Consider the following 72,089-nt stretch of genomic DNA (forward strand, 5'->3'; position numbering starts at 1 on the left):
TCCACCTATAGAGACATTTGTTGTATCTTCATTGATTTAGACTCTTATTCCTATTAAGCAAGATAATTCATCTATTTGTCTTCTTGATTGGGATTCCTATTTGATAAACATTTTTTCATTCTTTTTGGAGTCTCACATTTAGATTTGGGAGACACATTTGAGGGTTTATCTCTCCTATTTGATGATATTTTGATGCACCTATGTTCACATTTTATTTGTCTTTGGAGCTTGAACATAAAGATCGATTTCTAGTGGTCCCTTGTTTGTCACCTTCTATTGTGATTGGGCATGTAGCTAATTGGTTTGTTGCATCATCATCTTTCATGGACATAAAAAAATTGAGCAATTTCCAGAGGCACACACAATTTGGATTTGGATTCTTGCATCTTCCAATTCATTGGAGTGGCTTCTCCTATCTCCAGTAAATTGGTTTCTTCCAGAGGGGAGAAATATTGTTTGCAAGCAGTGGATCATGTTCTATGTTTAGGAATTCATCATTGGCATAGGAGCTACTTCTTCATTGGGGGGATTCATATCCTCATTTATTATCTCATATGGGGAGGATTTTTGTTGTACCATTGTGACAGAAGTAGAACTTGGGGGTAACATTGCTCACCCTTCTTTCCTTAGTTCTCTAGTGCAATTATTTTATTCTCTCTTTTGGAGAGATTTTTTCTCTCGCTAGGTTTTCTCCTTTTCTCTAGTTGTGAGAGTTGTGCATTACTTTACATTGGTTTGTACATGAGTACCTAATTAGGCCTTTGTTGTCGGGACTCATTCATGCATTCTTTTTGCATTCATCATTATCTTTTTAGAGCTTAACCCTAAGTTAATATCTTAAGTGGGGGTGTTGGAGTAATTAGGAAACTTTATCTAATTATTTAATAATTAGGTCCTTTATTATTTTTTCACTTGAGCTAAACTTAGGTACCTTTTTGTTATCTAGATTTTTCTTTTCTAGCTGTAGTTGAGCTTAATTTAGCTCCTACTTTGCATAGCTTTAGTTCTCCTAATTTTAGCATTAGGGTTTTGCACCTAAGGTTTTGTTCATCCTTTATAAGGACTCCATTCATTGTAATTGTATCCCCAATATTATTTGTGCAATAATACATAATTCTTAGGTTGTTATAGAGCATACAATCTTTGCTTGATCTCTTTTGTGTGACAATTATTTTTCTTGCAAATGATTCATGGCTCCTATGGTTGCATCATCAACTCCTACAATTACTACAATGAAGCCAACTATGTGCCTTTCTATCTATAGTAGACCTCAATTCCTCGATTATGGCTTCTAGCAAAACCCACTTCTTAGATGAATGTATAAGTAAAGACAAACAAGGTATATAGACCCTAAAGGTATAATTTTGCATTAAATAAAACTACATAAGAGGAGAGTTTCCCATTACAATTTTTTTTGTGCAACCTATTCCTAGACATCGAAAGATTTAAAACCTTTTAGTATTAGGTTCCTAATAACATATTGTGTTCTAGTTTCCAAATCATAAGTTTCTATCATAGCATCTTATCTACTCAAAAAGACTAAAATGAATACCACACCAAAATCTAAATAAATATATCCTTTTTTAGTTTTTTTTATCTCAATTACTCATATCTTTATTTACACTTATTATTATTACCAATTCCTTTCAAGAATCTAACATTTGGTCCACTTACCTTTTCATCTTTTATATATATATTTATTAGTTAAGCCTTCAAAATAATCTATCTTATAAGTGAAACTTAAATCACAAATATTATAGTTTATCCTTTAAGCCACCAAAAATATATTCATGAAGCTTGTAAAGATAATAAACTCTAGTTCATAAAAGTGTCTAAAGATAATTATTCATATTTTCTCTATATCAATGGTCCATATCTCTATTTATATTTACCATTCATTCTTTATTTTTTAAGAATATAATGTTTAATCAATTAAAAAGTTTATACTAGTTTCTTTTATATAATTTTTAAATATATAAATAGATTAGGGAAGTTTTCAAAAACAATCTATTTTAGAAATGAACTTTAAACTATAAATATTAAACATTTTTCTTTTAAGTGAATTCAAAATATAGTTAACACTATTTTTTTATAGATGAAAGCTTCTAAAAATAGTTGATCTTAATTGATGAAATTACAAATAAAAGACTTTAAATTTTTTTATAACTCAACCTTCAAATCTAATATATAACTCGCAACAATTTTATCATGATACAAAGAACTTACATAGCTTAAGTTGTCCTTGTGGTGGAGAACTTGTAATTTTGAAAGAGAGGTCACAAGTTCAAATCTCACAAGGGATAAGGTATGTATGTCTCATTTGTAGCATAGTTAGTGGTGGAGAACTTGTGCTCTTCAAAGAGAGATCACAAGTTCATATCCCATGGGGGGCAAGTTATGTATGTCTTGTCTGTAGCATAGTTAGGTGCCTCCTGCAAGGACTACGAGGTAGTCCCATATTGCTATAAATCATCTATAGACTGCCCAACATCATGAACTATTAAAAAATCTTTCTTTCTTTCTTTTTTCATTACTCCAATAACTTAATTTTAGTATAATATCAATTCAATATACAATTAAAAGTGTTAGAATATAACATCTTAAATAGTAATATTTATCTATGATTAATAAAATATACATTGAAAATAATGTATATATACTTCTTTATTTGTCCAACTCCCCCACCTCTTTTGCCCTTTTTGAAAACAAAAGAAAAACAACATAAACGAGTGAGATGGAAAGATGGGAACTATAAAGGAGATGAAATACATGAACCATTCAATGTTCAAAATAGGAAGGCGGAAAACATTTTTAAAAAAAATAGACGGTGGGGCGTTTTTAAAAGTGAGTAGTCGGACTTAATTTGGAAAGAAAAGCATTCATCTCACGAGTTCCATTCAAGGAATTTTATAATATAAAATTAATATTCTTGCACGCGGAAAAAGTTGTTCACCGAAGGGTTTTTGGACCTTTGATTGCCACAGATATTTTGTAAAGTTTTTCTGTCATATACCTATGCAGTGAAGATAAAAGTATATTTTTATTAATTCTATTGAGCGGTATTTTTAATGATAATGTGGAGTTTCATATTTTAATAATGTATGTAAAAACAGTAATTTAAAATTAGAAATAACTTTTATGATAAATGATTAATATTTAATAATAAATTAAAATTAAAATTTGAGTAATATATGTCAAAGATCTAGTTTAATTGATTGAGTACAATTGATGATGGTGATGGTGATGGTAAATGGTCTGTTCATTAATTACATTTATCTTGAAGATGCAATAAATAAAAAATAACCCTCTCACAAAAAAAAAAAGAAAAAGTAATATATGAATAATTATCAAAATAACGAATTTGTGATTTTTCCAAAAGTAAAACTAAAACTTACATATAAAAGTAAATAAATCTTCAACTAAAAATCTAATAAATAATGCAATAAAATAATAGAAATTTTAATTTATGTTTAGATGCAATAAATAAAATAGTTTTAAAATAATTAAAATAACTTCAAACTTAAAATATATTTTAAAATATCTATATTGATATTATGAATTTGTTTTAATTTTAATATAGATTACACATTATAATTTATATAGTCAAATTCATTAAATCATTGGTCTTTGGATAGCATTATCATCTAAAATTCGTATGAAAAAGATTGATCAATAAATCTTAAATATTAAAAACATTGTAAAATTTGAAAGAAAGGTGTAAAGGACTTGAAATAATTTGAAAGATCATTTGTTTTATAATAAAATATTATGTTTAATATTTTTTATTTTATGATGAATAGTTACTTTTTCAAAAATGATATTAAAATTTACATACAAAAATAAAATAATTTTTTAAATAATTATCGATTTTTTTAGTAATGTTTCTATTTTTATGAATAGAAAATATTTTTAAAATAATTATTTTATCTTTTTTGCAATGGAAAATTATTTAAATTTTTTTTTTATATTTTAAATATTTTTTATTTTTTTCATATAAATAAATCTTATATATTATAAATATTAGACATTACAAAACCTTACACAATATTTATATAATATTAATATTCATATCTTTGACATACAAGACATCTTACATAAGTTGAAATAAAACATGCCTACAAATAGCTCCTCAATTATGTAGGATGGCATGCTATATGTAGAGAGGCTACATACATAGAGGAAGAAAGACTTTTAGATAAGATGATTAAAAAATTAAAATGGTTCCATATAAATTAGACATTTAATAGGTATGAAAAAGGTACAAAATGATTTATCAGTGCTTATAGGTATGATGTTCAATGCTTAAAAGATAAATTATATCAAGATTCAAATATATGAGAGAGAATATTTTGAGCTTGTAAGAAATTATGATAGAGTAAATATACACAATGAGATCAAATGTAGATTGGCATTTCATTCTTTTCATAATGTTGTAATCAAATACATTGTCAAGTATGAAAAAAAAAAAAAAATAGTAGAAAATTCTTAAAATTATCAACAATTTTTTTATGTAAATAATAAATAGTGAAAATCTTGATTAATTAGTACTAAGTGAATATATTACTTTTAAATAAATTGAAAGAAATAACGCAACACATGTCAAATATTCTTGGAACTTTCATTAGTATAGAGAAGTAGAGTATTTGTCAATTTGAATTTTTTGTATGGGGTATTTTAATGTATAGCAAAAAAAGATAAAAATAACCATGATAAAAATATAGATTTTATTAGTGAATTCAAAAATATATTTTCCCAAGGAAAGTGTTTGAGTTATTGATGCATCTAAATCATGGACTTATAATTCGAGGTAAAAAAATTATAAATGGAACATGTTGAGTATCAAATCTTTTGTGAGAGTATTCTTTATTAGAATTAAGGTTTCATCAACATTGCAATATTATGTGTATTTTATGTATCTTCAACACTCTTGGAAAAGTATCCTTGGGTACCTAGGGTGCAATTAAAGATTACTTTATAATTAATGTTTTTGGCAATCTTTTCAAATAGTTGGTATATGCACTCGTGAAGGAGTTAGAGTTGACAAAAGTGGTTACAACTTGATATTTTTAGTATATTTATCAACTTGGGTATGAGAATTGAGTAGTGAAACATCTTGCATGTTATTTCTAGTTACTTTGGGAGTTGGGTGATAATTTTGAGTGCCGACCTTGAGATAAGGTCCATTATAGAGAAGTTACAAGTCAAAGATATCGTCTATTATAAGTATGGAGGTTATTTTTCTATTTGGACAACTCATTGAAAAGTACATTTACTATTTTCAAAAGAACCTCTTCATTTTGGGTGTAGAAATATTTTTATTTTACCATTATTTGTTGGTATATTATTTAGGAAATCATTTACAATATTCCTCTCCCATTTCCATATAAATTTAAGAAAATAGGTAATAGTTTCATAAGTTTATTTTATAGGTACATAGGTGTTGTTGGAGTGCTACTAGAGTAAAGAGAGAATTAGTATATTAGAGTGAAGAGAGTGCTAGTTTGTTGGATGTGAAGATAGATATTGAATTGGAAGAAGAGATTAAATGCAAATTATTATAATTTTCTATTTATCCAATATACGATCAAGTACAATTGTTGTAGTTAGTCTAGTAGCATTGTAGAGATAAATATATATAATCTTATTGTTACTTTGATTTTAAAGGAGAGGATAATGAAATCCATGAATTAAGGCTCAACGAATGTGAAAGGTCCAAGGAAAAAAGAATAGACTCAAGGGTATAAGGAAAAAGATAGACAAAATTTTAAAGGGCATTCTATACTGTTGAACATAAGATGCCATTGAGGAGGGGGGGGGGGGCAGAAGGGGTGAAATGGTGATTTCCAAACTTAACCCTTTTCTATGCTAAGTGTGTATACCAGTTAACTGGCCTAACATAAAGCAAGCATACCGGTTAGATAGGAGGATAGTACAAATGCAACCACACATAAAAGGGACATCACATAACACCATATGTACGAGGAAAACCCAAGATGGGAAAAACCTCAGTGAGAAGTGTTGTTGGAGTCTACTGCTCCAATCTAGCCTCACAATGAAAACCTCAGTTACAATATTTAGGGCACCAACCCCTGCACCGAGCTCCAACTCAATGATCTATCATGAACATAATCAATTAAAAAAGTAATAGCCTTGTTACAAAAGAACTTGGTAACTCTCATGCAAGTCTCTCCATCGGTTCCCCTCTATTCAATTCTTTGCCGATTCTCTACTTTGCTCACTACTCTCTCATCACACTATTGCTAGCCACCACTGGTCTTCTTCTCTCAGACAATTTTTTGCTATCTGATTGTTGTTGGTTCTCAGGTTACCTTCTTTGCAATCTTTTGTGACTCTTCTCTATCAGTTCAATCACCATCGGTATACTCCTTTGTCAGATTTAATGGGAGACTACCAGTTGCCTCACTCTTGCCGGTTGTGCTCTTCAAACCGATTGTTTCTCACACACTCGGTCTCTTCTCTGATTGTCATTGAGCACTTGACTGATTTTTCTCTCTCATGTAGTAGCACCATCTACTTCTTTGGCTCATAGTCTTATGGCTAGACTTTCCTGCCTAAATGTGAGATCAAAAATTTATGTGCTAGGGTTTTCGCCATGCACTAAATCTGCATCCAATCTGATTCCTGATCATCGTGACATATCATATCCAATCTGATATCATGTCCTTGATTGATGATCTACACCCCATCAATGAGCATTGCCATTCTATTTACCTTGTGAATCACGTCTTCTATCTTTAGCCATCTGTAGCATGATTTTTGACCTTTTGTCTAATCAATCATGTCCGTGATGCAGTTTCCTTTACCCTCTTCAATCTGCAAGATCAGTCTATTCTGGATCTCTGTTGTTTTCTTTATCTTGAGCTGCAATCTCCTTCCATGCTTCCTCAAGCTTCACAGTCACCATTTAATGTTGGACCAGTCGCCAAAAACCTCACCGACACACCACACCGACCTGTGCATGTACGCCCCTTCACCTTCACGTGGAATATTTGTCAACATCCACCTTGGCTCACTATGTCAGTCTGACTCGATCACCGACCAGTAGCACACAACCAGGTTCATCTACCAGTTCACAAACCCTGCTCGTTATACCCTAACCGGTACGTCTCCACCCTTACACTTTGCTTTTCTTTTGGTGGAACACCTAAACTGGTCAGTACACATGCCAACTGGTCAATAGATGGGAGCCTTTTGCATCTACACTTTGTCAGCTTTACCGGTGGACATACTTACTGATAACCACCTTGATGACACCATGTCATCAACCTTCAACAATCTCCATCTATCTACATCTGTGGTAACACCTTTCTCCTTCTTTAATCCAATTGTACTCTCTATCTACAACTACTCAGCTATGCCTTCTTCATCATTTGACTGGTTTTCCTATCAGCTGGTTTGTCAAAGTGACAAATATATCATTGGATCTCTTTACCGGCTACTCATCATGTCTACCCGGATGATCCGGTGCATATCGCTGATCTCATGCACCTAAGGTAACTTAAGTGTTTCACCGGTTGATCTAGTGTGATCCTTCAATCACTTGCCTTTAATTATTTTGTCTTATCTCAGAGAGATATGTTGCATTCCATGCATATTGGGAGATAAGCTCAGTATTACCACTTATCGGTGGGAGTGGATCCTTGTCATCTGCATCCAACATTGCACCAATACGGCTTCCCTATTTGAGCATGCATATCTTCAAAAAGGCACATGTGATCCAGTTGGGCATACTCACTATCAATCATCTCTTCATTTGGTGACTGCAACTTTATCTAGTGGGAGTCCTATTGTTTCACATACACACAGCATACCGATGGCCTACACATACTTCACCTCTGGTCTTGATGTGATTTTTGTAAAATTCTACCTCTTCATCACAATCAATAGCCCAACATCTTGCTCTCTTGTCGATTGGCAACAATATACTACCAACATGTCACTTACTTGTCTGCAGTCCTTATATCTTCAACACAAGTCAATACTAACCTGTGTATCGATGACCTGCTAGGCTAGGTGACATCAAAGACATCACATCTTGTATGTATCAATGACAACATTGCACATACATCTCCCATACCAGTTGCCATCCTATACCAGTTGACATGAATGACAACGCAATGCCAACATATACCTCCAAGGAATAATAGAGTAAAATGTTGGAACTATTGAAAGAGAAAACATGCAAAGAAGGAATACAAGAATTAAGAATAATATTTTAGATTCCTCCATAAAAAAAGACTTCCAATGATAATGAAAATTATTTTTTATATATTTTCACTAACCTTATTGGTGATGATGTGCAGGTTATTGATTATAATAATGACATGATAAAAAATACACATATGATGAAATAAAATTTATAAGCATCATGTAAGATGATGCGTTTCTAATAGATAATGATATAACACTAAATATGAATTATGGAATCTTAAGTACTAAATAAACATTAGCATTTGATATAATTGTGATTCTTTATTATCAAAGTTAAAATGCTAAATAAAATTTTAATATAAATGTAGATTTTTATTGTATTGCAAAAATTAAATTATTGGTATGTGATGACTGATCATGCTACTAGACTTCAATTTTGGTGAAATTTTTAGCCATGTTTTCCCTCCAAATTAATTAATGAGGGATTTCAAGGGGTTAGCACCCCTCTTTCAGGGCCTACGGGGAGGATCTCCAAGTGAGGGTCAAGGGTAGGACCCACAATAGGGTTTTGGGGCAATGCACTTAGTGGGTGCTACTAGGGGCAACATCCTTGAAGCAAAAATTGTCTATTATTTCATAAAGGGATAGGCTATTATTTTAGTATATAGTCCAACCTTTGTAAACTACCTTAAAGGCTTGATAAAGTGGTTGTGTAATGTGAAATATCATCAAATTGTAATTTTCTCTTCACTTGATAATAAAAGAAAAGTGGACGACTATTTCTCTTTGGGTATAGCTCGCATTGGGTGAACCACATTAAATCTGTGTGTTATTATTATTATTTTAATTCTCTTTTATTCTACATTATATTTAATATTATTTATTGCTCTGAACTATCAAAACCCAAACACAAATTTCCAATCCCATGGAAACTAAATAATAATAGACCTAACAATCCTATGAAAATTAATATCCAAAAGTAACTTGGTTTATTATTAGAAAAAATTAAATAGAAGTAAAATATAGAAGAAAAATCCCCTCAAAACTACACATAATACATATTTGGTCTAAACCTATGTTCATGAAAAAGAATTATGTATTGATAGAATGTATAATCTTAAACACTTAATTTGATATAGTCAGATCTAGACTTTAATTCTTTTATCTTTATAAGAAAAAATATTATGAATAAGGTAGGATTATTATTGAATAATGTTGGCTATAATTTTGATTTGGTAGTTCAGTTTTTTTATGTGAAAATAAAGTAAACAATGTTTAGATATCTCTTAACATATGTATTTAAGATACCTATTTTAGTATTATGACATTGGCATTAATTTTGTTTTAAATTTAATAAATATTAAAAATTATAATTCATATAATTAGATTTAAAAAAAATTATAAATACTATTTTTTTTGAAATAACATTTTCATTTAAAATATATAATTCATGTGAAGAAAGTTCATAAATTTATTAAAATATCTTAAATACATAAACTTATAAAATCGAGTTAAAAATTTGTAAAATATAATATATATTATAATTTGTTTTAGAATATATATATTTTTTTTCATATTTTTAATTTTATATTAAATATTATATGTGAATAGATTTTAAAATTTTCAATACAACTAATAAATTTGGACTTTCAATTCAAAGTCATACATTATTATTATTTTTTAATTGAAAAACTTATAAATTATAAGATAACAACATATAAGCTCTTTCTGTCAACCTACATTAATTGATAATAGAATATAATAGTTGATATTAACAAATTAAAAAATAAAATCGAAAGAGTATCTGCTCCCATGGTATATTGATACCTTAATGAAGATCAGCATTACGACAAAATATACAGACAGCTTCCAGTTGTCAGGCCATGTTGGTTTTATTTTATTTTCCTCTGATCTCAAAGATTTGGTAATCTCCCATGATTTGTAATAAAACTCTTTCTTAATCATTTAACTTTACCAACAGATAAAAAAAAGCATTGAACAGCATAACCCATATTTAAATTAGACCATTTCTTTCTATTTAATTTGCTACAATCTACAGACCCTGTTTTCATTAACACCTGAAATTCCATCTACAAAAGCTATGAGTATATAATCCCTGGTTACAGATAGAACTTTCATGAGAATTCTGTATCTGCACAAAGAACATAGACGATCGAAACCACCCTATCATAAATACAGAGGAGAAGAGGAAATCAGTTGGTACAAATGTTTACATGCCTTTCCTTATTTGACTCCTAAATTTAGCAATGAAATCATCTGCTCTCCTCTGGAGTTCTTCGTCGCTTTCTTCCACAGTTGTGCTCATTGTATTACCATCGCTCTCTACTTCGGCCGGACAAACTGATTTCACGACAGGCACACTTTCTATCGACTCTGTCGAAATAACTTCGACGGCCGGAATATTCTCTCCACAACAACAATCCTCCTCAGGCTTGTTTGTTCGACTACAAAGGTTGTCGACTGCTTGGTCGCCGGAAAATTCAGTGGCTTGAGGAGAAAGCTTGTCTTCAATCTCTTTCACAGCTCTCAATCTGGGTTTGTTCTTCTCCACCAAATCATCGTACAAATCATGCAGCTCGTTTCTTGTGTTGGGCTGAGCAGTCAGTAATCTCGATTTGGTGGTTAGTGTAACGATTGTAATGTTCAAGAGCAAGATAAGAAACCTTGAATTGGAAAGCCATGACCAATTCCCAAGATTAACAAAAACAAACCAGAGGCCTTCTGCAAGGGCTTTGAAATTCAACAAAAATGAGAAGATCATAGCAATGAAAGAATAGGCTATGAGTTTCTTCAGTGTTTGAAGTCTATTGAACTTGGCCATGGCTTCCAATTTCTCTAGACTAGTCATTTCGACCGAAGTTCTTCGACCTTGGTCGAAGAGAATGAATGGAAGGCCTAGGCATTTATATACTAGAAGAATTACACTGCCGGCCTTGAAAAACAACACGGGGTAAATTTTTAAGACTGAAATTATTTGTTATATGGGCAAGGCAGCTTCGTGGAAGGTCACAAAAGTATAGAGAAAAGTCACTGGTTTACTAATTTACAGTGCACTTTGTGAACAATGTGCACTTGGGTATATAAAATTTATTATTTGGGTGCTCGATTCAGCTGGAATCACATGTTAAAAATTACCCGCAGATTGGCTGCCGCTCAAGGTTTTAGAGTGTGTGTGCTTTGCTTTTTAACGACAGGGACAATACATGAATATTCAATCACTTGAAATCGACATTTCCTTAATCATGGAGGACCACAAGATTCCCGTTATTAATGGACAAACTCAACGGTGGAAATCAGATACCAGTATTTCTGGTCTACATAATTAAACATCTTTTCTACTTTAAAAAGAAAAGTGATGCCCCACTTCTGGCACCACTAAATCATGTTGTAGATCTATTCAAACTCAGTCTGTCATCATCGGATCCCATCGTATATATATTTAAAAAAAAGTAGCGATTCGATTCTTAGACAAATGGGGTTTGGTTTCCTGTAGATACTAAATTAAGCTTACTTAAGGTACTTGTGTATGCTTCCCACTAAAATTTAGTGAACTTTTAGAGGAAAATATCACGGGCTTGGCAAGGCATGGAGGGACGATTGCAGAAACGACAAGCACATTGTGCTAGTTTAGCTAATGCTTGAACAAAAGCCAAGCACTAAAGGGGACATGCAGCAATATTATATAGAGTAAATATCTCACTATGATGGCATTCAAACTAGAAAGCAATAGAATAACTTTAGCAGTCTTTTTCCTTTCATCCGTTTAATTGATTGTTTTAGTTGATATGTGGGGGTGTAAGGGTGATAGAGTAAGTGGTTATAATTTGTTGTTATTCGTATGCAATTTAGAAATTTGATTTAGTGTATACATGTAGTATGATTGGTAAAAGATTTTGGGTTTTTTTCATATAGGTCTCGAGATTCGTTCTTGGATTCATCTTTGAGGGTTCGTCTTGTCTCAACTCGCTTCACGAGCTTCTCAAAATTTTGACAAAATGATGTAAGAGAAAAGCAAGGACTCGTGGGAATCACCTCAACTCACCCCATTGGCTCCTTAAAACATGGCAAAATGATGTAAGCCCAAGGTAAGAACTCGTGGGAATTGGGTTGAGACGCAAGGATACCTTGACATAACAAAAAAGAAGTTAGAAGTTTGATTTTAGTATTTAATATTCTTTTATGAAAGATTTTAAATATCAAGTTTATATCATTTTTGGAAATTGATTTGGAGAACGAATCTAAATCAATACCACTTCATTTAAGAACCAAAGATGAAAGGATATCTATTCTATCAAGATCTGATTTTAATCTCATCTTTTATGATATTAGAGACGTTCTAATGAATCAAACTTGATTCTTAATAAACTTGTCCATAACCACTTAACTTCACCAACATTAAAAATCCTTTCATATACAACTAACATTTTCATTGTTTGATGCATTAACATTTCAATATACTAAATATTTTATTCTAATTAAAAATCAGTTTAAATCTATTTTTCCTCAATAAAATCGAGTCGAAATAAACGAGGCCTCAAAAATATAAAATTCGAATCCGTGACGTTTAACTAACACGCGCGAAATTATTGTGAATCTAAACCTATTAACTGCGCCTACTTATAAAGGTAATTTATACCTTAAGATGAAAAGTATAAATATTTTGTAGGTTGGACAAAACTTTTTCTTACCGTCCATAGGCTTTGCGTGCTCTAAGAACTAAAGGCGTCTGACATTCAACTATTTCCTTTTTGAAAAACACACAGATAGAACCTCTTTATAAATGTGCAGATGAGTTTGCCTTTAACTGTTTATAATAGGATGCTAAATCAGACTTCAAGTGGGTAGGGTATCCGTACGAATGATGGTCGCTATCATTTTCACCAACCAATTATATACTTAATATTCAATTTTAAAATGACCATTTTCACCAACCAATTATATACTTAATATTCAACTTTAAAATTTAATTTTAAAATTGAAGGGAAAAATAAATATTAAAAAATTTATAAAGATTAGGTTATATGAATTACAATTATTTAAAATTAATACAATTTAAAGTTGATTAGGTTATATGAATTGCAATTGATTTTATGAGACCAAAAATTAATAGGATATCTATACAAATGATGTCAATATCATTTTCACCAACCAACCTATTATGTAAATATTCAACTTTAATTTTAAAATTAAGGAAAAAATAACTTTATAAAGTTTAGGTTATATGAATTACAATTATTCAAATTAATATGATTTAAGGTTGATTAGGTTATATGAATTACAGTTGATTTTAGATTATCCAAATTAATATAATTGAAGGTTGATTTTCATAATTAGAGATAGATTGAATAATGTGGAATAAAAAATTATAGTATAATATGATACTTAGTGTAATGTTTGTTTTGAATATCTTGTTTCATTAACCGATCAAAAAAAAAAAAAATCTTGTTTCATTAAATTATTGTTTCTTCTATTGGGCTAAGTAGTTAGTAATCTCGACTTGGTCATTAGAGTGACGATTGTAATGTTCAAGAGAAAGATAAGAAAACTTCAATTGGAAAGCCACGACCAATTTCCAAGATTAAAAATTATGGTTTGATTTGATAATTAGTCTGTTTTGAATATCTTGTCTCATTAAAATGATAATGTAAAGAGATTAGAAATTTGTATTAGATTATTGATAGGAGACTTGTGACAAATGAATCTTGAGTTTTTTTGGATGTTGAGATAAGGTTGCATTTGCAATCTAGTTTTTAGATACTTTTTTGTGGTGTGATTCTATCCATTACAAAATATTATCTTTGGTGCTAGTAAAACATGTTAACTATCGTGTGTATTAATCGTTGAGAAATTATAGTGTTAAGAGCACCATTAGAGTCTATCATCTATGAAGGGAAGAGCATTCAATGTTCTTGATGAAAATAAGACCCTAGGCTAATTTATTAAAAAAATAAAAAATATTAAAAAAGTTGAAAATGAAAGATGTCGACTATTGATTATTATTCCCAATGCAAACTAAGATTGAGTTGTGAATTGAATCTTTGTGATGTGTTCAATTGATATTATGATTACAACAATTTGATTTTCCTAGTTTGTTGTAGGAGCATTCATGGTGGATAGGAGATTCAAATTTGAAATTAGCATATTCAACCTCAAATTTGGAATATTCCTTTTTGGGTGTGGGAAATCAGGGTTGTGAGCATTCACAAATTCACTACGAAAAGTAGTTGTTCAAATAGGCACCCAAGAAAGAGTTATTGAGTGGTTTATATTTTTGGGTTCCTATTGAGTGGAGTTGATGGCATAGTGGACTAATATTATTGGTAAGATTGGAGGTAGAGTTGATTGAGCATCCAAAAGATTTGAAGGCAATTTCTAAGTTAGGGAAATTCCTTGATATAACATAACAATATAAAGATGCAAAAACCTAAGTCCATTCAATGTAGACTTGCTAAGGAAAATTAGAAGAGTATCTAAGTGACACTGGTCAATTTTGATCTCATTCTTTGCATTAAAGCAAAGATAAAGAGATAAGAAGAGAAGAAGGTTTTCAAGAGCTTCTGTGTGGAAACCCTTATGTTTATATTTTTAGATATTTTTAGTTTGATTGCAAACCTGATGCAGGAGAATCCCTGGTTCTTAGCAATCTTGTATGAACCAAAAACATTTTCTTTTTGTTTGCAGTTTCAACTTTTCTTTCTCTGTGCCCTAGTTTTGTCTCACCGGATCTTGTGGAGTTAGATTCTACTTGAAGACTTGATCATCTTTCTTATTTCCATATCGCATCGCATTTGGATCATTTTTCGGCAAGATATCGCTATCGGTTTCCTTAATAGTTTCCTGTTACCAGTTGCCTGGACCTATTTTGGTGATCTATCAAAACCCCATCTGAAGCTTGTGTAGCCTTGGGCGTTGATTCTGATGTTCTTTGGCGTGTGGCCGACCTTTTCCTGCGATCTACATTTCATCCTTTGGATTTTCTAGAGGAATCTTTTGGTGGAGGCTAGCCTTGTTTATTTTACACGTTAGGTCTTGTTCTTCGGGTTTTGATCCCTTTTGGGCCTACTGGATCCTTTGGATTGTATATATAATTGTACTTGAGCATTAGAATGTAATCAATTGAAGAATCAAGTAGCGAGACCATCCATAGAAGATAGATCTTAATATTCAAGGTCCCGGTTGTGACCTATTATGTATGTTCTACCAGTCTTGTGAGATGGTTATGTTGTAACCCGGTTGTTACTAGTTGGTTGTAATCAATTTTCATGAAATAAAATAATCCGTTATGCATTGACTCCATCATATCTTTGTGTTTTCATTGTGTTTACTCTTGCTGACCAATCTAGATTGATCTCTTTGAGGTCCCTCCTCACCGATGACTGCTTCAAAACCCTAATTTTTTGAAGGATAAGCATGGCTATACCTAGGGTAATCAAAATTCTAGAGAAGTCAAGGCCTATATCAAGAAGCATCCTTACAAATCTATTGAGACTAACAAATACAAAACATTTTCCTATGTTTCCATCATGATACACACTGAAGATGTCTGCATATAAATTCATTCACCTCTGAATTAATACATCATGTGAAGATGGAAGAGTTTAGGAACAAACAACTTCTTGGTGATAATTTTATGCTTAAACCATACTATACTAGTGTAGAGGCAAATAAATTAGATGTTTGGAAGGGTTTTTTGGTGTTTTTATGTAGAAGAATGGATCAAAATTATGTTGAACTAGATTCATGAGGAGTTCATTTATCTTGATAATCCCTACAAGATAACAAAAGAAGCCATAAGAGAAGTGACTAGGTTATGTTCCACCAAAACTGTACTAGTATTAAATTCAGTGAAGAATGATGAGGTCACAAGACTTACCTGAGCTAAGTTTGATAAGAGAACACTTATAGTGGATGGGGTAAAAGTACGGATCTGTGTTGCACTTAGAGCTAATAGGTGTGATCTAGCTAGAAGCATTCCAACCGAACCAATGTGGTAGTCATGTGGCGCTGACGCGGCAAAGGGGTTCCAGCCAGAACGACTTTGCTATATAAGCTACGAAAAAGTGTATTCCCATCATTTTGCATTGACTGGCTTAGAGTTTAGTAGTTGTGGAGAAGAAGGGGGCAAAGAAGCTTGGCTGAAAACGTTTCCCAAGTAGGTTTTTTTTTTTTCATACAACAACTAGTATTAATATATTAATGTTTTAGTTTTTTTCATAATTTTGTATATTTTATTAGCTTTTATTATTTTTTAATGCTTAATAATATATTAATTTTAAATAAATTTAAAGCCTAATAATATATTAGTTTTAAAAAAATTTAATGGTTAATTATTTATAAATTTTGTACACATATATAGTTAGATGTTAAAATGTTATCCTACGACCCCTTAGCACATACTAGGACCTCTTAAGACACCTAGGGCCCCTTAAGACAATTGTGATCCCTTAAGACAACTAGGACAACTTAGTACATCTTTTGATCTCTTAAGACACTTATTAGAACATAGTACATCCTAGGACCTTTTAAGACATCATAAAACCCCTTAGTACATCCTAGAAGCTATTAAGACATGAACGACCCTATACGACACCATAAGACTTCTTATGACTGTAATGACCCCTTATGACCTCTAATGATCCCTTAAGACCCTTTTGTGACCCCTAATGACCCCTACTGACCCCATAATAGGATCATATAGTGTCATAAGGGCTCATATGGTGTCGTAAGGGGTTATATGGGGTCCTAAGGGGCCACACATGTGTTCCCCTTAGGATCCCATATGACCTCTAATGGCACCATATGGCCCCTTAGGACACCATATGACCCCATATGATCATATAGTGTCCTAAGGAGTCATATGGGGTCCTAAGGGGCCACACATGTGTGACCCCTTAGGACCCCATATGACCCCTTTTAACGTCCTAATAGGTACAACATACCCCTTAGGACACCATATGACCCTATAGGATCATATAGTGTCCTATGGGGTCAAATGTGGTCCTAAGGGGCCACACATGTGTTCTAACGCATGTGTGGCTCCTTAGGACTCCATATGACCCCTAACGACACCATATGACCCCTTAGGATACCATATGATCCCATATGATCATATAGTGTCCTAAGGGGTCATATGGGGTCCTAAGGGGCCACACATGTGTTAGAACACATGTGTGACCCCTTAGGACCCCATATGACCTTGAGAAAAAAAACATGGAGCTATGTCACACTTTGGGCCAACTGAGGGTTGTCCGGTCGGACTGAGTTTGGTCGGACTACCCCAGGCCACGTGGTGCCATGTGACACCAAAATGTCGTCAGAAGTCCGATCGGACTCCCTTAATTCAAATGCTTCCATTAAAAAAAAATTCATATTATTTTTATTGTTAAAACTAAGGTTAGTCTGGTCAGGCTGAGTTCGGACGAACTAGCCTATGTGTCATGTGATGTGACACAAAAAAGGTGAATAATTATGTATTTCTGAAACTTTTCCCTTCTGCTCAATTTTTCTTCAAGTAGAATTTTTTCTTACAGAAATCAAAAAATACCCTTTTGTAGAGCTCAAAGTCACAAATCTAAACATATAATTTTTAAGTATTTTGATTAATTTTAATATTTTTTATTAATTAAACATTGCGAGTAGCTTTTTAAAGTTTAAAAAGAGGTTGATTAGAAATTAATAAAAAAATATTAAATGATATTAGAAAAAAATTTAAAAATATATATTTTTCACTAGATGAGAGAATATTCTCAAAAAAGGGTTTTTTTTTTTGTTAATGATAAATTTAGTTGTCAAAAGGTGACGCCGAATGAAAACTATCAAATTTAGCTATGTTGGACTTCAAAATATTATAACAAGAGAAATATACATCAATTTATTTTATTTTATTTTTTTGAACACTGCATATATATGTTCTTTATTTGGAAAAAAATTAGAAAAAATAAAGTCTGTTTTCATTTTTTTTGGTGACGCTGACTAAAACCACTGATTTTCAGCATCTTTCAGCAATGAAAAATCTATCTTTGAATTTATAAAAAAAAAAAATCAATTTTTTTTCAAAAAAATTTAAACAATAAAAGACCTAAATTTATTTCTACATTTGATCAGTTTACATCATTTCAAAATTCAATTTAGAAATGTCACTTTTATGCAGTCGAAGCTAAACAATTTTAGTTGTGTTGTTTGGTTCCTTTATAAAAGTGTGACACAGGTTTGTGCTTTTACCCCCCTTTTAAAGTCCTAGTAGGTACAACATACCCCCTCGGACACCATATGACCCTATATGATCATATAGTGTCCTGAGGGGTCATATGGGGCCCTAAGGGGCCACATGTGTGACCCCTTAGGACCCCATATGACCCCTTTTAAAGTCCTAGTAGGTACAACATACCCTCTAGGACACCATATGACCCCATATGATGATATAGTGTCCTAAGGGGCCATATGGGGTCCTAAGGATCCCTTATGACCCCTTATGACCCCTAATGACACCTACTAACCCTATATGATCATGTAGGGTCATGAAATTGTGACCCTTACAATTGTCGACCACATTAGGGTCTTCACGCACCCGATTCGAATCCCTAAGCCAGATCGAAGACCAGAGACTTGCTCGACACCTGAGAACTGCATCTTGCTTGCCCTCTGCATTGCCTAAACTACATCCCGTCCTGGAAAAAGGGAAGGACAGTGGTGCGGTGCCCCTGTCCCTTGCCTCATTTTGGGGAAGGACCCTTTTCAATTCTGCTTTTGAGGTTGTGCATTGAGCAGGAAAACTCCCCCAATGTCTGCCTCTGATATCACTGACCTAGGAGTCAAATATACAACTATGGGAGTTGCATACAAGATTTATTTCACCAATGAGGAAGGTTCTACTTCTGCCACCACAATTCATATTAGATATCAAATAGTGAAGAAAGAAAAATACTTCGATCATTGTCAGCTCTTACAACAGAAGTTGATGGATAATTTACAAAAGAAAAAGGAGACTAGACACAACTTCTAGTATGGCTTAGTCATTATCATTTTAATATTGTATTTTATAAAGGAATTGCCTAGATTGAAAAATGTGGTCTAGAGAAGGGATATTCCTATAGCATTTCAGATTAGGGAACATATACATAGATTTTCAAATAGTAAAACTTGTGATGCAACATACTAGGGATTATTTGAAACGTTTCTGAGTGAATTGCAATTGAGGTATAGAATAACATATCAAAAGTTGTAGAGAGGTATAAATATGTTCTCAATTTTATCATAGATAAAGACAATTGTTACACAGAGGCAGTTGAACCTAGGACTACAAGGATACCTAAGTTTCCTTATGAGGTCTCTGGATCTAAATGGATAACATATCTTGACATCTTGGTTAGTAAACCTAAGGATTCCAATGCTAAGAGAATTGGTAATATGAAGAGATAACAAATGATTTAACAAAAGGAAGGTAAATGAAAGATTTGAGAAGACAAAGGTAGGGCTAGAGAAGAAGTTAGGGATACCATCTAAGAGTACCATTGAAACAAAGAAGACTAGGAGGGAAGCACCTGAACATTAGCCTCTACAATTTGAGGCTACCTTCAATGCAATTGTAGAGCATGGAACACTAAAGGGGACAATATCTAGAACTATTTTAAGATATGTCTCCTATTAATAAAGCTACAATTGAAAAACCTATATAGTGATGCATATGATGACTTTTAATGTGGCTCTAACTGATATCATTGATCAATTCCAGCAAGTCTTGTAGATGTACTAGTTGTTGAGAGATAAGAAGAATAACTAAAAGAATCTAAGATAAGGCAACAAGAATTATACAAATCTAAAGCATCCCTTACTCATTAAGAACGAGATAAACTATCCCAAATGCAAGAACAAGACTTCCAAACAAAACAAAGGGTGAATACCATAATGGGGAAGGAGAAAGATGAGATAGAAAAGATGGAGAGATAAACATAAGAGAAGACAACCAAAATTATTGAAGAAATAAAGAGGGTTGAAGTGGCTTCAAGTGATTATGATTTGGACAATACACTAGATGTGTCTATAGTGGATGCAAAGAAAACGAGGTTAGAGGGTTCAAATGCATACAATAATCAAGAACTCAAAAGAAAGCACAAACATACTGTAGAAAATAAATCTATCCACTTAATTAAATGAATATTTAGTATTTATTTGATTATTTAACCATTAATCAATAATATTTAATTAATTAATCTTAACCCTCTTCTCCTATTAATTAAATAAATTATACAATTTATTTGATTTAATTCACTTAACCAAATACAGACCATTAATTAAATAAATAAATTATATTTGTTTAATTAAATCTTTCCTCACATTTAATATTTATTTAAATCCCCCAAAATCCCATCTCTTACATTTAAATAAATTAACATTGATTTAAATCACTTTTATCCTCCACCCACTTGCATTTTCCTACAAATGCAAGTTGCACAACTATTTTAAATAAATAAATTATTTATTTAAAATCCTAATTATCCTCACCCACTTGAAACCTTTAATGGCTTCCCTTAAAGTCTTCAAACTTAATGACTTCCTTCTAGAGTCTTCTCAAGCCTTTAATGGTTTCCCTTAAAGTCTTCAAACTCAATGGCTTCCTTCTAGAGTCTTCTTAAACCTTTAAAGGTTCCCTTAAAGTCTTCAAGCATTTAAATGTTTTATCTTCCCTTTTCTCATGTAAATAAATTAATATTTATTTAAATAAAATCCAAAATTTACTTTCATATTTAAATAAATTAATATTTATTTAAATATCTATCCAAATGCAAATTACACCATTTAATTGAAATAAATGATTTTATTTTAATTGAAAATCCCAAAAATTCCTCCCACTTGCATTGTCCTACAAGATTCTTCTAACTCTTCTAATTAGCCTAATCCTATCCTAATCATTGTCACATTCCTAAATAAAAGGAAGTCACTTCTCAAAAACCTCCAAAGTCTTCAATAACTATTAAAGGATTTATGTCTTCAAATGGTTAACCTCTAAAGTCTTCCAAACCATTAAAGGCTCTTACATAACCATTTATGGTTAACTTACATTTTACCTTTGGTTAGAGACTTTCCTCTAACTTAACCATCCTTTTGACTCATGGGTCTCTTCAAAGCATTTATTTCTTTGACTAAGGTAACCATTTAACCCTTGCACATTCATTTATCCCTTGGATAAAAGGAATATCCATTAACCTAACCCTAACCCAACCCCCCAGGGTAACCATCATGTCCCCTCAAGCATTTAATGCTCCTTATCTCTCCTCTCAAGCCTCCTCATAGTGACACTTATCAAGATGGGATTGGGTTGAAACTCTCACATGGATTGAATATCTTTCAATCCTAACCCTTATTAAGATTGCTCAATCTTAACCCTTCATTTCTCCATTTCTTCTATAAATAGAACCCTTATCCTCAAGCAATGGAGGAAGCATTAGAGTATTGTTACTATATTGGTATTAGCATAGAGCTTTTTCATAGCATCACTATCTACACTTGCATAGCATTTGTTTATCATATCCAACCATCTTGAATCTCCATATGGCATCCATGGTTAGTGCTAAAAGATGAGAGCTACACTCATTTGGGACTTGGAGAGGGGAGAAACAAGGGAGAAGCATCAAAAGGCATCATGGAAGCATATTAGGGAGGCTCTTCTCCTTTCTTTTGTTTTGTTAAACTTATTTCATGATTTTTGAAATCTCTTTTGATATGTTTGGAATGGTTTTTAGTTCTTTGTTTTGGTTTTATGGTTGAAACTAACTTATTAACATTGAACTTTGTTGTTGCCTTGTCCCCATTTCCATGGCATCATTTGGTGAACCTGACGTGAATCAAACACTTGTGTAACTTCCAAGAAATTTTTTTAGGCTTGTGAGCCCACCATGTGCACTAACTTTTTTTTTGAAAGTTTTAGTTGCAGATTTTCTAGTTTTTTTTGTGTAGGTTTTGGAAGGAGTTAGTTTAAACATTTTAATTTCTTTGGTTTAAAACTTCATCTTTCTTGTTTTTCACAAAGGGATAAAAATAACTTCACATTTTTTATTTGGTGCATAAAAAAAGAACTTCATCTTTCTTGTTTTTCACAAAGGGATAAAAAGAACTTCACATTTTCTATTTGGTGCAATTAAAACAAACTCAACTTTTTCATTTGGTGCATAACAAAGAACTTCATCTTTCTTGTTTTTCACCAATGGATAAAAATAACTTCACATTTTCTATTTGGTGCATAAAAATAACCTCACATTTACCTTTTTGCTACAAAGGATACACGACTTTATTTTTGTTGACCAGGTTTTCTTTCCAAAAGTTTGTCAAGTGTCAAAAATTTTGATATCTTGGTTAAAAAAACACCATTTTTGTTGGAGCAACATCTCCAAATAGTTAGATCACATTGCAATGAAAATTAGTTAAAAAGAACAAGTGTTTTAAGTGATTGGCACACTTGTGCAAAGTTTGTCAAGTGGTCTCACTTCTAACACACACTATCCTCTCCCTTGGCTTTCGTGTTCCTAGGTGCAAGAGAAAAGTGTTAGTAACACTCAAAATTTTATCTTTTTAAGAGAGGCATGCCAAGAGACACGTCACTCTTAGGAATGACCTCGTGCGGTAAATCCTTCGAGCCGCTATAGAAATTAGGTGTGAGCGAAAGTTGTAGCCTTGGGTATAGTTGTTCCTATAGTGTAACTTTTTGAAAGGACAAATGGGCCCCACCACAAGTTACAAGGCTCTTAAGTGAGTCACTACAGAATGAAATTATGTCCAAAAACATCGAACATTACTAGACACCTTTTTATATAGAAACCCACCCGTTCTATTGATTGATGATATTTGTGATAAATTCAGTGCAAGAGAATAGATGGTTTTGCTTCCAAGATACTCACCATACATATTTACTTGAGTAGAAACAAGGCTTTTTGAAAGGCTACTTGTAGCTTGATAAAAGTGGTGACTCCCCCATCATAGGGATCATCTATCTGTTATGTTTGTGCAAGACTTAGTATATCACATCCTTACCTACTATGGCGGGATTCATAAGGTATATAGTACCAAAGTTGAAGAAATATCAAGATGTGGCCTGAAATTATCGCAACTGGCCATTTGACCTTAGGGATAAAGTGTGTTTGAAGTGTCTTCGTTTTGTGATAGACCAGTGATAAATTGAGCTGACTTCAAGATTTTTGGAAAAACATACAAAAACATTTGAAAAAGGGGTCAAAGAGTTCAAAGATTGGGTTGATTTAGACCCAAACTTATTTGTGCCTTTTGAGGCAACAATATTGTGTTTGTGTGCTTGCTCTGTTTTCTTGTCAAAGAAAATCAAAACCAATTCAAAAAAAAGTATTCATCCAACACAAAATTTCCAAAACCAATATTTGGCAAAAATCAAAACAAAGTGAAAAACCAGATATCAAATTATATGACCATCCTCCACATTTTAAGAAACAGGAATCTTCATCAACATATCAATTTGAAGAAAAGACCATTGAGCTCAAAGGCTTTCATCAAAAGAATGATTTTTTTCTATCTCAATAGACAATTTTTTGTCTCACATAGAGCCTTCTTGCATCATATGTGTCTATATCTTCAAGGAAAATCCAACGAGTTTGATCAAGAGTCTTTAAACAACAGAGCTTTTACTCAATATAGAGATTTGAGTTATCATAAAAACAAAGGAGGCAAAATCAATCCTACCTTCTTTCCAGACCTCTGCATTACATATAACATAGCTCGGGAAGAACCACCAACCCCCGAGAGAGAAGAGGAAGAATTTTTCCCATATGTAAGACAAAGTTTTTATTGAAGTTAACATTCCATCCATTCTCACATTCATACATCATCACTCCATTCCAGCTCTCGAAACATAAAAAGGTCTTGTCCTAAGTTCTTTTCAGATATTGCTTGAATCAAAACAACATATCACTCTTTAGAGTGTCTCTACATCTAGGATAAACTCATCCTAAGAGGCATTTCTACGTAGGTTAAAACTAGTTTATGAGTGCATCCTCTCATTACTAGGTAGCTTGGTCTGTAACACATCTCAGACCTTGCTATACCTTATCATATCAAACATTGTTGATAGCATAAAATTCAATTTATAAAAGGACTTTGGTAACATCAAACCTTTAGTGTTAGAGATCCATATGCTAAACACTTCACCAAACATTTATCTTTCATTCCATCACCAACTCATAATCACTTGCACCAAACTTCAAAAACAACTTTCAAACAAAATGGCTCAAACCAAATCGAGAACTAGACAACTAGAGATCGAAGAAGAGGAGGATGAAAATATCAATGAATTTCAAGAAGCCATTGGAGGAATGAAAATGATGAAAAATCCTAGTACTCCCACTCCTGAAGCAATAGAAAGGGCACAACACAACCCCCTCTTCAATCGACTTTTTGATGAAATCCTCAAAAATAACGCAGATGCTCATTTTTTGAGACTTGCTCAAGAGGGAGCCAAACTACCCTTTGATTTTGATACCGCATAAATATGGTAAACATCGAAACACAATAGCCATAATGAGGGTGGAAGAGGTCGAGATAACTTCAGATATAACCTTAATCAAGGAAATCCCCCACCTCCTCCTTCTCCTAATGACATTGACATGTTGAGGAAACAAGTCGAGAATCTATCCCAACAACTCCACAGTGGTGTGAAAACTATCCGGTTTCACTCAATGATATTTGTCCCTATCCCTTTGATAGGAATCTACATATGCCACCTTTTCCGCGAGGGTTTGAAACACCTAAGTTTGAAAAGTATTGGGGAAAAGGAGACCCTAGAGATCATGTTAGGGAATTTCACTCAGCTTGCCTAGAAGTGGCATATGAAGACACATATCTAATGCACCTCTTTCCTCAGAGTTTGGGAGGGACAACCACGCAATGGTTTTCCTGACTAATAGGCGGCATTAGGAAATTTGAGGAACTTATCCAAAATTTTGTCGCACATTATTCACACAACATAGAACACGATGTTACCATGGCAGATCTGTGTAATACCAAGCAAAAATGAGGGGAGCTATTTTCAGCTTTCCTGCAACGGTGGTGACAACTATCTAGTAGGCGTTCTCTTCATCTACCTGAATGAGAGCTAGTGGAAATATTTATTTCCAACTTGAACAATTAAATGGAATTCCACCTAGACATGAAGGGCACAAAATCATTTGCTGACATGGTCACCCAGGGGTTAAAATGTGAACGGGCCCTCATTAAAAAGGGACTTATCAAGATATACAATGAATAAAAAGATGGCCCTCGCCCATGCTTCAACAATGATAAACCCAACTTCTGGAATAAAAACAAAAACATCGTCAATGACGGGGTTGTAGATGCAAGGACTATAAAGAGTGCACAACCTGTGGTCCGATTTGCAGGGAAAAATCCCCTCCTAAAAAAAACATGGTTACTCCTCCACAAAATCAAGGACGCAATGCACCGCAAGAGGAACCGAGGCAACGACAGCAAAATTATAAGCCAAAATGTCAATACACACCCTTAGGGGAACCTATTGAAACAATGTTACGTCAATTGGTCTCTTCAAATCTGGCGACCTTACCAGAGACATCTAATTATGAACCTCAGGTCAAACCTCCATGGTGGAGAGATAATGAACATTGTGAATTCCATCAAGGAAAAGGGTATAAAACAAGTAACTGTCATAGATTGAAAGATCTTGTTCAAGATCTTATTGACTGAGGAGAGATTAAAATTGAAGGACACAACCCAAAGACCTCAAATAATGATCATCTCATGTTCAAGAATCTGCTTCCATCACAAGATCAAAGGGGCCCTTCCACTTTAGGGTGAAACACAGATGCAACTAATTATATGCGAGCCGCCTATAATTACACTGTGAATCATCTATATGATGCCAATGAAAAAATTGCAACCATTACAATCAAAGATCCAAACCATACCTGCAATTTTGTTACATGTCATAGCAAGATCACCATTAAAGCAGCTCCACAAGGCACAACATCCATCCCAAAGCAGTATAACCTTGTGGAACAGTTAGATAAGATGCCCACACTTATATCCATCTTAAAGCTTTTGCGCCTATCTGCGTCTCATAAAACAATCTTGGATCAAGCTCTCCAAGAGGCGTCAGTCCCTACCAATCTAAATATAGATCAATTTCAAGCTATGGTTGGTAATCTAAGGTCATCACCATGTCTCACTTTCTCTAAAAGTGACAATACATCCTTCCAACAACCCCATAATGCCTTTATCATCCAACACATGATCAAGCGAGTCTTGATTGACAATGGAGTAGGCCTAAATATATGTACATTACAATTGGTCATAGAATTGGGATATGTAGTTGAATTGGTGGACCCTGCAAAAAGATAACCATAAAAGCCTATGATGATGTGGAGCATTCTTCAAAAGGAGCAGTTGTGTTACCAATCCGAGTGGGCCTAGTGGTGAAGCACATCGTATGTCAAGTTCTGGACCTTCCTCTGTTGTATAATTTGTTGTTAGGAAGACCTTGGATACATGCCATGCAAGTCATTCCATCCACCTATCACCAGTGTATCAAGTTCCCTCATAACGGTGTAGAAATTACAATCCTTGGTGATGCAAATCCATTTGCATATTGTAACAATATCAACCATCAGCCAAAGATTACCGTTCCCAAAAATAGAGAAGCTATCCCATCCACATCATATGTTAGTCCAGCCTCTCTTTCCAGTTCAAACACCACTATACCCAAGCAAGAGAAGCTAAAAATGAAAATAGCAGAGGAAGGTCATGGGGAATACAATCTAAGCCAACTCTTTTGTGTTGGGCAACTACCCACTTCCCCTAGAACTCATGGTAAGCCTCAAAGGTTGCTTCAAGCACCACTGGTCAAGTCAGCATGCACTTTGGCATCTTTTATCCTTGGAAAGAGTCAGGAAGAGGAGACCAGAGATGAGGACTTAGCATAATGGATCTATAAAGACCCTATCACCACGAAAATCCCACAAGATAAGCTTCCCATAGATCAATATGGAAAAGGCCTTACCATTATGCAAATAATGGGTTATGATGGTCAAAGTGCTTTAGGACCTTGCAAGCAAGGATGACACAAGTCGTTGCAGCCTAAATTAAAGCCTAAAGATAACACTAGATTAGGATTTCAAAAGGAGACTCTTCCTAAGCTCAGATTCAAGGGGAGGCCCAACAAACCTCTATATCAGCCTAATACTCTAAAGAGGCCACCCTTGATTATATCAGCAACACCAAGAACCACACCAATTGCCCCAATGAGGCTGAGAATCCCAACAATACCATCCACAACACCAATCATCCCACCAATCAAACCAGAAACCCCATCCATAGTAGCAACCACATCAACAACATCATTAGTAGTATCAGAACCCCTAACAGTATCGAGAATACTGATAACTCCATCAGAAGCGGCAGATTCAACAATGCGGATACTCCCAGTATTGGATTCACTGGCCCCAATAATCCTCCCCGTGGCACCAACCATTCCATTTCGAAAGGCACATCAGTCGATTACACCTGCAGTGTTCAACTCAAAAGATATCCTGCTTTGGTATAGTAATCGGATGTTGGAAAGTGACTCAGAGACTAATTCACATGAGTGGGAATTTGATTCCATACATCTTAACACTTCAGATGAGGAAGACACATCTCCACCTCCACCTCGCAAAGAAATCCCTGTTTATGGAGAAGCACAAATTAAAATCTCTTGGGTTCCTGAACTAGAAACACCTTCCACAGACCCTACGTCACATCCTGTGCCTGATTCTGACAGGGAGAGTACCATCAACTACCTTCACCACAATGTCTTAACCCTCACTGACACATCTTATGAACTTAACCTGCTCGATGAGGTAATGCCCATTATCCATCCTAAACTCATCAAATGGAACCAACCAAATCCCCCATGCCTTGACCAATTCCAAAATGATGAGATGATCATTGACTTTTTGGAACTACAGGATAACATACCAAGTGGGGATCACAAAGCTGGATTTGCCATCGAACTTAATAGTGCAACATACTTTGGGGCGGATGCCAAACCTTTCAGCTGCAAAAATATTACAATAAAACATGGATCTTCCAGTGAAAACCACACTGTGGCACTGTTTGATCCCCAAAAAGTAAAAAGAAAGAGCATATCCAATGGTGAAAATCTCTTTGAGGCGCCTAAGGATGAAAGGTTTGACATCCTCCCCTCTAGTACAAATTAGGAACGATCAACGATCCTTATTGAGGAACCAAAAGAATTCAACGTGGGGACCCCTTAGACTCCTCACCATATACATCTAGCATCTCTTTTAACTTCAGAGGAACAAACTAAGTTTGTATAATTCTTCCAGAAGTGTTAGATCAACTTCACATGGTCATATGCAGACATGCCTACTCTAGATCTTGATTTGGTCATGCATCACCTCATAGTGGTAAAAGGAGCTAAACTGGTAAAACAGAAGCTTTGCAAGATGCACCCATAGATTGTTGTGCTTGTCAAAGTAGAACTCAAGAAACTCCTGGATGTTGGTTTCATCTGACCAATCGATTATGTAGATTGGATCTCCAACATTGTACCTATCGACAAACCAAATGGGGCCATCCGTATCTGCACAAATTTCAAAAATCTAAACAAGGCATGTCCTAAGGACAACTTCCCCCTACCAAACATTGACATGATCGTGGACCTAACAACAGGACATGCCATGCTTTCTCTTATGGATGGCTTTTCAGGGTACAACCAAATAAAGATCACTCTAGAAGATCAACATAAAACTACCTTCACATGTCCACGGGGAACATACTATTGGAATGTGATGCCTTTTGGTCTAAAAAATGCAGGGGTGACTTATCAAAGAGCTATGACCACCATCTTTCATGATATGATGCATACCATAATGGAGGATTATGTTGACGATTTACTAGCTAAATCATTAACAAGAGAAGGTCATCTGGAAATCTTAGATTAAATCTTTGATAGACTAGAACAATATCATGTTCGACTCAACCCAAAGAAATGTGTCTTTGGAGTAACCTTAGGGAAGCTTCTAGGATACATTTTCTCAAAAAAAGGCATTGAGGTCGACCCGACAAAGGTCAAAGCAATCATGGACATGCCACCTCCAAGGAACATCAATCAGCTAAGGACATTACAAGGGCGGCTACAATCCATTTGAAGATTCATTGCACAACTAGCAGATAAGTGTCACCCTTTACACACCTGTTACACAAAAACATCCACTTTCAATGGGATGCCAAATGCCAGCAAACATTCCAGATGCTTAAGGATTATCTCATGAATACACCATTGTTGATCCTAGCAGATCCAAGTAGGCCTCTATTGCTCTATATTTTAGCAACTAAGACAACATTAGGAGTATTGTTGGCACAACACAATGTAGAAGGGAAAGAGTGTGTTGTATACTATATCTCTCGCACACTAGTCGGGTATGAACTCAATTACATAGAGGCACTACTTGTTAACACATAAAGTATAAATCATTGCAAAGATTGATCTACTAAAGTACTTACTTAGCAAAGCAGCATTAATAGACCGCTTGGCCAAATGGGTGATGATTCTGAGTGAATTTGACATCAAGTATGTGGAGTGTAAGGCTATCAAGGGCCAAGTTATTGCAGATCAATTGGCTGATGCACCCCTCATAGGTGATCATCCTCTTGTTTCCAATTTTCCAGTTGAAGAGATATTTATGATCACAACAGCACAACCATGGAAACTATACTTTGACAGTTCCTATACTAGACATGGCTTGGGGGCAGGCATTCTATTTATGACACCTGAATGTGACAGCATCCCGAAGTCTTACAGACTAACTTTTCCATGTATAAACAACATAGCAGAATATGAGGCCTTGATCACAGGACTCAGACTAGCCATACAATGGAAACTGAAAGAGCTACAGATATATGGCGACTCCCAACTAGTCATTCAACAAGTCACAGACAAATATCAGACCAAGGATGATAAACTCATGTTGTACAAGCAAATGGTGGATAGTTTAAAAGTATCATTTACTACTATCACCTTTGAGCAGATACCCAGAGATCAAAATTGAGCTGCTGACGCCATGGTTACCATTGGATCTCTCCTAGATCTTCCACAAAATTCAACATGCTATGAGTTCTTGGTAGAACACCTTTGGATTCCCGCTTATGATATGCCCAAATCCGAGATGATATGTCGCCTTGTCGGTTCTAAATCCCCATGGTACGATGAGTTCTACACCTACCTACGTGATCACACACTTCCTCCTACCCAATCGAATAACCAACACAAAACCTTCATTCACCAAACCGCTCGATACACCATCATTGTTGAAACCCTATATCGACGTTGTCTTGATGGTACTCTCCTTCAATGTTTGGAATAGGATGAGACACCAAAGGCCTTGGAAGAGGTACATGAAGGAATTTGTGGGACTCACTCAAGTGGTCCTTCACTAGCAAAGAAGATCATGCGTGCTCGATACTATTGGCCATCCATGGAAAAATACTCCTACTATTTTGTCAGAAAATGCAAGAAATGCCAAGTTCATCGAGACTTGATACATGCACCAGCACAAGAATTGCAACCAATCACAACACCATGGCCCTTTTGTCAATGGGGACTTGACCTTGTAGGTAAATTTCATCCATCTTCATCCAACGGCTACAAATTCATCATTACCACCATCGAATACTTCACAAAGTGGATCAAAATTGCTCCACTTACCCAAGTCACTAGCAAGTAGATCACCTCATTCATCCTTAATTACATCATCTGCTGATATGGTGTATCCATGTTCATCATCATAGATAACGGGCTTCCTTTCAAAAATCAAGATGCTCGTGAGCTCTGTGAGAAGTTTCACATCCAACACCACTTTTCCACTCCCTATTACCCACAAGGAAATGGTCAAGCTAAAACATCGAACAAGAACATATTAAGAATCCTCAAGAAGACAGTCAATGATGTCGGTCATGATTGGCATGTTCAATTAAATCCAACACTATGGGTGTATCAAACTAGGATTCAAACCCCTACAGGCACAACTCCCTACTCACTAGTCTATGGTGCAGAAGCCATCCTTCCTATTGAGGTCGAGATACCATCTCTACAGGTTTCCTTGCATAATCTAATAGATGATGAAGCATACCGAGTCTCCCGTCTTCAAGACGTGGAACTACTTGATGAAAGGCAACAAGATGCATACAACCACCTCAAAGCCTATCAACAACACATGAGAAGAAGCTATAATCATTGAGTTAGACCTCATACATTTGAGGTAGGCGATCTTGTTCTTAGAGAGAATCCTCATAACCAACCACATAGAGAACATCAGGGAAATTTTGAATCAAATTGGCTGGGTCCATATGTTATCACTGCTGTATTTGGGTCTGGGGCATATTAGCTGGCCACTTTAGAGGGAGAACCACTAGTAGATCCGATCAACAACATGCACCTCAAACGGTTTTATACATAAGCTATACAGAGCATCAAGCTCCATCCTATATCAGAAAAACACCAAAAACATTCAGATAAATGTCCTGAAGAAAATACACAAAAACAAAAAAAGTAGAGAAAGGCTCATGCATCCAAACGGTGAACAACCACTTTGGTGGCACCTTGGGTAAGTACGATGGTGAAAACCTGGCAAACAGGCGCCACTCGTAAAGGCTATGGCTCCATTGTCTTTCAGACTTGTTGCAATCACATTCATTACATCCACTCATCCATCATTCAAACCATGGCTTGTTATTGATCTGCAATCAAGGATAGTACTTCATGCGTCTTGCATCCCGCTTTTTCATAGTCATGTCTAAATTGGGGGCAATTCTCTTAAACCTATTGATGGAAGTGGATTATACATTACTTATGATTCATTGAGTTCTTCATTAAAAATTGTCTCACAAAATACCAAAAATATTAAAAACTATCTCACAAAATACCAAAAACATTCAAAAACACTCACAAAATCCAAAAACATCATAAAACATCAAAAATCAATCAAAAACATGGCAACACATAAAAAATCCACTGTACATACGCATCGAAATAGACATCAAGAAAACATTTTGAGTTACTCAAATGATGACCACTTATCAAATCAACCAAACAATCAACATCGACACACAACTGTCTTAACAAGGATGCATCCTTCCTTACCAAAACAAAGACAAAGATAACATTTTCTTTGACAAGAAAATTTTGTTTAAGCTATCAAGTACTTGGTCGGTTTGTTAAGTTCTTTATTCATTTATATTAGGTTCCTACGCTACTCTGGGATATCCACAAGTGATTAGAGTAGCCGAGATGGTTCCTAAGTATTGTTTGTTTATCATTTGCGAATTGTTCCAATGAAGTTCTGGGCCATGTACTAATGGCGTCTACATGGGAAGTTCACTAAGCTATGTGATCCTATGCAAAATACAATCATGGATCATTATGGCTTGCTGACTACAATGTATACCTCGACCATATGAGCATGAATCATTATGGAGGGTCCATATTCTTTATCTATGCTCCTTGCTTATAGGTACAATGCTCCAAACTTGGTGCCTACTACCTCGTCCAAGATTGATACTACCATTACTCGATGATGAAAATTATGCACTGGGAATAAGCCATGGATTGCCATTTCATCTCATATGTTTATATTGCATTTCGTTACATATCACCCATCCATATCACTGCATATCATTCATACATAGTAATGACAATGGATGCATACTCTATTTTTTTTTTAATCTTCTTCCATAGGAATGAGTCCTAGGTCCTCCATATCTTCTATCTAACATTGAATCCCCCCCACCCTCCCTGTCTTGATAATCAACATCATCATAATCCCTTCATCGTTTCCCATCCATCCTATAAGCAAGCCAGTTACTCTGTCTACACAAGCACATTGACTCACACACACCTAGACTATCAACATATACTCTGATCAAGTATCTTCAGGTCTCAACAGGTAATCGATCATGGTAATCCTAAACTACAACAAGCATTTATCATAATGACCTAGTCTCAATGGGGTTGCTATGATTCACCACAGCCATCGATCACAATGCACACACTATCAATTGATCAACCAATCAAACACAATCCAAATGGATAATTATATCAATTGTCTAAGTCTCAATGAGTATTTTGCTTCATATTCCTTGACTTCATCAAACAACTACATCAATTGTCTAAGTCACTAATAGGTCACTTTATCCTATCCAAGCGAATGACTGACATCAACTATCACACTTTGACTCAACTGGGGCAATTAAACTGATTGAACCAGATTGTCCAACCAATTTTGATCAATTGTACAGTATCAATCAAAAGCAAAAAAACTACATTTGCACCGTGACCCTCGTGTACTTTCGAGTCTTTCCATTTACCCATAGTCACTCCTTCTTTTCCCATTCTTTCACCCTAACTTCTAAATTCTTCTATTCTATCTCTCCCCAACTTCTTTCTCTTTTTTCGAGAGATTGCCCGATTTTTCAAAAAAAAAATTCGGCCCATCTCTCGAGGGGGCATACCACCCACTAAATTAACATTTCTGGGGCATATTTCTCATACCTATCTTTCTTTTCTTGAAATGACATGATAAAATCACACCGTCTCAAAGAGGAGCAAATGTAGACACATAAATATATCCACTTAATTAAATGAATATTTAGTATTTATTTGATTATTTAACCATCAATCAATAATATTTAATTAATTCATCTTAACCCTCTTCTCCTATTAATTAAAAAAATTATTCAATTTATTTGATTTAATTCACTTAACCAAATTCAGACCATTAATTAAATAAATAAATCATATTTATTTAATTAAATCTTCTCTCACATTGAAATAAATTAATATTTATTTAAATCCCCCAAAATCTCATCTCTCACATTTAAATAAATTAACATTTATTTAAATCACCTTTATCCTCCACCCACTTGCATTTTCCTACAAATGCAAATTGAACAACTATTTTAAATAAATAAATAATTTATTTAAAATCTTTTTTATCGTCACCCACTTGAAACCTTTAATGGCTTCCCTTAAAGTCTTCAAACTTAATGGCTTCCTTCTAGAGTCTTCTCAAGCCTTTAATGATTTCCCTTAAAGTCTTCAAACTCAATGGCTTCCTTCTAGAGTCTTCTCAACTCAGTGAGGCTAACCAGACAATATTCTCAACTGGTCACTGGCATGTAGCACTAATGGCAGGCAGAGTAAATGAAATATCAGAAGAAACTACAGACAAGTGGGATATATTCTTTGTTGAAAAAGAGAAACAAGAAGAGCTTAAGAAACCAAAGACTTTTAAAGTCTATCAAAAAGAAAAGGACAAGGATAAGAGGAAAGGCAAGGTAGGTGGACCTCTGAGCATAAAGGTGACAGATAACTTACCCCCACCTTCCTTTGATACTCCACTAGCACCTCCTTCTGATACTCCACCAACAACAAAGAGTATGGAGACAACACATGAAGATATAAATCCTGATTCAAAAGTGTTGTACACAATGAATATCGACACATAGGAAGTAAACATTGTGGTTGATAAGGAATCAAGTGAGAAAAGAGATGTGGAAACTGAGCCACTGATAGAAGACACAACAATTGAAACAAATGCTGAAGATACAGTTGAAGACATTAAAATTGGGAGTGAGCAACAAACTAAACAGACAACGGATATAGGAAAGGCAGATACCACAGGTGTACATACTGATGTATCTACTGGGCATCCAAAAAATAATGAGACTGAAAAACCTACCAAGTCACTGGTAGTAGACAATACAGAGGCACCATCAGAAAAACCATCATTAGAGAGCACAAAGAACCCGATAAAGACACACACAGAGAAACAGGCAGAGAAACAAGATTCATAGGTACATACACAGACAGTTCTGATAAACCTAAACCTTTGGTAGTGGAAATGCAGAGACAAACTGACCTCCAGAGAAAGAGGAAAGTAAAGCTATTACTACCACCGGTGGATTACAAATTGTAAAGGTAGTTGGACAGTCATCTAGAAACTATATGACTGAATTTAGACCAACCAATGTGACAGAGGTATTACTAGATTCTATCAAGAAAATAACAGACTATAATGCACTAGCATATAAGGCTATAGATGACACTTTATCAATTTTGAAATTGATAGCACCTAAGTGTAATATAGAGAATAAAGATTCATTGACCCAATTAGACACATTGTCTAAGTACATAACCGACAACCTACTAACAATTGATCAAATCAATGAGGAGACATTCAAAGAGAAAATGAACAAAGAGAAGGAAAAATTCTTTGAGGAGACAGTCAAGAAAAATAAGGAACATATGGATACCTTATTACCGGTACTAGGCAAGACAATTTTGGACTTCAAGAAACTATACAGAGATACATGCAAAACAAACATTTTAACAAAAGATATAGATAAAGAGATCAACATAGCTCAAAAAGAAATCAATGATATTGCTGACAACTTGATAGGTTCATTGGATTCAATATCAGTAGTAGAACACGAAATTACCGGATTTGAAGCAAAAATAGAAAAACTTGAAAAAGATAAGGAAAGATTAAGGTTTAAGGCAAAAGAACTGAAGTGCAAACTAATTCCTAAACTGGATATCTTCATCTCTTTGAAAAAATAGATTTCTGAGGCTCTTGTTCCAGGACTTAAGACACCAGAAGAGAAATTGCACTTTCTCACTGGTACAATTCAGAGGACTGAAGCATCACTGAAAGATAGTGAGAGATTCTACAACAGTCTGAATGTTGCCTTAGCAAATTTATATCAAATCATAACAACCAGTTATAGGGATCATGATAGGAACTACAATTGACATTCAATGACAACCTTTGTCATTGATTCCAAAAGGGAGTAGTAGAGGATGAGAAAAAGAAATAAGGATAAGAAAAATGTATGACAAAAGAGATCATCTACTCAGGGGGAGCACACAGTTTTGACCATTTTGGACAACATTTTTGGATGCACATTTTGGCTTTTTCTCATGAGTGTTGCCATCAATGCCAAAGGGGGAGATTGTTGGAAAATGAACACTCCAATGAGAAATTGTAGGTGATTGAAAGTATTGTCATTGATGACAACCTTACAATCCTATGGCACCAACATTGATAGACTCTACATCGACATACAGTTCACCGGCAGTGAAAAGATGTTCACTGGCACCCTGGCCGACAAGATTTTGTTTATTGTATTTTGTATTTATTTGTAAAATCTTTTTGAAATCTGACAAGGCATATAGTAATAAGGCTCATATATAAGTATGAGATCTTAGAGAAAATTTGTAATGAGGAATATGCAAGATGGATAATTTGTGCGAATATTAAGGCAGATTGTGGAATAAGGTTTATGATTGTTGCATGAGCTTAAATCGGTACTGAACCTGGCATAGCAGATGCTGATCCAAAGTAGTACATGATATTGGATTTACTTAATCCATTTTTTCTAAGTTAGTGAGACTTCTCTTTTGTATTTAAGCAGTGAGCTTTAGGCAGTTGGCCTTCCTGCATGTGTAGGCCCCTATTGTATCAGTAATATTCACTTATTGGCCAGTAAGAGAATATTGTGGGTCACAAATCCCACCGAGGTTTTTCTCACATCGGGTTTCCTCATTAAAAATATTGTGTTATGGTGTGCTTTCCATGTTGTGGTTGTTTTTCTTATTTACTGCATTAATTCTTGTTTACCGGTATACTGTTTTGAGATGCAATTCATTTAATAAGTTAAGAAAATCCATTAACTGGCAAGATACTGATTCACCCACCCCCCCCCCCTCTCAGTATCTTTGGGAATCCTAACATAAAGCTCAGTGTGATGTGGATCATAAATGGATTGGATAATATGGGAGGGGGATTAATGATTGAATAGGATTGGATGTGATGAGGAATATGATTGGGTTGGATTGGATGAGATGGGAAAACTAATTGAATATAATAGGATTGGATTATGGAAATGAGATAAATGGATTATAACCAATGACAAGGGAGAACCAAAGTTTGGTAAAAGGATGGATGAATGGAGGGATATATTGTTTGGATAGGAGATATATGTATTGAGTGGATGGATATGGATAGGATATGGAGGAATAACTGATGGAGGGTAGGATGGTGGAGACCCAAGGACTATGTTGCAAAGGAGTGGCCTGCCCCGTACTAGAGGTAGTGGAATTAAGGATGGAAGGATGGTGGATAAAGATGTATGAGATGGAAGGATAATGTGTAATGTATATAGATGGTAGATGAATTAAGGCTTGTATTTTCCAAAGCATACATGGAGATTACATTTCTTCTAGCTTCATCAAGATCAAAGGTAGGAATGGAGGATGCAGTGGTATAGGTTGGGGAATACAAGATAGAGGATATAGATAGGATAGTCTAGATCAAATATAGGAAAAGAGGATGGACTTAGATAGGATGTGGAATATGAGGTGGAGGATGTGGATAGGATAATCAAAATCAAAGATGGGGAATGAGGATGGAATTTGATAGGATTATAGATAGTGGATGGATGATAAATGGATTATGTGGATGGTAGGATAGCATTGATGAAGCTTTCCCCCAAGTGTAGAGTGCAAGAAGATGAGGGGATTACACATGATGCATGTTTACCAAGTTTTCATCATGGTACTTATCCAAGGTGCCACTAGAAGCGGTTTTCACGATTTTTTCTCTTTACTTTTTTTTTGTTTCTGTTTTTTCATTTAATTGTTTTTTGGAAATAGTTTATATGGATAAGAATGAGGATAAGGATGTGGATAAGTGGATTCGAAGGATATTTGATAGGTGATAGGGAGATGGAGGAAGGACTCGAGCATCTTGTTCCATGGAAGGTATCTCTTAATGATGTGCTACATTGACGCAAGATAATTGGAGGCATGCTCATATATGTTGGTAGAAATAGATGGGGAGATGGAATGGATGGATAAGGATTTATGCAAAATATTGGATCAAAGGGATGGGATTATGAAAAATGGATGTTGGATAATGGATGGGGTGTTGGAAGACTTATGGAAAAATGGATGGAGATGTTAGGAAGATCAACATTTGCACACACCTTGAAGGGTGGTTGAGTTGTGGAGGAGAGGATTTTAAATTATATGGAAGATAAGATGTAGATTTTGGGACATGAGGACCCAAAATAGATGAAGAGGATGATGGACTTAACATAGTTGATTTTAAGACGTAAGGGCCCAAAATGGATTTTGAAAATGGAGGATTGGAGGACTTATGAGGGGAGGGAGATTTTGGATTAACAAGTTTGGATGCCAATTTGGATTTTACTTTGAGATGCATTTCTTCTATGAGTTTCTTGGGAATCCACATAGTTTTTGATTTTTTCTTTCTTTTGGATCATATTTTTCTTTTCTTGAGCATGTCTTTTTGAGGGGACATATTGATCCTTGGATTTTTGTGGACTTTTTTCTCTATGCATTTTAGATTTGGAATCCAAATTGTTTCCAATAGAAATGGTATGGGTGCATGAGGATGGATAACTTGCAGGTTTTCTAGATGGGATGATGGAGGGAGAATGTTGGAAGGAATTCAAAGATGTGTGCCTTTGTTGATATTTCTTAGGGATCATTTGAGGTGATGGAGTGGTGGATGGAGGGATGTAAGGACCCAAGATGGATGGAAGGGATGAAGAGTTTACCTTTTGAACATAAGAAAACAAAATAGATGAGAAAGATGGGGGATGGTGTGATTTTCATTTATAAGAAGTGATTTTGGATTTAGGAGGGATGGAAGAATACCAACATCTTGAACATTAGCTTTGTAGCCAAGGCCATATGAACTCGTATTTTCTTTGACTTGAAGGGGTTCCAATATACCTTGTTCATGGAGGCCTAACCCTTTATCTTGATAATTTATTTTTCAATGGGATACTTATTATTTTAGAAACAAGATGCGAGTCCATTTTGAGGGAGATGGGATACGGGAGGAGTTGTAAGCTCTTGGAGGAAACTAGAGTGGATGAAGGTGAAAGAGCCAAGTTGATAGGTATGGGATTCATGAATAGCTTGGATAGGTGTGATGGTATCTTGTGTAGGATTGGGAAGTTGTGGGGAATTAAGATCATGTGGGGGATTAGGAGGAGTATTAGGATCTGAGATGGATTGGTATTATGACATGGAGATGGAGAAATAATTTGATCTTGACTTGGGATGGGATCATGTGGTGGAGTGGAAGGGGTGATTGGATCTTCAGATGGGAGGGGATTGTGTGATGGAATGGAGGGGATACATGTAGTTTGAGATGGAAGGGGATCATGAGATAGAGTGGAGAGCAGACATGGATTTTGAGATGAAGAGATATCATGAGATGGAGGTATTCCTTGATCTTGAGGGGGAGAGTGATCTAAGCTAGCATGATTCGGAACAAGCTCTTGACATGTTGGGAGTTGGCGAGATGTTGTGATGGAGGAGAAGGTGGATTTTGCAACTTGGATAGATGGAGGGATGAGGGTATCATGAAGCTTAGGGAATTGAGGGTTGACTTGATTTGGAGGGGATGGAGATGGATGTAGGAATTGAGAAGATTGGGAAGATTTGTTTAGAGGTGGGTATTTTTTCTCCTTTGCTAGTATTTCTTGGATAAAATTACAGAGAAAGGACTTGGAGGAAGTGGATGGTGTGGATTTCGAAGGATTAGAATTATGTGAAGGTTTAGAATTAGATGAAAGATTGGATTGGGATGTGGATGGGAGAGAAGATAGAGGTATATATAATGGATAGGAGAGGTATGTGGATGAGGGATAATATGAAGACATGGATGGGGAATAAGATTGATTTCCCTTGTCAAAGGTAGGGGAAGTATAAGAGATGTGAGATGAATTGGGATTGACTTGGTAAGTGGGTTGGGGTGGGAGACATGGATAGGATGAAGTTGGATAAATTTAAGGCATGTATGAGCTCGATGGGAATGGTTGATAGGGTGATCCTTGAACTTCCATAACCATTTCCTCAAACCAACCCATGATGTTTAAATGTGGGTTTTGAATTGCCATCTTTTTCTTTTGGCAATGCCAGGGTAACCTCAACAAGATGAAAATGGGAAGACAATTTGGAATTGGATGGATAGACTTGATTGAGAAAAGTGATGAGATGATGCTAGATGAAGGTGAGGATGAGGAAATAGCCAATTCAGATTGGATTGAGGATTGTTTGGTTTTGATTTGATTTACCTGGATTGGATTTGATTTGATTTGATTTGATTTGATTGGATTGGATTGGATTTGATTTGATTGGATTGGATTTTGTTTGATTGGATTGGTCTTTGGATTAGAAAAAGATTGATTATATTAAAATGACACCTTAGCCTTTGAATTAGGACTTATATGGGAATTCATGATGTTAACCACAAAGCAAGGTGACAACCAAGCTAGATAAAATTTAGACCTTTGCAATTGATCAAGCCCTCTTCTACTTAGGGTAGCCTTATGTTCCTAAGAAAAAGACAGTAAAAGGATTAGGGTTTTTATCAACTTGAAATGATTAAGAAAAGGTACTTGGGGGAGATTTTTTCCTAAGAACAAAAGCTAACTGATTGATTGGTTAAAGATAAAGGTCTAAATTAAACTTTCACAAAGTGTCAACCTTAGGATGAGGTTGATTGATTGATTGGATTGATTAGGATAAATTAAGTTGATGTGATAAGTCCTTGAGGATGGAATGAAAATGATTATGGAAGGATGGATTGATGACAGGTAGAAGAAGGGGAAGGCTACCCAACACTAGATTGATGATTGGCCAAAGATATTGGTTAGGGATTGATGATCATTTGGATGGATGAAAATGGACTGGGGATTTTACTTGAATGGAGATGATGAAAGAGGGGTTTGGTCAAATTTGGGAATGTTTTGGATGTTATATATTCTTGGAAAGAGAAATCAAACAATGACAAGTACATTGGCCAAGTATACCACTCACTGATGAGTGTGCAAGTGATGGGGGGGGCTAGATTAGCCCAAATTGATTTTATAGGTGTAGAACAATTGAAGATACTTGAAGACAACACAACTTAGGCTAGAAAGTGGAAATCACTTGATAGGCCCCTCGCATAAGGAATACCTCACTTAGGTGGACAAATAGAGATTTTGGTAGCATTGGCTCCACTCCACAACACTCACTTCTTGGGCATACCATATTCTCTTACCCCAAAGATCCAAGAATCTATTACATGGGGAATTTATGTCTCATCCTAAGCAGATACATGGGGAGTAACTTTGGGGTACGATTTGCATCCCCTGCACTATCAAATGTAGGATTTTAGCTACTAAAACTGGTGTCTAGTGTAATTTATGAGGGATCACCCATCCAAAGATGGATTCTCAAAGGAAGCTACTTAAGGCTCTAACTGAGATTATCGGTGCAAGGAGGGCCCCCACATACATCAAATTCACTCAACACCTCAGCCGCTTGACCAACTTATTTATATAGAGACTCATAAAACCCACTCAAGATCGCGTTGGGAGAGTCGATATCCCCGATGTGCCCCAACTCGAGATACTCTTGTGGGGTGATGAAATCCCCAATCAAGAAATACCTCTCAACTACTAAAATGAAAAAGAGGGTGTTGTTGATCACTCGTTCTCTTATGCCTAAGATCCGTGAAGGTGAGGGGAGAGGATACTAGAGTGCAATGATTGGTCCACCCAACATTGAGTATCTAAACTAGTGGGAAAATGATTCTTCGACAAGCGTGCTGCAAGAAAAAAGATTAGTAGTTTATGGATTATATCTTTGACACGTGAAACTACCCGCAACCACTCAAAATTTGATCAGTAACTAAATTTTTTTAAGGATACAGCGATGACACTGATCTATACGCAAACGTTCAAGTGAGTTTGCGGCCCTAAGAAATAGAAAGAGTAGGAAATTTGAGTTTTAAACCTTTAAAAAAAAAATTAAACTTGAACTACAGACTCGCTGATTGTTGGTGCAGGCACTGATGTGCGTGCCTTGGCGCTAAATGATATAAAACTAAAATAAATAATTAGCCGAATTTGAAATTTAAATTTTTAAAGTGGTAGGCTTTTCTGGTCCAGCGAATGCACCGAACCAGAGGCACAGGTGTTGATCTGCCTGCGCAGGCATTGATTTGCCTATTTGCCCGATGACTTAATTAATTGCCTAAAAACTGGTGAAAAATATAATTAAAAACCTAATCTAAAACTGTTTTTGTGATTTTTGATTAAAATAAAACAAGATATTAAAAACTAAGCTAAAAATTAAGTGTCTAAAGACACTGAGGCGGATGTGCTATTGTAGGAGCAAACACGTTGTTGCAGGAGTGGATGCGGTGTTGTAGGAGCGGATGCGCTGATCACCAGAACTTGCAAAAAATGACGGTTAGAATTCAAATTTTCAATTCAGAAGCATTATTTCGCTGTAGACATGCTGATTTGCAGGTGGACATGCTGAAGCAGAACTTGCGTGCTAGAAACACAAAATCGACAAAAATATTAGAAATCAGGACTTGGGTCCCACAGAACATGCCAAAATGAAGAGGGGAAAAACATGCAAGGTCGGATTAGATGGTTAGAAATTCAAATAAACATTCAAAATACAAAGGAAACCATTTTATACCTTGCAAGCTACCTTCTCCTTCGGATTGAACTTGATGAAGTGGAATGATGCACCCTTGATGTCCACTTGATTTTCTCCTTGGATGAGGATTGTGGATTTCTGTCCACACACAACAAGTTTAAAATATTTGGATTGGATTTGGATTTTAATGGACATAGATTAGAGAGGAGGAGCTTTGGCTTGGATGAAGGATTATTTTAACATTATGGGGGTATGATGGGGGATTTTCATGCTCAAATGGACAACATTAGAATATGATGGAAGTGGATTTCTTGATTTGTGAGGAAACGAGACTCCAATTTATAGATTAGAGGAGGCCAAAATGAAGGGCCAAGATTGACTTTGGGATGAAGGGTTGAGATCGATTTGAAAGGGAGTACATGGATTGAGAGGAAAAGGTGTGGAGACCAAGAGATTTTCCATAAAGGCATTTCTTGTCTCCACACCTCTCAAGGTTCATGGGGAAGAGCTCCCAAGTACATTGGGAAGAGAAAAAGGAATTAAAAATTCCTTGGAGAAAGGGGAGAGGAATTAAAAATTCTAAAATAAGAGGATGTGTGGGAAGCCTAAATGAGAAAAGGAATTAAAAATTCCTTAGGAAGAGGATGCATGGGGAGATTCAAAGAATTTGAATTTATTTGAAAGGATCAAGGTGATTAGGGATGTGCAAATGACTAAGGAGATTGATTAGGTGGCTTAATGAGGGATTAGAGTGCAAGTGGGAAAGTTAGGAGGATGTGACATGAGGAGAGAGAATGAGTGGATGAATATAAAATTGGGTAATAATGATAAGTATGATTAAGGAAGAATTAATTAGGCTAAATGGAGACTATATAAAGTGATTTGTAGGAATCACCTAGTTAGGTTAATTAATTGAAATTAATTAACTAAGTGGGATTTAGAATAAATAAGGATTGAGATGACTTTAGAAGAATGGAGAAATAATTAATTTATTGATAAATTAATTATTGGGCTATAGGGACAAAATTAATTAAATTAAATTTTAATTAATTTTAGGAAGAAAGGGACCAACACAATTAAATTAATTAATTATGTGGAGAGGCTTAAATTCATTACTATTAATTTAATTAATTTTATATGTCTACATGCACCCCTTCCTTAGTTGATTGGATGTGGGTTGCTCTCAAGCACCACAACCGCAAAAGGTTTGATATGGAATAGATGAATTGACTAGTTAAGTGTGGAATGAAATGGGCATGATAAGGATGCTATGAAGAGAATTCTAAGCATAAAATGACAACATAAGATTTCACAAAGATGACATGAAATGTGAATGGAGGAGACTCCAATTTATAGATTGGAGGAGGCCAAAATGAAGGGCCAAGATTGATTTGGAATGGAGGGCTAGGATTGAGAGAAAGTGGGAGAGAGAATTGAGAGGACACGATGTGGGATTCAAGATATTTTCCATAAGAAAATTTCTTGTCTCCACACACCTCAAGGTACATTGGTAAGAGATCTCCAAATACATGTTAGACATTGTTGCTGCTAGGATATGTGGTTGTCATTGATGTCAACATAATCTTGTGTTTTGGTATTATAGAGAATTCTTTTGGTGATCTGGTGATTGCAATGAGTTGATTTGGTTGGTTTATATATTTATGATACTAGAATACTTCATTTATTATTGGTTTTAGTGATCTATAAGTTTTCTTGATCATATCATTTGATCTGGTTTAAGGTTTGGTCTTTTTGTTCAGTGGCTAACAGAGTTTGGTTTTTGATTCAATGAGCTCTGGTATGGTCATATCTTATGTTGCAGATTTGGGAGAATGTTTTGGATATTCATGTGTATCTTAATTTTTAATGGTTTGTGATTTGGTGCTCCAGAAGATATCTTTCTTATTTGAGTTGCTGATGTTGAGTGTTCTTGAATGTTAGCATGTTGATCGATGGAGATTTGCATAAGTGGTGTTGGTGCAACTATTGTGGATGGTTCTAACATGCTCGTTGGTGTTTCCTAATCATGTCCTATTTTTCTTGGTGGTCCATATTGATTATTGTGCAAGTTCTTGATGATCTTCATGGTCTGGTGATATTCTTCATGTTATGTAATATTTTGGTAGTGTAACGTGTTGCAGTTGATCTTGGTGATATTTTTCAATGGTTGTGTGTGTTTGAGGAGTTAATTTAGGTCCATACTATGTTGTCTATGGCATTATATTGGCTCGATGGTTGATTTATGTATTGTGTGATGTAATTTTGTAATTAGGTGCTATGTGTTTGGTCGACCTTGTAGTCAAGGTTCATGATCTGTATAAATGGGTGTAATATTCATGTAATTTAGAGTCATAGGTGTTGATTCTGCATTATCAAAGAGTGGTGTATGTGTGAACAAGTGAATTTATCTTTCAGTGTGGTGTGTTGAGAAGAGATTAGTGAAGGGAAGATATTTGATCTTAACAAGAAACTATCATCAGGCATTAGCAGATGCTATTTTCATAGTTCATTCTTTCCGGATTGTAGTCTGAATCTTTTTGTAAGGTAGTGAACCTTCCCTAAGGGTTGGAGCCTTCCGGGTCATTTTAATTCGAGCAGTGAGCTCTAGGTAGTGTGCCTGAATGGATGTACATTCCCCATTGTAATATTTACACATACTACTATAGAGTATCATCTCATTGTGGGTAAGTTCCCACTATGATTTTCCCTTAACTAGGTGTTCCATGTCAAAAATATATGTGTTATGTGTGTTGTTGTTATCTTTCTTTTTGCTAGAGTTGATCAAATATGAGATTGTGCTTAATTAACTTAATCCAGTGAAAGTTGATTCACCCCCCTCCCCCCAAGCTCTCAGTTTTCCTTCTTATTGTTGCCAACAAGTGGTATCAGAGCTAGATCCTTTGAAAGAAGCTTAACCACTTGAGCAGATCCAAGATGGAAACCTATTTGTTTAAGAAGGAGAGTCCTAGATTTGATGGAAATAATTATACTATGTGGAAGGACTAGATGGAAGTTCATTTGAAGTGTCTTGGTGAAGATTATTGGAACATTACAAAGAATGTTTACAATGTTCCTCCGAATGAAGTGGTTACTGCTGATGAGATCAAGGAAGCTAAACATAACATAGGGGCTAAGGAAGCATTGCTGAGTGCTTTGACCGATTCAGAGATGACTAATGTGATGGGACTTTATATTGCACATGAGATGTGGAAAAAGATAGAGGTCTTGTATGAAGGAGATGCACAAGTTAAAGTTGCTAAATTATAGAGTTTGAAGGGAAAATATGAAACATTAAAGATGGGAGAAGATGAGAACATAACATCCTTTATGGCTACAGTAAATTTGGAGAATCACATGGTAAATCTGAGACTACATTTAAAGCCTCTATATCCAGGAAGCAACTGTATGATCCAGGAGAGAGTTCATCTAGGGTTTCAAGATATGAAATAGAGATGAGAGAGATGGAAGAATAGGAGAAAGAGTTGTATAAGATTGAAGCACTTATTGCCTAGAGATTGCCTAAGGGAGATGGTAAGTATGATGGAAATTTACCTTTGAAATTTTTTTCTTGTAATAAGATAAGACATTTTTCTTCTAGGTGTCCTAAAAGAATGTTTAGGTATGATAAGCATGAAAGACATGACAGATTTGATAAGCATGATAGATATGAGAAGCATGATAAGCATGATAAGCATGATAAATCCTACAAGCCCTACCAAAAGTAAATAAATTAGAAGAGATGCTATTATGCTACTGATGAAGGTGTGACAGATGAAGAATCAGACAATGGGAATTTAGGGGATGAGTTTGTGTTTATTGCTATCAAAGAAGATGATCTGGCACTAGTTACTCATACAAGTTGCATTGTTGAGGAGAAAGCTTTGGCTGCTAAGATTGAAGAGAAAGATGAATGGGTAATTGACAGTGGTTGTTCACATTATATGATAGGTGATAAAACTAAATTTGTGAATATGGAAAGGTATGATGGTGGTATGGTAAGATATGGAGATGATAAAGCTTGTGTGATTCATGTTAGAGGTTCTATATCTTTTGATGGTAAGAATAACACTGATGATGTCTTATATGTTAAATGATTAAAGCATAATCTTCTAAGTGTTGGACAAATGGTTAACAAGGGATATGATTTGCAATTCAAGAATGGTAAATGCAAGATTCTGAATGCCTCCAGTGTAGATTGCAATAGGGACTAAAACTAAAGGTAATATCTTTTATTTGAATGCTGGTGAGAAAAGTTGTTTGATTGCTCAGAAATATGAAAGTTGGTTGTGGCGTAGGAGGATGTGTCATGTTAACTTTGACTATATGATAAGGATAAGTTCTACTCAAGCTGTTACATATTTTCCTAAGATTGTGAAGCCCTCTAATTCGGTATGTAAAAAATGTCAATTAGGGAAGAAAACAAGAACATCATTTAAAATAAAATTGTATACATTTAATAGAGTATTAGATCTTGTGCATACTGACTTGTGTGGTCCTACTAGAGTGAGAAGCATGCAGGGTGATAGGTATTTCATGTTGTTGATTGATGATTACTCTAGAATGATGTGGGTGACTTTTCTAAGGGAGAAATCAGAAGCATTGGAGAAATTCAAAATATTCAAAGAAAAGGTGGAGACTGAGACAAGCTTGAAGGTGAAGTGTTTGATATTTGACAAAGGAGGAGAATTCATGTCTGGTGGGTTTGATACATTCTGCTAGAGGAATGGAATTAGAAGATGGTTATCTACTCCTAGAACCCCTCAATAGAATGGAGTTGTTGAAAGGAAGAATAGAACAATCTTGGATTCTGCTAGAATGATGTTGATTGAAGCAAATGTTGTGCAAACCTTTTGGAAGGAAGTTGTTAGCACTAATGTTTACACATTCAATCGGGTACATATAAAAGATGATTTTGGTAAGACTCCTTATGAGCTATAGATTGGTCATGTTCCTATTGGAATCTACGAAAACTGAGAAGGGGGGGGGCGTGAATCAATGTTCTACTAGTAAAACTAATTCTGAACTTATTGCTTAAGAACCGGTTAATAGTAAATAAATTTAAAGTGCATAAACCAAATAACAAATAAAGAAGCAACACCGTAACACCAACATTTATACGTGTAAAAACCTGCAAAGGGAAAAACCACGGTGGGGGTGATACCCACAATATCTATATACTTGATCAAGGTATATAAATATTACATTGAGGGGATTGCACATGCAATCATGCCAACTGCCTAGAGCTCACTTCTCAAATAGAAGTCTCACTGACTTACATAGTATTACAAGATGATTACAAACAAAAGTGAACTTATAAATTGCATCTAACAATGCTGGATAAGTTTTGGTTTAAGCTCTATTAACCCTCACTATGTACCGGTTCACTGATGTGTTGAAAACCAATAACACCGAGAGGGGGGGTGAATCAATGTTATATCGAAATAGTAAATTCTAGCCTTATTAAAACATGCATACACCAACCCATATACTAGTATAAACAGAATTGAAAGAAGTAAAGCAACTAATAAGCCAATCACATAAATGAGAATAATAACACACAGATTTATACGTGGAAAACCTCAAAGAGGAAAAACCACGGTGGGATTTGTGACCCACAATATCAATCTACTGGCCATATGAATAGATATTACAAAATATGAGGGGCCTGTACTTGCAGGAAGGCTTACAGCGTAGAGCACACTGCTCAAACACAATAGGAGTTTCACTGACTACATAAAATTCTAGACTACAATCCAGAGAAGTGTGAGTTGCTAAGATAGCATCTTCTATGCCAAAATACAGTTCTAGTTTAAGCTTTGTCTATTTCGGTCTGAATCCCTAAACCCTTTACTGGAATAACCCCTACAATAATATCCTCACATACATGATCTCTCTGATATATCTTGCATCATATTACATTCACATATCCATATATATCTCTTGTATATCTATTGTATATCCCATTCTAAAATGATCTATCAAACTATCCTATATATGCTACAAATTTTGCATGCCTTATGTTGGCTTACAAAGATATATACAATATCAAATTACATGTTTGCTAGATAACATAAAACATAAATATTAAAATCAATTACCAATGTCGGGTCCAAGATATGTCAGCCTTCAATACTAATAACCTTTACTAAACCATGTCGGTCTGCATTGCTGGTGACCAAAGAAATCCTTTTGTACTGTCGGTGTCGGTGTAGAATGTGTGAAGTGTTTGTCGATACACCATAGAATCAAAACATGAAGTCGAAACACAAAATCATGTTGCCATCAATGACAACATAGTACATAGTGAAACCAACCAATAGAGTGTCAATTGCCAACAATCTCCCCCTTTGGCACTGATGGCAACACTCATGTGAAAAATGGTCAAGGTTCATCTGCAGGTTTCATCCTGCCCTGCTCCCCTTGAGCTGAATATGCAAAATTCTCCATATCTCCAAAACTCCAAAACTCCCCCTAATATATACAACTCTTTTATTATTTTTCACATCTATACTACTCCCCCTTTGACATCAATGCCAAAAAAAAAATTCTAAAAAGAATGTCAAAGGATAAGAAATGTACAATGAATATCCCCAAAAATGTATTACCAAAGCTTGACCAACTTCAAAATTTTTGGATAACCCTTCTCTAGTAACTCCACATAAGTATTCCAGACGGTTTTGAATGTGTCGGAAATAGATACAAGTCCACTCAATAAGTATGCAAAAGACTCTTTTTCATTGACCTCTGTCGGTGTGGCCTTTTCCATCATATCCATGCATTCTTTCTTGTGTACATAGACTGAATCCAATTGGGGACTCACCAAGCCTCTCATATTTCTGGCTCTTCTAATTATTTTGTCTCTCTCCTTCTCAGGAGTAGAAATTTGGTTCTGCAAAGTTAAAATTTGACCATCAATTGATGTAGTCAATGAAATCAATCCATCAAAAGAGTTAGCTATACTTGCAATTTTCTCCTGAATCTCCTTTATCTTTTTGTCTACATTAGCTTTAAGTATTTCAGTATTACAATATACCCTATATATGTGTGTACATTGTTTGAAAGAATTTTCTATTAGGATTAGTTTATCCTCAATCTTTTTCTTCTTAGTTTCGATTATTGGATAAAAAGTAGCTCTCTTAGCCTGAGTAAATATTTCTAATGCTTGTCAATTTAAGATTTGTTGTAAGGATTGAAATTCCTTTGAGATATGATCAGTGATTACCTTAAGGTTGTCGAATGGGCTCGCTACATTTTCAATCTTACACTCTGGGACTAGTCTGTGTAAAACAGTGATTGATTGATCTATAATCCCTTTATCTGTGGATCCCTCCTTCATTAGTTTTTGTGCAGTCATCATCATCAGTTCAGTGGGGCTCATCTTTGTGATGTTTTTCTTTTCTACCTGAGAAGTGTCAATTGTCAATAATGATGGACCAACAATGGGTTCCCTGCTGGATTCCCCTATTTTTTCCTCTGATATTTTATCCTTTATAACCTACTCACTTGCATCGGTGGCTTTGCCACTTGGTGCAGTGTATGTAACTGTCAGTTTTTCTATAGGAATAGTAGCCTCAACCTGTGCATTTGTATCTGGAGGACAATTATCCTCAATATTAGTATCCTGTATAATGTTAGCTTTTTCATTCTTTGTATTAGCCTATAACTCAATATTTGTCTATACATCTATATTTACTGGGGGCTTAATTTACACTATCTTAATATTTTTCAAAACTGAGGGTGAAGTACCCATAATCCCCTCTCCTTTTCCTTCAACTGGTGTATCTACAATGTCTGTCTTGGTTTTTGATGAAGTAAAGAATCCTTTGTTTTCTCCCAAAAATTTAAACCATTCTTTTTGAATCTCCTTTATTATTTCATTTACTCTCCCTAGCATCAAACTAGTTATCCTATGTTTGCTATTGAAAACTTTTTTGTCTGCTGCCTCAAGTGTCTTTTCCATTTCATCTAGAGCTATAGTAACACATATAGATAATAACTCTTGAATTTTAATGTGTTTATCCTCTTGCATAGATGACAATCTTCTATAATCTAACATGTTATATAACTCAGTCGGTATTTGATTTTCTATTTTTATTAAGGCTTTCTTATAAATGTCCAAGTATAATAGAATTGCTTCCTCTACCTCTCTCTGTACATTTTTCTCCCACACTACTACTCCCTCTTTGACATCAATGACAAAGGATGTAAAAAAGAATCAAAGAATTCAAAATTCTACCTCAAAACTTGTAACTGGTTATGTACAATATGAAAGATATCCACTACAATCAGATTAAGACTTTGCATAAATTTAGTGTTGTCAGAAATAATGATTTCAGTCTGTCTGATCATCCTGGTCACATAATGCATCTGTTGCTCCGGTGATCTTCCTCCTTGAATGCTTGCTTTAGACAACTCAATCCGTTGTGTTAGAAGGTTGTCGAATCTAGGACCAAGTTCATTTTTCAGCTCTCAGGCCTTCATTCTTATCCTTTCTTTTTCCTTTTCTAATTTTTCAATCTTTTCTTCAAAAACTACCATTTCTTGATCCAAAATTGAAGTAAGTTCTGAAGAACCTATCAGGTTATCTGCTATATCCTCAATCTCCTTTTGTTTTTTCCTTATCTCCTCATCAATATCCTCTATTAGGTGGTGAGGCTTGCATGCTTCCTTATACAATTCTTTATATTCCAAAATAGTGGAATTAAGTACCGGTAATAAAGAATTAATATGCTCTGTATAGTCCTTAAATGTCTTATCAAAGAATTCACCTTTCTCCTTATTCACCCTGTCCTTAACGGTCTCTTTATTAATTTTATCTACAGTTAGAATATTTGAAGCAATGAATTTGGACAATGTGTCCAATTTATCTAGAGATCCAGAAATATGATCTATCTTACAATCTGGTGCAATCCATTTAAAAAAAGGTAAAGTATCATCAATGGCCTTAAATGCTAAGGCATTGCATTTAGTGATCTTCTTTATGGAATCTAAAAGTACATTTGTCACATTAGTAGGTCTCTAATCCATGGTGGAAGTGTTAGGCGGAGTGTGAGGTTCTGCACTTAGTTTCCTCTCATCTTTGGATTCCTTAACCACTTCTGCTATCTTTCTTCCATCTTTAACCTCTTCTTTATTCATTGTTTCTTCTTTATGCTCACTCTATTTTTCAACTTTATTTTCATCCTTACTGTCTACCTTGCTGACTGTCGGTTCAGCTACACTCTGTTCTTGTCCCTTTTCTGCTACTGCTTCTACTGATTTCTCAATATTAAGCTGAGTATCATCAGGGATGGTTTTAGATTTCTTAACCTCTGTATTTTCCTTATCCAATACAATATTAAAGTCCTGAGTGTCCACATTCATAGTAAAAATAATGTTAGACTCTAGATCTTTGTTATCTTTTGTCATTTTCTCTGCCTTTTCTTCTGGTTGATTATCTATTTGTATCGATGTCTCTGCAGTTATTGGTGGGGTGTCCTGTGCTAGTGGAGGAAGGTTATCCTTGACCGTGATATCAGGTACACTTCCAATTTTCCCTTTACTTATATCTTTCTGATATACTTTGGTAAATGACTTGTCCATTTTCTGTCTATCCTTCTCTTCTTTCTTCTCTCTTTCAACAAAAAATATATCCCACTTATCCGCCATCTCATCTGCAATTTCCTTAACTCTGCCTACCATAAGGCTAACCTGTTGGTGACCACTCACAAAAACTATTTTATTTGCCTCTGATATTAAATCATCAACAGGATGCATCGCAAGTGGAGTTTCTACCTTTAATTTCTTGTCTAACTCCATTACAAACATTCTCATAGCCTCTAATCTTAAGTATAAATCATTTGGTAGATAATCTACAACTTCAATAAGAACTTTCTTATAGATATCAAGATATAAAATAATAATTTCTTCTATAGTATCCTTATCCGAATCCTTGAAAGAATGATAGAATTTATTTACATTACTAAGGTTACCATCTTGGGTGATTTCATTGATCAACTCTTCCAGTGTAAGAGTATCTGGTGCCTTAGGTTTAGTTTTCTTCTTTGGAGTCACTTTCTTCCTCAGACTACTGGGCTCTCTTATTGCCTATTGTTTCTTTCTCTATGTCCTTGACTTCTTGGGAGATGGAGCAAGTGCCGGTGAGGGTTTTTTTTTCTTCCTGTCCACTCTCTTGAATTCAGCTACCCTATCATTGTCAAAATCAGATGAAGTAGCCACAAGGGAAATGTGAGCTACCGGTTTTTGCTTTGATTGACTTACATTCTCACTAGTAGAAATACCACCAAGATTCATCAATCCTTCTGTAACATCCTTTACCATTTTAGAAGCATCTTTCATAAATTTATCTCTTTTCTTCCTCTGCTTCATCATAGCAACACCACATTCAATGGTTTCAGCATTATCAAATATTTCCTTTGTTGGTTCCGGTGGAGCATCTAGGAGTATTTTAGCATATGAATCTAAGATGTGACAATCCACCTCATATCTCATTTTAGTAATCCAAACAGTTTTGGGTCTTAGTGCTTCCATCAAATTTCATCTCTTTTCACTACAAAGCATATTTGTTTATCATATTTATCCACAACGCTTTGGGGAATCCTTTCCCTTTGTCTCATTTTATCTTGGAAATTCTTGAAATAGTCTTTCACCAACTTATCACCATCAGATCCCATACCGGTAATTGCCTCCTTTATCTATTTTCCAACAGAAATATCATAGGCAAAGTTCTTGTGTTCTATATCAGGAATTTCTTTTGAAAAGTAAAGCATTAAATACACTATCAGACTTCCAAATTTGAAGGTTCCTTTCTTATCACCTTTGGTTTTGTGCAAATTCTCTAACAGTTCATCCTTTAACCATTCACAAATATCAATCTTTGCATTGTTCAATATCATCTCATGTGCACTATGAATGCATGAACTAGATACAAAATTCAACCTATTAGTATGACCAACTTTATAGCCAATAACCATGCTAGCAAATTTAACATTTTTATCCTTTATATCATTGACCCTAAGTGACCAATTGTCATAAGTAGCTCTGGTTAAGCTCATAACCTCTTTGTTAGGGATTTTCTTCTTCTTGTCGGGTCTAGAAACGGTGGAGGATAAACCAGTAATATCCCTTATAGCTTCCTTGGTAATCTTAAATACTGAGTCCAACCACACAAATTCATCGTGAATCCTGCTAAGGACATAGCATACGACTTCATCTGAGAATTTTGGCATAGGGAGGATATCTATGAAACCTAAATCCTCAACTACCTTGTGTTCCGGTTTCACTACCCCATTCTTGTCAGTGATTACATTCATGTGCATGTTCATCAAATATTTGGACCCTAAACTTTCTATGTAACAATGTATGTATCCTAGGGTCTTTAGCAAACGTGACTCCCTTCGGGATTCTAGAAAATGCACCAATAGAGTCATCCAGATTTTCCATCTTAGGAATAATCTTAAAAATGGGTCTAGGTCATTTTATGTTCTCCACAATGGTAGGGTTTGCTACGAATTAGGGAACATAAGATGAAGATGCCATTGCGAAAGATAAATACCTTTTAACTGAGAAATACTTGAATGTTCTAAAAGACCTTTGTTGCTTCACCTTTAGAATGCCTTTTCTCAATTTCTCTCTCTTCAAATGCTTGGATGCTTGGTGAATTGAAATGAGAAGTTACTGAACCTTTATAACCAAAAGTTAACTTACGACTGCAACAAATGCTTCATCGGTGAAGTGAAAACTCCACATATCTGCTGGTAAAGAAGAGATATAACTTCTTACCACCAACCAAGGGTAAATGCATGATTTTCAATTTATTGCCTTACCCCTAAGAATTATTCCTTAGTTAGATGAAGAATCTCCTGCCAGTGCAGGATTACCCTGTTCTGTCGGTTTAGAGACAGATTCATAACTTCTCTGATCTTTCTTCCTAATCCATTGTTTAGAAAATTCTTGCTTGATTTCAATCACTTTTTCTTTGCCTTTGTTATTGGATCCTTTAATGTTCAGCGGTATAGTCTTACTTCTACAAAATTTTGCAATATGCCTAATCTTGTTACATGCATAACAAGTTACATTGTTTCTCTAGATAACCTTTCCATAACCTTGACCAATTTGAGTTCTGTATTGATTAGATAAATGTCCAAATCTACCACAAACATAGCATTTCACATTCATTCTGCAATTGTTTGAGTTATGAACATTTTTATTACATTTGGAACATTGACCAGTGGGTAAGTTTGTATTCTGATTATTGCTAAATCTGCACTAATTTTCTCTATGACCAAATTTGTTGCAATTAAAACATTTCCCATTAAATTTATAAGCATTAGGTTGCCTTACTGGTTTGTTGTGGTCATGATTGTTTGCAGTCCCGACACTTTCTCCATGTTCAAATCCAAGTCCAACTATTTCTCCATTAGGTTTCTGACTATTCAGCATATCATCAAGATTATCTGAACTTTTCTTGAATTTGTCTTTGTATTCATTTGCAGTGACCAACTCACTTTCCAAAGTGCTAACTTGTCTCAAAAGTTCCTATTTGTCATATTACATGTGAATCAAATCAATTTTAAGAATATCATTTTCATAACTAAGCCTTAGAGATTCATCTGAACTTTCATCAAGTCTTCAGGTCAAATCTTCCTCATTCCTCTTTCTATCTTCAATATCCTTGCATAGTCTCATGGTTAAATCTTGCATCTCATTCTTTATGTTACTGTTCTCTTGTCTCAATTTTTCTGCAATATCTCTAAGAGTTTCCTTTTCTTCATCATCTTGATTTTGCAATTGCACATGTAATTATTTTCTCTTATTCTTTGCTATAACCAGGTTATCTTGAAGTGATTTGATGAATTCCCAAGCAGTTCTGAGTTCATCTTCCAGTTTGATATTCTTCAATTTTTCTGCATCAAAATCTTCAAGAGCTCCTTCCAACTGTTGTCTCAAACTTTCCATTGGTATCGGTTTTAGAATCTTCCTCGAGCTATTAGGCTTCTACAAATAGAGGACTAGGCTTGGATACCAATTGTTAGATACTTGATCAGTCCCAGAGACAGTGAGAGGGGGCAATGAATCAATGTCTAATTGGTAAACAAAAGATTTAAATTAATATACTGGTAAACAAGTAATAATGCAATAAAGAGAAATAATAGTATAACCATCAATGCACACCATAACACAGATATTTTTGGTGAGGAAACCCGGTAGGGGAAAATCCTCAGTGGGATTTGTCACCCACAATATTTACTTACTGGCCAATATGAATAAATATTACTTATATAATAGGGGCATGCACATGCAGGAAGGCCAACATCCTAGAGCTCACTATTCAACAATAAAAATGGAGTCCCACTGACTACAATTGGATGTTTAAATCCAATGACAATGTACTGCTCAAAATAGCATCTGCAATGCTGGATTCAGTACTAGTTTAAGCTCTATCAGATACCTCTTCCATAAACCTTGCTTCTCTTTTCTCTACTCTTATTCGCTCATAAAATAATTACATCATAATGCATATACAGTTATTCGCTCTGATATATTACTTGCATTTATTACCTGATTACATATTCTTACTTCTTACAAAATGACTTACAAGATCTCATTCATATATGAGTCTTTACAATACATCATGTCGGCTATAGAAATAATATTACAATACAAAACAATATAATTTCCATGTCATCTAGGAGTGCCAGTAAGATCTTTTATCGATGTAGGTTGGATGCCGGTGAGAATAGACTTGTAGTGCCTGCCGGTGCTGGTAGATGATGTCTGTTGCCGGTGTAACCTGTGAACCATGTTACCAGTTGGTTGCCATCAATGACAACATCAACTATTCTCATTTAAGTGCATAATTCTAACAAATAGGTCCCCATTAAGGAATTAGTTATGTACACAACTTTATTCACACTAATACATGTAAAACCCCTATATAGTTGATACAACTATGCAAACATAACCCACATAAAATAGTTTCATTTAATGTCACTCAAGATGATTCATTGGTTATATCTATGATCATCAATGCATATGAAGGACTAATTAATTTCTAAACTACTAATTAATATTTTGATTTGTTTGAATGATTTAATATTTTGGTTAGGTGGACCATAGATCAATTCCTATCAAATTAGGCTTTAAATTTGTAGATAGAAGGAAGGAAAACATCCAAAGGAGACAAAGAAAATTTGTTCACAAACATCATATGTATATAGAACATACGTTGTAATCCAAATTAAAGTACATGAATCAATAAAAATAAATAAATAATTAAATTACTATTCTTGTAATACTTTATAATATTGTCACATTGTCAAATATTCATTACATTTGTGTTAGTAAGTATGATAACATGGAGCCACAAATGTAATCTTTATTCCTAGAAAGAAATAAATTAAAAGAGTTAGGACATAATGCCTACATAATATCCATATCATTTTACCATGTGCATGTTTCATTACTTGATTAATTTTGTGCATCTAGACACGGTGTGATTGGAACCCTACACAAATATTGTACCACGTAGGCTCTAATCACCACCAAAAGAGCCAACCAATGAAAATGAATTAAAAAAATCATTTAACAGGCATAGGGTGAAACCCTAATTGTAGCACTACTTCATAAATGGTATATGATCATTCCTACCTAAATTGGGCATTCTAGATCAAAAGTATAATATTTAATAAATTCTTGTAGGATTAGCACTAAATTTGGGTGGATGATTGACCATTCAACAATAATGATGAACTAAAACCAAATATACGACATGAAGTTTTAGTGCCTGTAGCGTCGTAAATTGTACGCACTTGCTAGGGTGGTACAATTTCACACCTAGTTTAGCACCCGCCTTGGTGCATTTTGCATTTTGCATTGCATTTCCCCTTTAGCACTTAATTAATCAAATTAATTAGGTCTAAGGTCCTATTTTATCATCTCCCACATCATAAAGTTGGGCCCTTTCATTAAAGTGTGCCCTTTTCATTTTATTCCTCCTATACATTAGTTAATCAAAAACCCTAATTAGGTCATATTTTGAACTTGGGGGCTTGATTTTGGGGGTCAAAACATCTCGAAATCAGCTGTAACTTCGGGATTCTCTCTAAAATCATCATATCTGACGGCCCTGAAAATTTGGTGAAAAGTTGTCAGGACCATGGAGCCCGGAGTGCAACATGGTCCCGGACATTTTTCCCGAAATTTTAGGAGCGCGATCCAATCATAAAATAAAGCTTAACCCCAAGAAATTGGCGGGATATTCAATCTCTAGGTCGGCTAAAAGTCGAAATTACGACCTAGGGTTTCATATATAAGAGCTCTCTTTCTTCATTAGAAAGGGGGGGAATTTTTGGTTTTCAGGACCTCATATGCAGCGAAAGAGAAGATCTTTGAAGACTTCAACAACACTCAACATCCATCTATCAAGCATTCATTCAATTTCATTCATCCATTTTAGGGCTTGGAAGACATTGAAGAACAATAGGAGATTACCGACTGAAGATTGGCTTGTACTCCTCCCTTGAGGGTTGGGTATGATTTCATGTTGTTTTCATGTCTTTGCATAAGCTTCAATATATCACTTATTCATGCTTTAGATCACTTTGCATCTTGATTTAGAGCATTTATCTTATCATTTACAAGCAATTAGGGTTTACTTTCTAGGTTGCTCTAGTTTGCTTTCTTGCATTTTAGGACCTTGCACACACACTAGGTCTGCACACAGAATACATTTTACAATACAACTTGGCTATTCGTGGAGGTGGAAATCACCGAAGCGGGGGTTTGACTAAGGCAAAACCCTATATAGCCGCCCAAAACACCTTTTCAGATATAAGTGCAGGTTTCGGGACTCGGACGACCCCGCAGGGTACAGATCCGGGAAGAGCAGACTGAGACAGAACTCCACACCAAATTGCAGAGCAGAAACCTAGGACAGGGGCGTGGGGTGCCCTGGTCCTACCAGGACAGGGGCGCTGGGCGCCTTGGTCCCTGGGACAGGGGCGTTGGGCGCCTTGGTCCTTCTGACAGCAGTTTTCAGCATTTTTGACAGCTCTGCAAAACAACAGTTTTCGGAGCAGTTTCAGGGGCAGAATCAGGACAGTGGTTCCCGCGCCCCCATCCCAAACATTTTCACTCAGATTTTAACACCAGGTACGCATTTACATTCTTGTCTTGTCCTTGTGTTTACAGCTTTCCATTATTTAAGTTCAATTCTGCAAATCTTGTTATTAGTTCATACTTGCACTTTGGGGTTTGGGATTGAACTTGCATCATTTTATCTTTCAATTACAACAAAGGAATAGAAATCCTAATAGGGAGCCCATGGCTCTCTCTTCCACAAAAAGAAGTAGCCAATTGTGTGATACCTCTAGGCTCTTTCGTATTCCGTAATGTGTGTCAAAAGGTGAGATTAGGGCATGTTTGCTTAGTGTCACTTTTTCTCCCACACATTTTTTGGTGAACCCGACGTGAACTCCAATCTTCTCTAATTCTGATTTATGTTTTCAAATTTGGGTGTTTATGCTAATTCAAATTTGTATTTACAAGTCTCAATTTCTTGCAAGATTCAAAAAAAAAAAATTTAGAGGAAATTTTTTTTTTTTTGCTAAAACCCTAATTTTTCAATTCAAAGTTGAACTTGTGGATAGCTTATTTGGGATCAATAATTTCAAATCTGATTTAGGAACTCATTTGAATCATAAATTTCATTTTCTAAATCTACATTCTAAGTGCTTGCATTGGTTAAAATTAAACATTTCCTTCTATTTTGCATGTGTTATCATTGTTGTCATGATGCATTCATTTCATAGATGTGATAATGGGTTAGCTTCCCTTGTTTCAATTTTTCCTTCTCCTAAAGAACCTCCCTCCATCTATAACAACATTTTAGTGCCTAAAAGAGTTGCTAACAATCCCTTTGAGACTCTCCCATGCTCTAAGGATGAAGACTTTAAGAGTGATCTTAACAACTCTCCTAAAATGTGCCCTTCCTATTTAGCTATCCTAGAGGAAGAGAATGATATCATAAACACCTTTCTTAATGTTACTTCACCTTCCCTCCATGATTCCTTTGTAAGTGAAAATTTATTGATGGACATTGAATTATTTTCTCCTAAAGTTGGTCCTTCCAATGGGGGCATGTTAGTGCAACAAGAGGTTATGAACACTTCTTTCAAAGATCTCCTTCCTAAGCATGAATCTTTGGAGAAATATGTTCATGTTCCTCCTAAAAAACACTCCCTTCATGAGGATCCTTTTGTGCAAGAAGATGACATGATCCCTACATTTCCTAGTGATGGCATTTCCTTTTCCAACAAAATTCCCACTAGAGATGATGAATTAATGATAAATGCTTACCCTTCTCCTAAAGTTTGTTTTACTCATAAGCATCCCTTAGAGAAAGAAGATGAAATAATAAGTAATTTCCTTAATTCTCTCTCCCCTAAAGATCATATTGAACATATTTTGAGGAAAGAGGATGAGTTTAACACATCTATTGATGCTCTCCCTTCTAAGGATGAGGAATTAATAAACAATGTTATCTCCTCTCCTGAAATTGACAATACTTCAAACATTCCTTTCAACAACTTCACTATTTGGGATGAACCATTGGAAGAAGGTGTAGATTATTCTCTACCCCGTGAGAGAACCCTAGCCAAAGGGGATGAAATCAAGATTGAAAACTCCCTTGATAATTTCTCACCTTCCTTGAATCTCAATTATTCTCCCTCTAAAAATAAAGCATCTCCCTCTCCTCAACTTGGTTCTACTCATAAGGATACCCTATTTCAAAGCAAGATGGTTAACATCTCTTTCAAAGATCTCCCTCTCAAAAGTGAGACTTTAGAGAGAAATGTTGATCTTTCTCCTAGAGAGTTTATTCCCCATGTAGATCCTTTGATGATAAAGGATGATATGACCTTTCCTAGTATTACTTTTTCTACTAGAACATCAGTGCCTACTCCTTGTCTCTCTTCTAAAATTGATTTAATCCATGATGAGATTTTAGTGCAAGAGAAGACTATCAATAATTCTTTCAACACTTTTGTTCATTCCTCTAAACCATCCTTAATCAATTTGATACATGTGAATGAGACACCTAACAAACCTCTCTTCACTGTCCAAGGTGCTTGTCCTTCTCAAAATTCTCAACCTTTAAATAAGCCTATCTTAGTGGTTCAAGGTGGTTATGCTAATGATTCTTTTTGCACTCCTAAGAAACCTATTATTACTGTGCAAGGAGGTTATTCTTCTAAGAGCCCTTATGAGTATGCTAAGCAACTGACTAGAGAGAGTTATCATGCGGTTTCTCATACCTATAATACTAGAAATAATAGGCAGCCTAATCCTCCTCCTGTTATCCCAACTTCACTTCCTCCTTCTCAACCAATTCTTCCGCAAGCTCCACATATTTCACAAGTTCTTGGTAAGGAATATGATCTCATAGAACAACTTAAAGCTACCCCTGCTAAGATATCCCTTTGGGATTTGATCCAAACTTCTTCCGCTCATCATGGAATGTTACAAGATGCCTTGAAAGATTTGAATGTTCCTCCATCGAATACATCTAGTAATATAGCATCTTTAGTTAACTCTGTGATGAATCCTAAAGCTCAAATTGTGTTTACCCAAGATGAGTTGCCTACTAGTGAAATTCAACAACAATATGATCCCTTGATGATTGTGGTTATCATAAATGACACTGCTATAAGACGAACACTGGTAGATAATGGTTCTGGCCTTAATGTGTGTAGCATCAATCTATTGCATAAGATGAATGTGGATACATCCCTTATTGAGCCTGACTCTCATCCCATTCGAGGCTTTGATAATGTGGCTAAGTCTTCATTAGGTATTATCACCTTACCCATCACAGTGGGAACTGTTACTTTGCCTACTCCTATCCATGTTATGTCAGGAAATCTAACATACAACTTGTTATTAGGGAGACCTTGGATTCACAGTATGCAAGCTGTCCCCTCTACATTGCATAGACAAGTTAAATTCATTTATAACAATAAGACATATACCTTGATAGGTGATACTAATTTTCAATCTTGTTTGCAAACATCTACTTCCAAAGGGAGTTCTTCTAAGCCTTCCTCTTCTAGTGATGACTCTTTGAACAAGATACCTATGGATGAATCATCATCCTCTGATAATCAAAATTCTTTGGATGAAAATTCTTCTCAACTCATGAAGAGGCTTTTGATCTTGAGAAGGTTCTCACAGAAGACAATTGGGGATCTCTTGACTTTAATCCCACCTTTGTAGGTGAATATAGGGTTCCTCCTAGAGATCTTAAAGGTAAAAAGAAGGAAGAAACTAGAAATCAATCAATCTTACCCGAACCTATGAGCAATAATTTTGTGGCCGCTTCTCAAACTTCTTCTCCTCACATCTCTAATTATGAAGAGTTTGATTCTTTGTCTTATGAAAAACCACCTTCTCTTCCTGAAATGGCTGATCGTTATGGTCGTGGTTTTTGCATTTTTGCTAAGCATGGGTATCATGGGAATGGTTGTGGCGCTCATGAACAAGGGATAAAAGTTCCTCTAGAGACTAATTTTCACAATTATGCCTTTGGACTTGGCTATAATCCCTGCAAACGTACCAAAGCATCTAAAAGACCATCTCTCAATGTGAATGCTATATTTAGTAGTGATGATGATCTCACTTCAACTAAATCATCTTCTACTTCTATCAACTCTCATTCCCCTCATAAGGAAATCTTGGCAATGAACAAATCTCTTTATGAATCCCCTCAAATTTCTAAATCCACTTATGAATCTTTATCTCCTATTCATCATAAAGTCCTTTCCTCTAGGGATAAGGCTCTAATAAATTACACTCATCCCTCTTCTAAGATTTCATGTGACTTTTCTTCTTCAATCTTTATCATTTTATACATGTTCTTGATCTCACTTATAGTTGAGCATTTAACATGTCATATTCAAATACCTCATTTAGTCTATCATGTCTTTAAATAACATTAATGGCTATTATGTTGCTCATCATTATGTGACATTGGTAGCTCATTTACTGGGGGCTCATTGTCATTCATGATGGTACAATTTCAAGTGCAATCATATTTTTTGAAGCAACATAATAGCCTAATTTTCTTGTTCCTATGGGGACAAGAATGATTTCATACATCTCTTCTTTTGCTTATGTCCAAATCTCTCCCTAGAAGATTGTGTAAGTCCTTCTCATTGTCCTTATCCTTGGGAGGCAATGATCTTTCCTTATTTTTATCTAAGGATCCACTTTTTCCTATTTTGTGGATGCTGTGGACTTTATTACTTGATGTTATGCCTTGTACGCATTTGTTGTTTTTTGTTCAAGGATTCTCTCTTACAAGAGGTGTAAGTCCTTGACTACAACCTCTTTTTCACTTGGTAAAATACATCCATAATGAATTCACTCTCCCAATTGGGTTAAAAAGAGCATCATCCTTCATTAAGAATCACTTTCACCTCGCAAAAGAAGGAAGTATTGCATTCTTATTCTCTTCTTTGTCTTATTCTAGAAGATGTTATATTTGTCTAAGACAATTCCTCTCGGGGATAGGTGTCTTTTGTACAAAGATCTCTTCTTCTCTAATGATCTCCTTTACACATACTACAGGATATCCCTTCTCAACTATCTTATCCTTGCTTAAAGAGTGCAAAACTCTCTTGTTGGGATCTATGACATTGTTGCATTTTTGGGGTATCTTCCTTTGTGATGAAGGTAGGTATCCTTGTTCTACTTTACTTATGACATAAACATTACACTTTTTGAGCAATGGGTCATTCTCGGAACTAGAGCACAGACGCTTAGAGCGAGATGTCTCCATTTTTCTTTTATGCAAGGTGATTATTCTCGGAACCAGAGCACAGACTCTTAGAGCGAGATGTCACGCTTTTTGTACTATACATATACGGGTTGTAGCATACTCGGGCATAGACTCCTATGAGGTGCTTCTAACCTCCCTTACACACACATGCACGAGGTTGAGTGGAACTAGTGGCATAAGGCTAGACTTTCTCACTCTCCTCCCTTACATGGATCACCTGGACAGACTCTAGGGGCTAGTTTTCCATGTCCTTTTTCCCATGGATCACCTAGACAAGATCTAGGGGCAAGAAGTCCATGTTTTCTCTCTCACTATTCTTCTCATGGATCACCAATGTGTGTATTCATGCTTTTTTCCTTTCTTTTCTTCTCTTTGCATTTTGTTTCCATTTACATCCTTCATCTTGTGTTAGAGAACTCTCAAATCCTCACACTCTTTGTTGTGTTGGAATTGAGATTTAGTCCTCTTTCTTACCAAATGATTCTCCGTTAGTTTTTGATCTCATATCAAATCTTCTTGTGAGAATTTGTCATCAATTTTCTTTAACAATTCGAAGTGGTAAACATGATACCCTGTTTAAACTCACTAAAATTAGCAAGCCGAAACAGGGGGGGGCATATAGCTACCCTCAAATTTTCATCACCTTCCTTAGTAAGCATTAGGTGATTTTGTTATCTAACGTGTGTTTTGTAGGGTGCGGTTCCTAACTGTGTACTGCAGATACCGCTGGGGGCTTCGTTCGACAAACTTATGGATATATCCTTTTTCAAATAATGTTTACTTTTCTGTACTTTAGCTTGCATATGCACATAGTGTTCATATGACCACTAAAGTGGGGGCTAAATGTAGCGTCGTAAATTGTACGCACTTGCTAGGGTGGTACAATTTCACACCTAGTTTAGCACCCACCTTGGCGCATTTTGCATTTTGCATTGCATTTCCCCTTTAGCACTTAATTAATCAAATTAATTAGGTCTAAGGTCCTATTTTATCATCTCCCACATCATAAAGTTGGGCCCTTTCATTAAAGTGTGCCCTTTTCATTTTATTCCTCCTATACATCAGTTAATCAAAAACCCTAATTAGGTCCTATTTTGAACTTGGGGGCTTGATTTCGGGGGTCAAAACATCTCGAAATCAGCTGTAACTTCGGGATTCTCTCTAAAATCATCATATCTGACGGCCCTGAAAATTTGGTGAAAAGTTGTCGGGACCATGGCGCCCAGAGTGCAACATGGTCCTGGACATTTTTCCCGAAATTTTAGGAGCGCGATCCAATCATAAAATAAAGCTTAACCCCAAGAAATTGGCGGGATATTCAATCTCTAGGTCGGCTAAAAGTCGAAATTATGACCTAGGGTTTCATATATAAGAGCTCTCTTTCTTCATTAGAAAGGGGGGGAATTTTTGGTTTTCAGGACCTCATATGCAGCGAAAGAGAAGATCTTTGAAGACTTCAACAACACTCAACATCCATCTATCAAGCATTCATTCAATTTCATTCATCCATTTTAGGGCTTGGAAGACATTGAAGAACAATAGGAGATTACCGACTGAAGATTGGCTTGTACTCCTCCCTTGAGGGTTGGGTATGATTTCATGTTGTTTTCATGTCTTTGCATAAGCTTCAATATATCACTTATTCATGCTTTAGATCACTTTACATCTTGATTTAGAGCATTTATCTTATCATTTACAAGCAATTAGGGTTTACTTTCTAGGTTGCTCTAGTTTGCTTTCTTGCATTTTAGGACCTTGCACACACACTAGGTCTGCACACAGAATACATTTTACAATACAACTTGGCTATTCGTGGAGGTGGAAATCACCGAAGCGGGGGTTTGACTAAGGCAAAACCCTATATAGCCACCCAAAACACCTTTTCAGATATAAGTGCAGGTTTCGGGACTCGGACGACGCCGCAGGGTACAGATCCGGGAAGAGCAGACTAAGACAGAAGTCCACACCAAATTGCAGAGCAGAAACCCAGGACAGGGGCGTGGGGCGCCCTGGTCCTGCCGGGACAGGGGCACTGGGCGCCTTGGTCCCTGGGACAGGGGCGCTGGGCGCCCTGGTCCTTCTGACAGCAGTTTTCAGCATTTTTGACAGCTCTGCAAAACAACAGTTTCCGGAGCAGTTTCAGGGGCAGAATCAGGACAGTGGCGCCCGCGCCCCCGTCCCGAACATTTTCACTTAGATTTTAACACCAGGTATGCATTTACATTCTTTTCTTGTCCTTGTGTTTACAGCTTTCCATTATTTAAGTTCAATTCTGCAAATCTTGTTATTAGTTCATACTTGCACTTTGGGGTTTGGGATTGAACTTGCATCATTTTATCTTTCAATTACAACAAAGGAATAGAAATCCTAATAGGTAGCCCGTGGCTCTCTCTTCCACAAAAAGAAGTAGCCAATTGTGTGATACCTCTAGGCTCTTTCGTATTCCGTAATGTGTGTCAAAAGGTGAGATTAGGGCATGTTTGCTTAGTGTCACTTTTTCTCCCACACAGTGCCCAACTTTTTTAAGAATTATGCATGTCTTAAGGTCTCAAGAGGGCGGTAAGTGCATTAATGAAAAAAATTAGATATTTTGGCACTATTAGGATTATTTCTCATGTCAAAATGAATGTTCACAAGGTTTAATAACACAAACATACCTTTTGTGGGAGACAACAGGTGATTTCTATTTATAGAGAAATCCCTTATAACTACTCTTATGGGGAAGTCCAACTAAATGAGTCAAATTCATAATTTTTCATTGTCAACTTTGGATGTTTTTCTTAAGACATCTTTAAAATAATGCTAGGGTGACATCATCATTGACTAGGTTGGCTCTAGATGGGATGGCATCAACAAGGTGAGATGATGATAGTAAAAGGATATCTTGACATCAACATGGCATGATATTGGTAAAAGGATATCTTGACATCAACATGATATGGCATGTGGAGAAATACATCTAGATTGGTTGGAAACACAATTTTTAAAATATCTAATTTCGATGGGAAGGGAATCACCACAAAAGGGGCTAATGATAAAATGATACTATTGAGATTATTTGATTTAAGTAGGGTTTGTAAAAAGTTCAAAATGAACTTTCCATATGAAAATGGGAAGGATTTGGTTAAAATGGACCTATAACTTTAGTAATCATTTAAAATTAGCTATATAAGACTGGATGTGAAAATGGTGACCTACATACTTCACTTTCAAATGCGAAGTTTTAGATAGTAGACAATCTAGCGCAAAAGGTCTTCTTGCAAAAGAATGTTAGGTGAATTAGATGTGTAAAAAAAGTGAAGTTGACCAGGCTTTTGAATTAAAAAGTTTAGATGGCCACTAGGATCCTATAAAAGCTCAAGTATATGGAAAATATCAACCAAATTAGACAGGCAAGAGAAAGAAACTAAACTAAACATGATAAATGAAAAAGGGGAAGATATCTTGGGAGTTAAGATGCCAAAAATTTACTACTTTTTAATCAAATAGGACCATTCAGGGAAACCTTACACAACTATCCATGGTTTGGATGGACATGAAAACACTTACAAGAATTATTTTTTTGACCTTTTTTCACTTATTTTCATAAACTTTATTGGAATTACGTATCTGTCTTGAATGACACTTCAACATAGGGATCTAGTTTACAATATTTCTCAAAATAATTTTTAATGAAGGGTCATAAAAGACATAAAAAAACACAAGCAAAATGAAGGGACCCAAGAATAAAAAGGATGCTTAAAAGATTTAAGTCTGAATAATTAACATGAGAACTGTGATTAGAAGGTTCTTCTTGTTTAAAAGGAAAAAAGAAATAGTTTGAAGATTATGCTTTCTTAGTGGAGATCGCATGATTCATGCTAAAGAGACTAATGTTATGTATGAAGTATTTAGAATGGTTTATTCTCTATAAATAACTTGATTTCTTATTTAGTTTTAAAATTATCTTTAATTTTAGTTTCATGGTCTATAGCTTCAATGAACTATGATAATTCTTAGAAACAAGTGTTTTTCTAATTTTATCAAGTATATAATTACATATACTTGTTCTTGGGAAATTAAAATTATAGGAAATTTTCTCCATATACTCCTAATATTTATTTTACTAGGTCTACCTTCAACCTAGCCATTACTATAAATTCTATATGTGGCCTAGGCCTACAAAGTAAAGTTTAAAGTTTCAAAGTATTCTTCATATGCTTGTTGAAATTTTTTTTTTTAATGTATTAAAGTTTAAGATTTGTTTCAAAATTGAAATGATTGTATGTTTGAATGATTGAATGTCTAGCTAAATTTAAAGCATTATTTGATTGAATGAATAAAAAATATATGAATTTGATGATATTTTTACATTTTTGTATGTTTTGAAATTGTTTTGTATTCTTGATTTACAAATCTTTACAACAGTTAAAGAAACTTAATAGAGAAGTGATTGCAAAAATTGAAATAACCTAAGGTGGGAAATGGCGAAACTCTGCATCAGGATTCTGGGCTAGGGAACTCATGCCCTAGCCATTTTTCTAGTTGTAGGGTGTGTGTATGGTTTCATTGGGGAATTTGAAAGGAGTGCATGGAGGGTGCACAGGAGCTAAGGCCCTTTTCTCTTGTTCTTGGGCCCTGCTTTTCATCTGTACCCTTTTTTTTCTGTTTATGTGGGTTTGTTTGGGAGGTGTGGTGTCTAGTAATTGCAAATTTTGGTGGGGCTTTGGTAGTCCTATGGAGTTTAGGTTGTGGTTTTCACCCAAAGTGGTGTCTTTGGTTGGGTTTTTTTTCTGTCACCTTCTCTCTCTTTTTCTTCGTCTGACCTTACATGGCTATGCAGGGAGGTTTGCCTAGAAGGACGAACATGCATTACAAGGATGCAATGATTAGAAGTGGATCCTCACCAATCATGCATGAGAATCCATTTTTTGGTGCTAGTGGTTCTAGTATGGAAGAAATTCCTTCCCAAATCAAGGGTTTTAAGCCTTAAAAGGTGAATGGTTTCCTTGCAAAGAGTGGCAATAGACCCATTCTCGTGATTAATCCAGACTCTATTGTGGAGGATATTGATTATCTTTCTAATCATTCTTTTATATGTAAGTTTATGGAGATTCAAGTGTCCTTACCTTTCTTGGAATCATGGGATCGTCACACATGGAATCCAAAAGGGTAGTTGGAGGTGATGTTGGTGGCTAATAGCTACTTTATGGCGGTTTTCTCATGCATGTTGGACATAAATAAGGCATTCAAAGAGGGCCCTTATTTTTATAATTAGGTTAGTTTATTCATTAATCCATGTCATGTTAGATTCAATCCTTCAGAAGAGCTTTTGTCATGGGTTCCAATATGGGTGAGGCTTCCTTGGTTCCCTTTGGAATTTTGGAGAAATGATATCTTCAATTTGGTTGTAGCTCAACTTGGTAAGCTAGTGGATTCTTCAAGACAAACTATGGAGGAAAAGGTAATCACTTATGTCTATGTTTTTGTACAAATCGATTTGAGTAACTCTTTACTTGATTCTATGGAAATTCAGCTGGGTCCAAACTCATGGATTCTATAGTTGGATTATGAAACTTTACCATTTAGATGTTGAATTTGCCATGAATACGAACATCTACAATGGATGTGTCCTAAATATAAGCCTGCAAGGAATTATAGAAATGGATCGGTTATTTCAGCTCCTAAGTAGGATAAAGGAAAGGCTCATATGATGGAAGACAAGGAGGGATTCATTCCAATTAAAACATGTAATCATGGAAGAGGTCAAAAGAGAACCCTACATGATAGACAATCTGATGAAGTGTTCAATAGGTTTGATGCTCTGGATGATATAGATCAATTAGATGGGGCTAATATAAATATGCCTAGTGCCCAAGAAATTTTGGATGTAGCCATTCCTAATGAGAAATAGGGGATTGATACTTAAGGGGATCCATTGGTAGAAGGTTTAGGTGTGCAAATGGACACTGATATTCCTATTGGAGTAACAAGAGAATTGGAGAAAAGTGGAGGTATTGAAATCAATGAGGGTCCTAACCTAATTTGCTCTAGATCCAAGGTGGAAAATTCTCTACAAGAGGGTAGTAAAACCAAGGCTACCTCACATGTGTTTGGAATTCATCAAAAAAAAATTAAAAAGGGGCCTCATGATAGGACTCTAAAGGTGGGGAGGAAGAAGGATCAAGAGAAGGTGAAGTTAGTTGGCGAGATATTAGTGGAGTCTGGTTCCATAAAGACCATAAACTCACATTTCTCTCTATCCTAGAAATGATTTTTCTCTCAATGAATGTAATTTGGTTGAATAGCATCCCCCCAAAAAAGGTTATTCATGAATTGATTGGTTCTTACTCTTCTGATGTGGTCTGTATTCAAGATACCAATTTATCTATTCATGGTATTCTCAACAAGGCACCTTAGCTTTGGGTTAGAAGTAATTGTCAATGCATTGTGGCTCAGGGTAGTTCTAGGGGTATGGCTCTCTTATGGGACCCATGTAAGCTTGTCCGACTTTGGTGGATATATAGCCGGTCTTCTATTTATTTGGTGGCCATGAGCTACGAATTCGGTGAGAACCTCCTTTAAACTAATGTTTATGCTCCAATTGATTTTATGGGAAAATCCCTGCTTTGGTCACATATAAGATTTGTTCGCTCTCTTGCCCCCCTTTTTCCCTAGATCTTGGCAGGCGATTTTAATGTACTTTCAAGTTTGGAGGAGAAGAGAGGACGTACTACTAGGCTTGACCCTTTCATAGGGATTTTGAGGATTAATATATTAAATTTATAAAGGCAGTGGATGTTAAACCCACCGATGAACTATTTACCTAGAATAATAGAAAATATGAAATGGAGGCTATAACTAAGAGGCTAAATAGGTTCCTAGTTTCTTTCTTTTTGATGGGGAATAATTGGACTACCAGTTTAGAGATTTTAGACTAGAGGGGTTCAGACCACTAGCCAATCATTTTGTCTACTAGTAAGTTTTGAGTGACAAATAATCTCTCTTTTAGGTTTCAACTTATGTGGTTGAGGGATTCTTCTCTTCATTATCATATTTTAGCCTAGTGGAATGAAGGAAATCTTGCTTACAACACAACAATGTATTCCTTTGTTAAACAATTATAGTTACTTTGGTAACCTCTTTTTAGGTAAAAGGAATGCACAATCATGTGTTGATTTCATTACCCACCAAATTAGGGATCAGGGCTTATCTGATGCTTTACATAGGGAGGAAGCTACTACGTTGAAGGATTTGGAAGGATAGGAGCTTCGGGAAGAGATTTTCTAGATTAAAGGCTCAGGTTGATTGGCTCCAAGAAGGCGACAGAAACACAGTTTTTTCATAATACAGTGAAGGACAAAAAACATGAGAGTGCTATTACTTCTCTCATTTCCTCAAAGGGAACTCTTTTATCCTCCTATGGGGAGATTACCTATGAAGCCATTGGTTTCTTTGTGAATTTGTTTACAAAGGGCTCTACTCATGCTAGTATGGATGCAGGGATTTTGCTAAATTGCATTCCTACCATAGTCACCAATAAAATTAATGAGTCCCTCATCAAGCCTGTTTCATAATTGAAGATTAAAGAAATAGTGTTTGGAATGAAGAAAGGTAAACCTTGAGGGCCAAATGGTTTTCCAATAGTTTTTTTCAAGAATTTTGGGAGATAATTAAGATGGATCTCTTTGAGGTTGTTTGTGAGTCTTTTAGAAACAAATAATTTATTAAAGCCCTGAATACTACATTTCTTCCACTAATTCAAAAAAAGGAAGGGGCCAATTCACTTGATTCCTTTAGACCTATAGCTCTGTGCAATATGACTTATAAAATAATCACAAAGTTTATTGTTGAAAGACTCATGCCATGTCTAAATAAATTAATTTCTAAGGATAAAGGAGGTTTTGTTCCTGGAAGAAAAATCTTGGATGAGATTATTATAGATGCAAAAGCTATGCATTCTATGGCTATTTCTAAGGAGAAGGCAATGTTCATAAATTTGGACATCACTAAAGCATATGATAGGGTTAAGTGGAGTTTTTTGCACAAAGTGCTTACTGCCTTTGGTTTTGGAAGTGGTTGGATTAGTTGGGTTATGAGTTGTATTCCCACATCTTCCTTTGTGATCCTTATTAATAGCAAGCCCACAAATTTATTTGGTGCTTCTAGAGGCCTTTGGAAAGGTGATCCCCACTCCCCTTATTTTTTATTTTAATGGTTAAAGGATTGGGGAGATTTATCAAGTCTTAGGTTAGGCAAGGATTGATCTAGGGTTGGAAGTGGGGGCATGATCTTCCTCCTTTTTCTTGTCTTCAATTTGTGGATGACATTGCCTTGATGGGTGTTGCAAGAATCAATGAAGCAAATAATTTCAAAAAAGCTTTGGGTATCTATTTGACAGCTTCTGGACAAAAGATTAATGAAGGTAAGTCTCATATCTTTTTCTTTAATACTCCTATTCTCATTCAAGCCAGGATTGTGAGGATTTTAAGATTTGAAATTGGAGTTCTTCCT

Source organism: Cryptomeria japonica, chromosome 11 (genome assembly GCF_030272615.1).
Source record: "Cryptomeria japonica chromosome 11, Sugi_1.0, whole genome shotgun sequence".
Lineage (NCBI taxonomy): Eukaryota > Viridiplantae > Streptophyta > Pinopsida > Cupressales > Cupressaceae > Cryptomeria > Cryptomeria japonica.